Source organism: Oryctolagus cuniculus, chromosome 21 (assembly GCF_051225735.1).
Source record: "Oryctolagus cuniculus isolate XC-2025 breed Fujian yellow rabbit chromosome 21, ASM5122573v1, whole genome shotgun sequence".
Classification (NCBI taxonomy): Eukaryota; Metazoa; Chordata; class Mammalia; order Lagomorpha; family Leporidae; genus Oryctolagus; species Oryctolagus cuniculus.
This window is the reverse complement of record NC_142887.1, coordinates 3894758-3965617: the sequence shown is the minus strand read 5'-3', so window position 1 is coordinate 3965617 and position 70860 is coordinate 3894758. Positions and strand designations below refer to the sequence as shown.

The 70860-nt window shown below is 50.4% G+C and overlaps 1 protein-coding gene, 1 long non-coding RNA gene and 2 pseudogenes across 5 annotated transcripts in view; 2 read left to right on the top strand and 2 right to left on the bottom strand.

The window, feature by feature from the left end:
- LOC149119797 (uncharacterized) overlaps positions 1-11494 on the top strand; it is a 16059-nt gene extending 4565 nt beyond the window's left edge. Inside the window, exon 3 of one of the 4 annotated variants that reach the window (XR_016227428.1) lies at positions 6651-11494. This is a non-coding gene — a long non-coding RNA (uncharacterized LOC149119797). Of the gene's footprint in view, positions 1-269; positions 1033-3430; positions 3992-6650 lie in introns of those variants that run through there. The other 3 variants (XR_016227431.1, XR_016227429.1, XR_016227430.1) reach the window with 3 other exon arrangements.
- A 1843-nt stretch (positions 11495-13337) lies between these two features.
- LOC149119796 (telomerase reverse transcriptase-like) lies at positions 13338-23964 on the top strand (annotated as a pseudogene).
- Positions 23965-27672: 3708 nt separating this feature from the next.
- LOC127485216 (sodium-dependent neutral amino acid transporter B(0)AT3-like) lies at positions 27673-35447 on the bottom strand (annotated as a pseudogene).
- Positions 35448-44533: 9086 nt separating this feature from the next.
- On the bottom strand, positions 44534-48154 carry LOC138848407 (sodium-dependent neutral amino acid transporter B(0)AT1-like). The gene is made up of 6 exons (XM_070067882.2): positions 48124-48154; positions 45821-45961; positions 45284-45421; positions 45155-45201; positions 44919-45044; positions 44534-44818 (listed from the first exon to the last, which is right to left on the bottom strand). The coding sequence occupies exons 1-6, from the start codon at positions 48152-48154 to the stop codon at positions 44534-44536; spliced, it is 768 nt and encodes a 255-aa protein (XP_069923983.2).
- Positions 48155-70860: the final 22706 nt, after the last annotated feature.

The window sequence follows — 70860 nt, the reverse complement described above, 5'->3', positions numbered from 1 at the left end:
ATTAAAATTTTGATTGGGATTGCATTAAATATCTACATTGTTTTGTGTGGGTAGGAAGGACATTTTAACAATATTATTTTTCTGATCTATGAACATGGACTAGCTTTCCATTGTTTCTGCTGTCTTCAATTTCCTTTATTGATATGTCACACTTTTGAGTATACAGATCGTTCTCCTTATTGGTTAATTCAATCATAAGTAGTTTTATTTTATGATGTTAAAATGAGGGCTTTACTTTAACTTTATTTATTTATTTATTTATTTGAAAGGCAGAGTTACAGAGAGGCAGAGGCAGAGAGAGAGAAGTCTTCCATCCACTGGTTCACTCCCAAAGTGGCTGTGGTGGCCAGAGCTGGGCTGATCTGAAGCCAGGAGCCAGGAGCTCCTTCCAGGTATCTCAAGTGGGTGCAGGGACCCAGGGTCCTGTGCCATCTTCTACTGCTTTCCCAGTCCATAGCAGAGAGCTGGATTGGAAGTTGAGCATCCGGGACTGGAACTATTGCCCATGTGGGATGCTGGCACTGCAGTCAGCAGCTTTCCCCCTATACCACAGTGTGGCCCCCCACAATGTATTTTTAATTACTGCTTTAATCTCTGTCATTTCCTTTTCTTGCTGATTTTCTTATTTAGTGTTTTTCCTAATTTGTTGAGCTATAACATTAGATAATTAAATTGTTTATTTGATATCTTCTTTTTTGTTGTGGTGGTATTGTACTACATTTTGCTACATCCTATTAGCTTTGTATGCTGTTTCCTTATTTTCCTCAAGGTATTTTTAGCTTCCCTCTTTAGTTTTTCTTTGATCCTGTAGTTATTTAGGGTTGTCTATGGCTTAGTTCCTACATATTTGTATATTTTCTAATTCACCTATTATTAATTTCTATTTTCAGACCACTAGGGTGTGAAATTATACTTGATATGATTTTAATCTTAAATTTGTTGACATTATTTTTGTGGCTTAATGTATGACCACATATATTCTATGTGTACTTTGGATGACTTTTGATTTTATTATATTGTTCTTGGACAAAATATGTTTTTTTTGTTTGTTCTTTTTCTAGATTTTATTTATCCCAAAAGTTACCTTTAGCAAGGTCAGAAGTACTTGTCCTTGGGAGCTTCCAGTTTTATCATGAGGTCTTTGACTCTAATAAATCTTGCTTTTAAATCTCAAAAAATTATTTTTTATTTATTTATTTGGGAGGCAGAGCTACAGAAAGGGAGAGACAGAGAGAAAAGTCTTCCATCTGCTGGTCCACTCCCCAAATGACTGCAATGACTGGAGCTGAGACAATCTGCAGCCCAGAACCAGGAGCTTCTACCAGGTCACCCTCACGGATTCAGGGGCCCAAGCAGTTGGGCCATCCTCCACTGCTTTCCCAGGCCATAGCAGAGAGTTGAATCAGAAGAGGAGCAGCCAGGACTAGAGCTGGCACCCACATGGGATGCCTGCACCGTAGGTGGAGTCTCAGCTCACACCATAGCACCAGCCCCCAGAATGTTTTGTATATGTCTGGTAGGACCATTTGTTCCTAATGCATAATTCAGTCCCAATGTTTTCTTGTTGATTTTCAATCCAGATGATCTATTGTTGAAAATGGGGATTTGAAATCCCTGCCTTTATTGTGTAATAGTCTGTTTTCCTTTAAATTTCTTATATGTATTCCTGTGTTTTAGAGACAGAGAGATAGTCTGAGTTTAGGTGTGTGTATAATTTTATATCCACTTGAACTGATACTTTTATCACTATACAGTGACCTTTGTCTCTTTGTTACAGCTTTGGCCTAAAGTCTGATTTAGTTGATCTGACTTATAGTTACCTCTGATTATTGTTGCTTTTCATTTACATTGATTATCTCTTTCCATCCCTTCACTTCCAATCTATAAATGCCCTTTAAAGTAAATGAGCCTCTTGTAGCCTCTATATAGTCATATCTTTATCTTTTTTATGTTTTCCATCCATTGTTTGCCTTTTATTTAGATAATTCATTTACATTCAAAATAATTATTAAGAGGTGAGGATTTATTACTATTTTATTAGTACTATTGTTTTATAAATTCATCTTTTTTTATCTCTAACCAATATCCTTTGTGACTTGATGATTTTCTATAGTGACATACTTTTAATCTTTTAAAAAATCTTTTTTTTTATCTTTATTTCAAAAAGTTAATGAAATTAGAATTAAAATATAAGTTTATTTTGGTGAAAAATATTTTGAAATTACACATTTTCCTGAACTTTTAAGAGATCCCTCATGATATAGTTGTTTGCCTAGTGGTTTTCCTAATTCTATTAAAAAAAAATAAAAAACTCTAGGTTGAGAGCCTTAATCTGATATCATTCACAGACTATCCTTTTACTCCCCCTCCTCCTACATTTTATGTTGGAATGTCACATTTTCACCTTATACTTTGTATCATTTAGGAAATGTTGCAGCTATAGTTATTTTTCATTTATTTATTTATTTTATTTAAGAAGTAGAGATACAGATGGAGAGAGGTAGAGAAAGAAAGAAAGGTCTTCTGTGCACTGGTTCTCTCCCCAAATAGCCACAACAGCTGGAGCTGGGGTGATCTGAAGCCAGGAGCCAGGAGCCAGGAGCTTCGTCCAGGTATCTCATGCAGGTGCAGGGGCCCAAGCACCTCAGCCATTTTCTACTGCCTTCCCAGGCCATAGCAGAGAGCTGAATCAGAAGCAGATTAGCCAAGACATGATCCTGAGACAAGAACTGATGCTGACCTGGGATGCCAGCACCACAAGTAGAGGCTTAGCCCAGTATGCCATAGCTTCAGCCCCTATAGAGTGTCTTTTAACCTTTTACTAGTGATATAATTTATCAGTCCTCCATAATTAGAATATTAGTGGTTTGAATCTGATACTGTATGCACACTGGCTGATGAGCTTTGTATTTTCACATGATTTCTATTTATTTTTATTTTGACAAGTAGAGTTATAGACAGTGAGAGAGAGAGACAAAGGTCTTCCTTCTGTTGTTCACTTTCCAAATGGCCACTATGGCTGGCACTGCGCTGGCCTGAAGCCAGGAGCCAGGTGCCTCCTCCTGGTCTCATGTGGATGCAGGGCCCAAGCACTTGGGCCATCCTCCACTGCCTTCCCGGGCCACAGCAGAGAGCTGGACTGGAAGAGGAGCAACCAAGACTAGAACCCAGCACCCATATGAGATGCCGGCACTGCAGGCAGAGGATTAACTAAGTGAGCCACAATGCCGGCCCCTCACATGATTTCTTTATACTAGTTAGTATCCTCTTCCTTCCCCTTGAAGAATTTCCTTTAGCAGTTTTTCCAGTGAATGGTGATAAACACCTTTACCTTTTTTTTTTTAATAAAGTTTCTTTATGTTCCATTTTTGAAATACAGGATCACTGAAAATAATACATTGATTCACATTTTCTTGTTTACTTCTTTCAGGACTTTGAATAAACCATACCACTCCCTCTGGACTGCAAAATTTCTGCTGAAAAATATATTGACAGTCTTATTACAGTTCCATTGTACATAGTGAGTTGTCTTTCCAACACTACTTTCCAAAGTCTGTTTATGTCTTTAAGTGAAGAGCCAATTTTTCAAGCCATTTTTCAAATGTAAAAATGTGCATTTCCTTCCCTGACCCTCTGTCCTCCACCCTTCTTTCTTTACTCTTAACCCAAAATGAACCCATTTCCTTTCTTCAAAAGTTTTAGAGTAGGAATCTTGCATCTCCTGTGCTCCTGCCCCAGGCCCTGACTTGCTCTGACACACACAGCAGCAGGCAGGGATGGTGCTGTGCCTCTTGTCCACTGCATATGCTGAAAGTTACTCCCTGTCTGAAATTCTCCTAGGTAAGGTACTCTGCACTGGTTTCTTCATGCTGGATTCATCCCAAGGGTTAGGGAGGTGGGGGTGATATTGAGGCCTGAATTTCTGAGGGATCCCTCCTTCGGGGCAGTCTCTTCCTAAGGAGACATGTCTGGGGCAGGGTGGGGAGGCAGGAAGCACAATAGGAAAGGGGTAGATGGAATGTTTGAGAAAGGTGTTGAAAGTACACCTGCAGTTTGGGGAAGTTCCATAGGGATATACTTGCTGGCCAAGGATGGTAACTGCCCTTTGGAGAGCTCAGATACAGTGCATGGGACAGAGCTAGGATAGCCTTGGTGACCCTGGTATTCTAGCATTCATGCCATCCAGTCACTCCCTGGCATTGAATATGGGGATTGGCATACCAGTGCCATGCCCCTAGAGGGCAGAATCTCATTATTTAGCAGCCTTCTCTCCAAAATCTACACATTTCTCTGCAGGGTGAGTCTTTGTCACAGTCTTCCTTGTGTCAAGGTCCCCCTCTTCTCCTGGCATTCCCCTTTCATTCTCCCCCCTCTTGGTGAAAAGTGACTTTCACTTGTGTCCTTCCCATGACTATAATTAAGATGGTTATTGTGCAAGGCTAAGTCAGTTGTGTAGACATGTGGATGGCACCTGCCCCTTTCTTAATGAATAGAGCTCCCCTCCACATGCCAAGGCTGCTGTGACAGTGTTGGTATGTGTTAAACAGAACCCTCCAGCTTGCATCCCCTGTTCCCAGCCCTTACACCATTGTCACCATTTTGTGTTTTTACATTTCCATCAGAACCTAGAACTTTTGTTTTCATTTTGAAAGGGAAATGAGTTTGTTGAGAAGGCTGAGAACACAAGTATCACATAACAATTTAGCTCAGTTTCTCCTATACTTTCAGGTGCAATGGAGAAGTCATTTGGGACATAGACTCCTAGGAGTACTTTCTCATCTGGCCTTGTACTAGGCATGCACTTTGTCATCTCTTTCCCTTACATGTCTGTTCCTCCTTAATCTGTCCTCAAAACCTATGGCAACTTCATTATGGTGCATGATGTGTTAGAGTAAATGTCCCCTTGTCTATAGCACAGTCTGTAGCACAGGAATGCCCCTGGCCAGAATGTCCTCACTGTAGGCATATTACAGTCTTATTGGTGAGAATGCACATGTTCTTGTTAGAATGTGACAAAGAGTAGACATCCTCAGACATCAAGTAACAGCACTGGAAACAGCAATCTAAAGTCACTTGAAGTCATACTTAGTGGTCCATCCTGCTTTACCTGCCCTTATGTGGGTCTTTTTGAGGTGACGTCACTTATCTCTTACCACTTATCTCCAGATACTTTTGAGGTCTCAGAATCAAGAGATGTATTCTTCAGGTTTTCTGTTGTTGCTAGGGCTTGAGACACAGCACCCCTAAAGTGACAGTAGGAAACCAGAATACACTGCCCCAACATTCACTGCTCTTCGCTATTATGTTCTGGTTATTCTGGGAAACTGCAAGCACCAAGGAACTGTGAAGTGTGCTTTGTTAATAAAAGTTTCCATCTATAAAAATACTAGAATTATTATCCTGTTATTCTAATAGTAGACTAGTATTAGTAGTATTCTAACAAACATTTCAGGAAGAAGGGGGCTCTGGACAAGCATTACTACCAAAGAGGGTTTTTATCCATTTTGAGCCTTTAGCTGCTGACACATTAGATTGTGAGTCAGTTCTGTGTCCTTTCCAATTAGATTTCATTAGAATTACATACTTTAGTGCAGTAAGAGATTCCTTTTATATATTGCTCACAGATGCTACATTCTTTTTTATAATATGTGTTATAAAAACAAAGGCAGGCTATACTTGTATATGTGGACTAAACATATGGAAATGTTACCCACAAAATGTGGCTCTTATAGTCTGCAGCTTTGTAATGTAGAATTCTCAGGGGCTCCTGTATGGCAAAGACTTTAGCTTGGGAGGTTTAGTATAAGACTCAAATTCTAGGCTGGCACTGTGGCTCACTAGGCCAGTCCTCCGCCTGAGGTGCCGGCACTCTGGGTTCTAGTCCCAGTTGGTGTGCGGTTTTGTCCCAGTTGCTCCTCTTCCAGTCCAGCTCTCTGCTCTGGCCCGGGAAGGCAGTGAAGGATGGCCCAAGTGCTTGGGCCCTGCACCCGCATGGGAGACCAGGAGGAAGCACCTGGCTCCTGGCTTTGTATCAGCACAGTGCGCCAGCCATAGCGGCCATTTGGGGGGTGAACCAACGGAAGGAAGACCTTTCTCTCTCTCTCTCTCTTTCACTGTCTAACTCTGCCTGTCCCCCCCCCCCAAAAAAAAAAAGAAAAGAAAAAGAAAAAAAAGATTTTGTGCTTAACTTCTTGGAGGAGGTCTACTATGGGCCTGAGTTTCAAAAGTCAAAGTATATCATGCAGAATTCAATGGACATGCTTTGAATTAGCCTCCAGCACTTCACTTTAGCCATGGACACACTCATTGTGTTTCCTTTAGAAGGAAGGTAAATATCAAGACTTTACTGCTTGCAAAGTTTTGTCTTACCCTATTAATGTTCATGGTGATTTATGGAGTGATTCTGCAGAAAGTTCTATGAGTGTTGATAGGGAATGAGTTGTGTAGTTTTATATGTACACATACACACACTCAGAACATTCCTTTAGCTCTTTTTCTCACGACTCAAGACTACTACAGTTAAATGATCTGATTATGGACTCAGTCAATAAATGTAACTCATTTTTACTGGATGCTGTTTTGATGTCATAGCCATGATTTTCTATTAATTTTAATTTTCCCATTCTACTGTACTTTTCTGTTTGATCAAGAATAAGCCTAATGACTGAAAGGATATACTGGATTTGGAGACTCGACCAAGACAGCACTGTGATCGTCTCGGAGTGTGAGGCAGCTACATGTAGCCTGTGAGCAGTGCATGATGAGAAAGATGTGGAGGCACCCTGTGGTGAGCTCCTTGTATGCATGTCAGTGTCTGCTACTTTAGATCCACTCATGTGTGAGCTCTGCTGAGGGGGAAATACTCTGTAGTCAACTGGAACTCATTCAGCCAAAACCTTGATTTTGCATCCCTACTACCTATTGACTGGACTTCCATGTGCATATTTTGAGCTTAATTATACCTCTATTATCTCATTTCAGATAGTGAAAACTAGATAAAGAGAGTATAGATTATTATCAATGATCATTGTTACTAAGCAGCCAAAATATGATTTAAACTAAGATCTGGGGCAGGCGTTTGGCCTGGTGGTTAAGATGGTACCTGGGACACCTAAATCCCATGCTAGAGTGTCTAAGTTTGCATCTTACTTCACTCCAAATTCCAGCTTTCTGCTGATGCATAGCTGTCATTGATTTCTCACTGCCCCATTTGGAGACTTGAATTGAGTTCATGGCTCTGAGATACAGCCTGGTCCATCCCTGGCCATTATAGTCATTTGAAAAGTGAACCACCCAATGGGACTCCCTCCCTCTCTCTATCTGAAGCTCTCTGTCCCTCAAGTAGATTAATATAATTTTAAAAATACAAAAATTAAGGTCTGTTTAGCTTTCTAAAAATATGTATTTATTTATTTTTAAGTCAGTTACACAGAGAGAGCGAGACACAGAGATCTTCTATCCACTGGTTCATTCACCACATAGTCACAATGGCTAGAGCTGGGCCAGTCCAAAGCATGGAGCCAGGAGCTTCTTTCAAGTTTCCCATGTGGGTGCTTGGGCTGCCCTCTACTGCACTCTGAGGTACGTTAGCAGGGAGCTGGATCAGAAGTGGGGCAGGTGGCAGCTTAACCTGCTATGCCACAATGCCATCTGTTTAATTTTTAAACTTGAGTTGTTTGGGGACCACAGGTAAGTCTTAAAAGCACCCAAAGTGTTAATTTTAAAAAGCTGTGGATGTAGTTGAAAAGCTGGAAATCAGAAGACTAAGCACATTGATCTATATAAGATCTGCAGCTGCAAAGGATGATAGGCTGAATGAACCATCAATTTCTCTTGACTCTTGTTAAAATTTTTGGCTGGAGGGGTCTGTGCTGTGGCACAGTGGGTTAATGCCCTGGCCTGAAGTGCCAGCATCCCATATGGGTGCTGGTTCGAGACCCGGCTGTTCCACCTCCAATCCAGCTCTCTGCTATGGCCTGGGAAAGCAGTAGAAGATGGCCCAAGTCTTTGGGCCCCTGCACCTGTGTAGGAGACCTGGAAGAAGCTCCTATCTCCTGGCTTGGGATTGGCTCAGCTCTGGCCATTGTGGCCAACTGGGGGAATGAACCATCAGATGGAAGACCTCTCTCTCTCTCTCTCTCTGCCTTTCTCTCTGCCTCTTCTCTCTCTGTGTAACTCTGACTTGCAAATAAATAAATCTTTAAAAAAAATTTAGCTGGAAGGAGAATTGACACCTTTTTTAAAATTTGAGACAGGGAGATAAGAGAAACAGAAACAGAGAAGTCTCCCACCTTCCCACCCAACTTACATATAAATTTCTGCAGTGCACAGGCCAAGGACAGGAAACACAGTTCTTCTCTTCCATGTAAGTGGCAGAGACAGAATTAAATGAGTCCTAACTTGGTGTCTCCTGGGATGCACAGTAGCAGGAAGCTGGAGGTCGGAGCCAAGCCAGGATTTGAACCTAGGTAGCCTAATATGGGACAAGGGCATCTTAAACCTATATCTTAATCACTAGAGCAATCACTAGATCAAATGCTCAAAATAGATCCACAATCTCAGGAGGCCAGAAGTATCATTTATGGTTTATATTCTTATGACAGTGAAGAGAATCAGGATGCAGGGAACTGTAAAATCCAAAAATAACAAGGATGATCTCTGTAGAGAGATGTCAGAGTCATATTGTAAATCCTGTGCCAGAGAGAACCAAATCACTCCTCCCTCTGTAACTCTGGAGGCCTCTTAGTCAAAGTCAGTTTCTCCCAATGGGAGCTTCTAGTCAGGTTTGCTCTTGCCCATATTATCCAACAGCTCAGTGATCCTGCTAAAGTGCTTTGTTGTGGGACATTCTCTTTGATACTTCCCTCTCTGAATTAAAAAACGACAAGGCAATGGACGCCTTATGTATTACTCCTTTACAAAGAGACCTGAGGTGTATAAGGCAGGGGACCTTGATATCAGGCAGTCAGAAAGGCTCATTTACAAATTAGGGATCGATGTAAATATTGAGGTCTACTGGATTTTTTTTTAAAAAAAGAAAATTTATTTGAATGTCAGTTACAGAGAGAGGGAGAGACAGAGAGATCTTCTATACGCTGGTTGACTCCCCAGATGGGTGCAATGGCCAGTGGTGAGTCAGGCTGAAGTCAGGAGCAAGGAGCTTCTATTGGGTCTTCCACATGGGTGGCAGGGGCTCAAGCACCTGGGCATCTTCTGCTGCTTTTCCTAGGCCATTAGTAGAGAGCTGGATCAGAAGTGGAGCAGCTGGGACACAAAATGGCACCTGTAAGTGATGTCAGCATAGCAGGCAGCAGTGCTATCTGCTACCCCACAACACCAGACCCAAAGATACTGCTTTTGGATAGAGATTCTTCTGGGCATTTTATTCCCTGTCTGCCCCACCCTTTATTCTCTTACACATATGTTCCAGGTAGATTATGTTTAGAAGATAATCCTACTATAATTTATTTCTAGTAAGGATTGTTTATCAAGATTAATAAATTGTAATGGTTTTAAGAACTTTGAATTACATGCAACTGAAAGACCATGTTATAAAGAATTGGGTAGTATTTTAAACACTTGGCATGTGCTAAGAATTAATAAAGTAACCTAACATGCAATGATGAAATTAAGAATCCAGCAAAGATAAAAGTCTGGGTAAACCTAAAAATGCATGTAGAGGACGGCATTTGGAATAGCAGTTAAGATGCCAGTTACGATATCTGCTTTCCACATTGGAGGGTCTGAGTTCAGATTCAGACTCTGATTCCTGATTCCAGTTTACAGCCAGTATGGGCCTTGAAAGGCAGCTCAAGAATTTGGGTCCTTGCTGTCCATGTGCGAGATCTGCATTGAGTTCCCAGCACAGAGCTCTGGCCAAATACAGCCCTGACTGTTTCAGCATTTAGTAAATGAATCAAGAGATGCAAGCTCTTTCTTTTTCTTTCATTCTTCCCACCCCCATCCCTTTGCCTATCAAACATGCCTGTAGAAATTCATGGTGTAATCAGTCCTTGGATTGATAGAAATTCTCCTGAAGAGATGCTTACATATTGATTTAAAAATGTACAACTGTATTTATATAAATGATCATATTTAAAATTTCCCCTGTATTATCACTGTAGTTTTACATCATTCAAAATCTTTTTAGCATAGTGATTTTTTTTTCAGCGTGAAGCAAAAGTATTCCCAAACTATTCCTTAGGTTTCCATTCACCTCTTTTCAAATGAATCCCAGTCTTCACCTCATTTCTCTTAAAAGTAGCATTTCCAACTAAGGTACAGAAAAGGGAAATTTTTCTTAGAATTGCTTATTTTATTTGAGAGGCAGAGGGACAGAAACAGAGCGATCTTTCATCAATTGTTCACTCCTCAAATGACCGCAATACCCAGAACTGGACAAAGTAGAAGTTCATCTGGGTCCCCCATGTGGGTAGCAGGTCCCAAACACCTGGGGCATCAACTGATGCTCACTCAAGTGAGTGAGCAGAAAGCTGGATCAGAAGAAAAGCAGGGAATAGTGCTGTGGCATAGTGGATGAAGCTGCTGATTGCGGTGCCACCATCCTGTATGGGAACTGGTTCAAATCCTAGCTGCTCCTTCCAATCCAGCTTTCTGCTATGGCCTAAGAAGGCAATAGAGGATGGCCCAAGTCCTTGGGCCCCTGTGCCTGTGTGGGAGACCTGGAGGAGGCTCCTGGCTCCTGGCTTCAGATCAGCACAGCTCCAGCCGTTGTGGCTATTTGGGGAGTGAACCAGTGGATGGAAGACCTCTCTCTCTCTGCCTCTACCTGTGTCTCCACCTCTCAAGTAAATAAATAAATATTAAAAAAACTAATCAGGACTTAAACTGGCAGCCAGATATGTAACTGAAGGGTTAAAAAGTTAAAAGCCGCTCCCGCTCCCCCTGCCCTCCTCTGGTGAACTTTCCCGACCTCGTTAGACTTGCTCTGTATAGCCATTCTCTTTAAAGTTAGTTAGTCAGTGAATTACCCCAATGTAGATGTAACCTTAGTTTCACCTAAGTAAGATAGAAGGAGTCACTGTTTAGAAATTAACAAACCTTCACTAAGAAATCTATTTGCTCCTGGAACTCTGACCCCACCATATGTCCCTTATCGTCATTCGGCTGCATTCCTAGGTACCATCGAGGCAGTTCCCGTAACCTTGTTGTGTGGCCCTCCCTTTTGGTAATAGGAGGCTTTTTGATCCTCCCTGTATAGGCCATATGGTTCTCTGATGTCTAATCAAGCCCTTACTCAATATCCTGTACTCCCTGTATTCATAAATCAACTGATTGTAAAATCACTTAACTTGTATCAATTGTTTACTCTGCACCGACTGTTTGATCTATGCAATGATTGATTTTCTTTGTTTAAACGTGTATAAAAACCCCGACTCTCTACTTCTTGGGGCCGCCTGTTCTCTTACGCTCAGGGGCCCCAACATGTTGGATCATCAATAAACTTTACCCTTTGCTAATTGCATGAGAGAAAGCCTCTTGGAGTCATTCTTGGGGTGGTGGACACTTTTTCAACTCTAACATAACCTGCTGTACCACAGTGCCAGCCCAAAAATAAAGTCTTGAAATGAGTCACTCATAGTTGTTCTACATTAGTATAGGCACTGTGGCCTAACAGGTGGGGCCACCGCCTGCGGTGCCGGCATCTCATATGGGCACTGGTTCAAGACCTGGCTACTCCACTTCTGATCCAGCTATGGCCTGAGAAAGTGGTAGAAGGTGGCCCAAATTCTTGGGCCCCTGCACCCACATGGGAGACCCAGAGGAAACTCCTGGCTCCTGGCTTTGGATCGGCTCAGCTCCAGCTGTTGTGGCCAATTGGGGAGTAAACCAGTGGGTGGAGGACCTCTCTCTCTCTCTCTCTGCCTCTCCTTCTCTTTGTGTAACTCTGACTTTCAAGTAAAATAAATCTTTAAAAAAAAGTTCTGTTCACAGGCATTTGTGTGTGTATATGTATATATACATATATATTTTATATATACATTTATATATTTATATATACATATAAATGTATACCAAAATGGATTATATATTAAAAATAAAACATTTGGAAAGGGACTATTTTAAATCAAAGTCGTAGGATAATAAATTTGTGTCCTTATTACATAAATATTTGTATGTGGTTTATAATTCTTGATATGTTAAAAAGGCTTCAAGGATTTAGAAAGAATAATGTTTAATAATGTGTGATTGATATAATTACTGAACATTGGTGGTAGTAAAGTTAGATATAAATTTCAGATTTTTTTCCAGTGTCATTATTCTGTCTTATTACATTTTATTCGTATTTCCAGATGCAAAAGCAACATTTTTGGTATAATCTTTTTACAGCCTTAGTTCTCTCTTTTATAAAACTTTTTGGTTAAGTTGATCAGATTTAGGCATTTTGAGAAAAAAGAATCTTAGAAGGCCTAGGATCTGAAAAGTGAAAATCAGCAATTCAGATCAATAGAGGTTACCTGTAAATATCCTCACATAATATCTCAATAAGTTAGAAATTAGCATCAGGAAAACTCTTCTAAAGATGTTCCTTGGCTAGGTGTTCTAAAAGTCTAAAACTCTTAAACTGAATCATAACTTACATTATTTAGGAGAAAATGATTTTTAAAGGTCACTGGTCTTGGCTGGTGCCGTGGCTCAATAGGCTAATCCTCCGCCTTGTGGCGCCGGCACACTGGGTTCTAGTCCCAGTCAGGGTGCCGGATTCTGTCCCGGTTGTCCCTCTTCCAGGCCAGCTCTCTGCTGTGGCCCGGGAGTGCAGTGGAGGATGACCCAAGTCCTTGGGCCCTGCACCCCATGAGAGACCAGGATAAGCACCTGGCTCCTGCCTTTGGATCAGCGCGGTGCGCGGGCCGCAGCACGCTGGCCGCAGTGGCCATTAAAGGGTGAACCAATGGCAAAGGAAGACCTTTCTCTCTGTCTCTCTCTCTCACTGTCCACTCTGCCTGTCAAAAAAAAAAAAAAAGTCACTGGTCTTAAAGCTGTCAATGTCAGAGTCCATGTTGGACTGAATGAAGGGCATCTCTCACTGGTGCTCTTTATAAGGCATAGTTGGCGACACCAAAACCAATTTGTTTTTAGCTTCCATCATGGCAGTTTGTTAACAGAAAGCCATCTGGTGAGTCAGCAACCACAACTGTCACCTTTCCTGTGGGTGCTGTGTGAGCGTCTGGGTGACATCCTCAATCGTACCCAAGTGGGCTGACTGGGCCCTAGGTCCAGGGGTCTTGGTTCTGTTCCTCTGTAGCCCAGAGTTTGATGTGTAGGGCAGTGATGCCTGGCTGGTTGCACCTCTGGGCCACGTCTGGCCAGCCAACATGGCAGTATATGGTGAGGATTTGTCTAGGTCAGCCTTCACCTTTGTCCCACCTGTCACTGGGCAGATGGTTTCTTTGACAAACAGTGACATGGACAAAGGTGTCACTGAAGGAGGTGAAGAAGTGACAGATACCAAAGATACTCTCTCTTTCAGAAACCTGGTATCCAGGCTAATGACCTGTTCTTTTCCTTCTCTTTGTGAGGTGTTACTTCTGTGTGTCTTCTTCAGACTCTACCACTGAAATGAGAGGGCAACGCCAAGACACCAGTTTTTACAAAGAGGAGTTCACCTGGGTGGCCAGCATAGGAGGTAAGGGCTCTTGCTCCAAACCACCTGTTTCCTTGTTGCTCAGGGAGGGCTTTGCCATAGGCACAGAACAGCAGCTGGGGGAAATTCAGGAGGAGTCTTGGGCTTTCAGGAATGGCCTTGTATGTTTCTTCTGTGCACTGGAAGATTCTCAGGTGATCTGGTCTTGTGATCAGTGATAGTGTATCTTTGCATTGTTACACTTGGACACATCTGTCCTAGGAGATATTTTTGAAAGAAGCAGCAATTGTCCTCTCAAAAAACAATTTTCATGTGGTTGGTGATATATAACAAAGTTGAAGAAATTGGTTTCTTTATGAGGAAACCTTTTTTTTTTTCCTTTTAAAGATTTTATTTGAAAGGTGAAGTTATGGGGTATAGTTGGTGGGGTGGGAGACAGATATTTCTTTGGCTGGCTCACTTCCCAAATGGCCACAGTGGTTGGGCTGGGTCAGTCCAAAGCCAGGAGCCAGGAGCTTCTTCCACATCTCCCATGTGGGTGCAGGGGCCCAGGTATTTGGGGCATTATGCAGGGAGCTTGATCAGATGTAGAGCAGCCAGGATTTGAACCGGCACCCATATGGGATGCCAGTGCTGCAGTTGGCAGCTTTACCCACTATGCCACAATGCTGCCCTCACCTTTCGTATTTTGGATGAGCCTCTTACAATATTACTTTATTAATTATTTTTTAATTTATTGCTTTTTATGAATCTTTTTAGTGTTTTCCTTGTGCCAGAATCTTTTGAGGCTTGTCCAACTGAACCAGAGAGAGACATTCTCTCTCCAACCTGTGAGAGGCCTTTATATAAACAGGTAAATAAAGAGGAAAATGTTCCTGGCAATAAGCACTGCGGGTTCTTGAATAAGGGTAAAGGGACAAGTAGCACTGGCTAAAGACATGCCACTTCCGCAAATTTAACTGATATGTTGCCATTTATGTAGATTGGGAGAAGAGTAAGCCAGGAAGAACTTTTTTTTTTTTTTTTTAGATTTATTTTGAAAGAATTTAAGGATCCTTGAAGGTGGGCTGATGCTGTCATGGAGCTGATTTCTCTTTTCTAGAAGTTCTCATGGAAGATTGTGGCCATAGCTTTTTCTCTTTACAGTACCAAGGTGGATCTCAGTCATCTATTTTTGTTTGTTTCAGTTGATGGGCTTTTCTGTTTTGATCTTTGTAATACATATGGATCTTTTTTTTTTTTTTTTTTTTTTGGACAGGCAGAGTGGACAGTGAGAGAGAGAGAGACAGAGAGAAAGGTCTTCCTTTGCCATTGGTTCACCCTCCAATGGCCACTGCGGCTGGCGTGTTGCAGCCGGCGCACCACACTGATCTGAAGCCAAGAGCCAGGTGCTTCTCCTGGTCTCCCATGGGGTGCAGGGCCCAAGGACTTGGGCCATCCTCCACTGCACTCCCGGGCCACAGCAGAGAGCTGGCCTGGAAGAGGAGCAACCGGGACTAGAACCCTGTGTGCCAGTGCCGCAGGCGGAGGATTAGCCTATTGAGCCACAGCGCCAGCCTCTTTCTTTTTTTTTTTTACATATGGGTCTTTGTATAACCTTTTTTGTCTGAAGAGATGTTCCTCAGGATTTAACTTAATTAGCAGTTTTGTGACATCTGTTGATCCTTGGGAAATGTCACTGTACAGGTGTTTCCCAAAATTAACCCTACGTAGGTAACTTTGAGTAACTTATCCTATGTGAAGCAAGTAGAAAAACAAGTTGTTTTTACCTTTTGAAGCTCTCAGAATTTTCCTCTCTCTCTTTGCTTCCCTAATTAAGCTGCAGCTGTCTCCTGCCTCAACCTGATGCCCTGATCCTGTCTCATGCAGTTTCGTTCCTGTACTTTCATTGGTATAGTATTAGAGTCACAAATGCAAATAATGAAATAAAGCCTTCAGATAACCAGAATGACCAAGCAAAAGTGACAACCAAGCCCCAAATTATTGTTTGTTCATGGAATCCTTCTTTGGCAGAGTTTTGAAGTGCTGATACTAACTCTCCTTTTCCCTCTAAGCTCTTTAAAGTTCCCTAAAGTCTCTTTATTTGCAAGACCATAAAAATAGGATGATACAAATACATTAATAGAAGTTAAATTTCCATCAATAAATTTGTGGAAAATATGCATTTTTTAAAAAAAATTTATTTAAGTTATACAAATTTCATATATTTCATATATACAGATTTAAGGACATAGTGACAATTTCCTCCTCTACCCTCCCTTTCAATTTGCATTTTTGAAGAAATTTTTGAAGCCCTCACATATATTATGTCACTTATTATTTAAAAAATTATTCATCTTTGAAATATCAAAGTATTATTCCTTCTTAACTCCTTAGGTGAGTACAACAAAATCTATTTTTTAAAAGATTTATTTATTTTATTTGAAAGGCAGAATTACAGAAGGAGAAGGAGAGAGAGAGATCTTCCATCAACTGGTTCACTCCCCAAATGGCCGCAATAGCAGGAGTTGGGCCAGACCAAATTAATCTTCCTCATCCTTTCCAGGTGGATTAGCAGGAAGCTGGATCAGAAGCAGAGCAGCCTGGAATTGAACTGGTGCCCATATAGGATGCTGGTTTCTCAGGTGGCAGTTTAACCCACCACACTACAGTGCTAGCCCCTACAGTAAAATCTTCCAGTTTGTATTTCATATATGAAATTATAATTTAGCACAATACCAAAATCATACTGTTGAGAGTGAAGTTCATCATACTGAATTTATTTTTAAATGGTTTTAAATGAGTGTGTTTCTTTTAAAAAAAAATGTTTATTTTAATATAATTGAAAGGCAGAATGACAGATTTTCCAACTTCTTCTTCAGTCCATGAATGACTGTAACTGCTTCTGCTGGGCCAGGCCAGAGATAGAAGCCTGGAATTCCATCTGGGTTTTGGCAGTGGGTGTCAGGGTCAGGTCACAGACACTTGAGGCAACATCTGCTGCCTCTAAAGGTGCATCAGCACAAACCTATATCAGAAGCAGAGCAGCTAGAACTTTGAGCCAGCATTCCAAAATGGCCCAGTTTTGCTCGGACCTCTGCACTGACCTGGGAGACCTGGATGAAACTCCTGGCTCCTGGCTTTAGCCTGGCCTAGCGCCAGGTGTTGCAGCCATTTGGGGAGTGAACCAGCAGATGGAGGACCCCCCTCTGTCTCTCTCTGTCTCTCCCTCTCTCTCTCTAACTCTGAATTTCAAATAAATAAAAAATAAACCTTAAAAATTTTAAAACCTCTTAATTATAAAAACCCTCCCCACATTAGGTATAGAAGGAATATATATGACAGACCAGGTGTCCCAAATGGTAGCTTTATCTGCGGTGCCACATTTCCCACCATATATTCTTTTAGAGTCAAAAAATATATCTCCCTTTGGCTTCCATTAGATTCCATTCTAATTGCTTCTCAGACTTTTGGCTAAGATAAGTGTAGATTCCATTCTAGTGATGGGTTATGAATGGCTGACCTGGTAAGGAAATTGATCAGAAAGTTAGGAATAAAATTGCCTGCCACATGTATTTCATTGAAGTACATAAATAATATGATGTGTGTTAATTTTGAATATTTTATTTATAATAGAAAATAAGGCCTATGAGTACATTAAAAGTAATTATTAACATCAATCAGAATATTTGAATTTCAGTCTTAGAATCTGATTATTCATTCTCAATGTTTCTGACAAGTCGCTCTTCATGAATGCAGTGATTCTCAGCTAGGACGGGGTTGCACTACCTCAGGGACATTGAAAGTCTGGGAGGGCCTTTTCAGTTATGGTAGTGTCTGGGGAGCACTCCTGGCACCAAATGCTCATTATTAGTGCTCAAGGCAGTCCTCGCTGCCTGAGTTTCCTTTTGCTGGCCACAGTTCTTCACAGATTCCATGGGAGAATCTGCTTGCTTTTGGGAGTTGCTGGAAGATGCCTGCATTCCTTGACTGGAGGCTTTTTCCACCATCTCATTGTCCTTCTGCAGTCCACTGTTCCTCTGACCACAGCTAGCAAAGCTTCTTCACTTGTAAAGACTTTGTGTACTGAGAATGGTCTCACCTACTTTATCTGGGTTAATTTTCTTACCCTAAGAACTTAGACACATTCGCACTTGCAGTCTGTTTTGCCACGTAAGCTAACACATTCACATGTTCAGGAGATACGGACATCTTTGGGAGGAGGGCTGTTACAGGATGGCCTAGATATACGAACAGAAAGGTGAGGGGGCAAAATCTGAGGCAACTGTTCTTCATTACTTCCAGGCTGATAAATTTGTGTTAAGTCCAGGGTAGTTATTTTGTACAAGAATTGTCTAAATTTCAACTAGATCTGTATGATGTTGTACATTTGACTTCAAATGGAATTGTTTTGGGGCTGGCTTTGAGGCACAGTGGTTAAGCTACTACTTGCAGTGCAGACATCCCATATTGGAGTGCTGATTTATGTCCCCTATATAATTCTGGTCCTAGTTTGGAAAATGGCCAAAGTATTGGACCTATGCCACACATGTGGGAGACCTGGATGGAGTGCCTGGCTTTGGCCTAGCCTAGAACATTCTGTTGTGGCCATCTCTGTTCCGTTTTTAATTTTTTTTATGATTTACTTATTTATTTGAGAGGTAGAATTATTGAGACTAGGTCTTCCATTTGCTGGCTCACTCTCCAGTTGGCCACAATGGCCAGAACTGGGCCAATCCAAAACCAGGAGTCAGGAACTTTTTCCAGACCTCCCACGCAGGTGCAGGGGCCCAAGTATTTGGCCATCCTCCACTGTATTCCCAGGCCATTAACCGGGGGCTGGATCTGAAGTGGAGCAGCTGGTACATGAACTAATGCCCATATGGGATACTGGTGCTGCAGGCCGAGACTTAGCCTTCAGCTTCGTGCTGCTGGACGGCGCCCGCGGAGGCCTGCCCTGGGCCTTCACCACCTGCGTGAGCAGCTACCTGCCCAACACGGTGACTGAGACGCTGCGCGACAGCGGCGCGTGGGGGCTGCTGCTGCGCCGCGTGGGCAACATGCTCATGCACCTGCTGGCATGCTGCGCACTCTACCTGCTGCTGGCCCCGAGCTGCGCCTACCAGGTGTGTGGACCGCCTCTGTAGGAGCTCTGCGCCCGTCGCCCAGGCCTGGCCCTCCTGCACCATGCGCTTGTGGGACCCAGGCGGGCCCCGCGGCCACGCGATGGGTTCGGAACAGCAGCGGTGGCGAGGCCTGGGCGCCCCTCGGCTCGCCAGCCTGCAGTTCGGGGCGTGGGCATGTCCCGGGCCTGTGCGGTGACGCCTGCGGAGTGTTCCGAGACCACGCGCTCCAGGGCTTCCACGGGAGTGGACTAAGCGGGAGCCCAGCCACTCCGCCACCCGGCGGTCACCACCTCCGAAGGCTCAAGTGTACGCGGAGACCAAGCGCTTCCTCTACTTACCTGGGCGACGGCGAGCGGCTGCGCGCATCTTTCCCACTGAACTCCCTGCGGCCCAGCCTGGCGGGTGCCCGGAGGCTGCTGGAGGCCATCTTCCTGGGCTGGACGCCGAGGCCCAGGGGTAGCCGCAGGCCGCGGCCGCTGTTCCAGAAGCTGCTTGCGAACCACACGGGGTGCCCCTACGGCTCGCTCCTCCGGACACACTGCCCGCTGCGGGGGCCGGCCACGCAGGTGCGGTCCCCAAGGCCGGCCGCTGACCCCCAGGAGGACACGGGCTCCCGGTGCCTGGCGCCTGGTGCGGCTCCTGCAGCAGCACAGTGGCCCGTGGCAGGTGCACGAGTTCCTGCGGGCCTGTCTCCAGGCACAAGCTTCCCTCCCGAGGAATACAAAGAAGTTCATCTCGCTGGGGAAGCACTCCAAACTCTCCCTGCGGGAGCTGACCTGGTAGGTGAGGGTGCAGGACTGCACCTGGCTGTGCGAGAGCCCAGGTGAGCGGGCGTCGGCCAGCGCCAAGCTGGGAGCTGAGGGGGTGGTGGGTAAGGCTGCCCCGTGCCCCCTGGACTGGAAGGTCCCCTGCTGATGGGGTGGGGTGGGGGATGTCGGGTCATGTGCTGGGCAGGGGAGAGGAGCAAGGTTAGACTTCCTGTGAGTGCTGCCCAGGAGGAGGGAATGGGGCTCCTGCCCTGGCTCCTGGGTGGCTGAGCCAGTGCCCCCATGATGTTTCCCATTTGAGCTCCAGGGGACTGTGGCAGTGTCTCTGCCAGCTCAGGCCCCCCACCTCCCCGGCTGCTCCTGGATAGGTGGGGCTTGAGTCAGATGGCCGCCTCCCTAGGGCCCGATGGGGAGGGCTTGTGGGGGTGGATGCCCTGCCAGGCTCCCCAAGAAACCGGGCCAGTGATGGAGATATGCAGTGACTGCTCTGTCCTTGTGTCGTGGAAATGCCCCCACAGCGGGAGGTGTGACATCGGCCCCGGGCACCCCCAGCACTGCTCTGTGCACCCACCCAGACATTGTGTGCTCAGGCAGTGGCCACTCTACTGCCTTCGCGGAGGGAGCAGAGATGCTGGAGTTGGGGATCTGCCTCCTGCCAGGCCAGCTGGCCGCCTGCTGCACGGGGCAGGATGAGCCGGCTTTCCCAGTGTGGGCTGTGCGTGGGAGAGGTGGTGCTGCTGGTGCTGGGCTGTTTCTGGTCCCTCTTGCTGCAGCTGCGAGGACCCTGTCTCCCTCGCTCTGCCCGCGGCGTCGGCCCAATGGCCTCACCCAGGCCGCTGTGTGCTGCCTGCCAATTCCTCCCCTCCCTGAGGGCTGGCCCTGTGTTCTTGTGTGTGGCTCTGTGTCTGGCTCAGCCTCCTGTCACCCCTCCCCCATTGCCCTTTGACCTTCAGAGTGACTGAGTTCTGTTGTCCCCATGGGGTCCTCTCTCAAGCCTTTGTTTTGAATTTCAGTGATTTCTGTTTATCTTCTTCCTAATGCCTTTTTCAGGCTTTCCTGTCATTCTATAAACTTCTGATGGTGGATGTGTGGCTATGCATTAGCCTCTAAGTACTGCTTTGGCTGCACCTTATGTAGTAATATGCAGTTATTTTGATATCAGTTACTTTTTAAAAGATTTGATTTATTTTGAAAGAGAGGAAAAGAGAGAGAGCTTTCATTTGCTGGTTCACTCCCCAGATGGCTACAACTGCCCGGGCTGAGCCAGGCTGAAGCCAGGAGCTTCCTCCAGGCCTCCCACCTGGGTGCAGGGACCCAAGCACTGGAGCCATCTTCCACTGCTTTCCTAGGAACATTAGCAGGGAGGTGGAGCAGCCAGGACTTGCGCTCGGCTCTCCCATGAATGCCGGCGTTGCACGCGGTCCTTAACCTGCAACTCCACAGCACCGGTCCCTCTGTGGTGACTTCTGAGGTGGCGGAGCCTGCACAGGGGGACAGTTGAACCATGAGGCCTGGGTGGTATCCTACGGCTCCTGCGCCGGGCTCCCGAGGGTCAGCTCTGCCCGCTCAGCATGGTCGACTGCAGGGGTGACGTGGGGTGGTGAGTTCTCAGTCTCCGCGCAGGCACATGGTGGGACCCTTGGCTGCTACACGAGCCTCGGCCCCAGGGGCCATCTCCTGCATGCTGCCACCTCCCGGCTCAGCTGACCGCTCCACAGCACCATCCTCGGCTGGGTGTGAAACCATGGTGCCATTTGCTCCTGGGTTTTTACTCTGCCGGGTTCCTTGGCTTAGCTGCAGCTCAGCCACACACACCGGTGAGGTTTCCATTACTTCCAGCCCGCTGGACGGCATTTAGGGAGAGGCTGGCCAGAGTGTGCTGCTCATCATTTCTTTGAGAGGCAGAGAGAGACGGTGAGACAGCGTCTATCCTCTGGCTCACCACTGAAACGCCTGCAGCGGTCCCCAAAGCCAGGAGCCAGGAGTAGCCTCCAGGTCCCCGGCGCCATTGCCGCTGCCTCCCTGGCGTCCCCGTTCCTCGGGCTTTGCCATCTTCTGCCTTTGGGTCCTTGTAAGCCACCTGTGGGTGGCTGAGGGCATTAAACCCGGCCCAGTGCCGTTGGCTCTCCTGAGCAGGGACCTGGACTCTGGCCACTGTCCCTGCTCGCCTAGCGGCCGTCCCTATGGTCAGGGTCTGCCCTGCCCCAGCCCCTCCCCAGTTTCTCTTGAACCGGTTATTGGTGGGTCCTGAGTTGCCTGCGAGGTCTGATGCCAGGGCCCCCAGGGGTCCAGCTGTGTAACCATGCTGTGTGTCCCGCCAGCCCCTGGTCTTCCACCTGGAGGCTGTGAGTTTGACGTCGCAGCTGGGAGCCCTTTCCATATTGTCTGCTCTGTGTGCCAACCCGAGCGTTGCCTGTGAGCCGCGTGTGCGATGGGATGCCAGGGGCCAGTACACGTGCAGTGACGTGTTCACCAAAGCCAGGGCAGCCAGCTCAGGACCGCAGGGCCCCTCATGCCCTGCACTCCCACCGTGGCTGCCTCGTGAGGGTGCACATTCGGGGTCTGCCTCATTCCAGGGCATGGCCACGTCCCGGCCACGGAGCACAGACTGAGGGAGGGGATCCTGGCTAGGTTCCTGTTCTGGCTGCTGGACATCTATGTGGTGGGGCTGCTCAGGTCCTTCTTCTACGTCATGGAGACCACGTTCCAGAAGAACCAGCTCCTCTTCTACCACAGGAGCGTCTGGAGCAGGCTGCAAAGCGTGGGCATCAGGTACCGCGTGTGGTATCCATGTCCCGGCTCCCCACAGGCTGCGAGGCCCTGTGCTGGCCCACGGAGGGGAGGCCTCATACTGGCCTGTGGAGGGGAGGCCCTGTGCTGGCCCATGGTAGCCCTGTGCTGGCCTGCAGAGACCCTGTGCTGGCCCATACCCTATATGCTCATGCTTGGGCTCAGTCCCCTCAGGGCGCTTCTGAGGGACTTGGGTCGTGAGTCGCAGAGACCCCTCCTGCAGGGACACCTGGGGGTACAGGCATCCCCTCTGGATGACCTTGGTGGGGGTGGCATCAGGGGATGGGGCCTGAGTGGTGGAGATGCTGGCTCCTGGTTCTGCTGAGTCAGACTGAGGGATCAGGACTGATTACGCCGAGTCATGCCAGGTGTGGGATGGGAGCCTCAGGCCCCCATGTGGGGGTTCCTGGGAGGTGTCTGTCCCACAGAGTGTGCTGTGTCCACGGGGACCAAGGTTCCCTGACCCCAGCCCCAGGGCGTGTTGCAGGCAGCACCTGGAGTGGGTGCAGCTGTGGGAGCTGTCAGACGCGGAGGTCCAGCAGCAGGCCAGGCCAGCCCTGACCCTGTCCCTGACCCCAGCCCTGACCCCAGCCCCGGGCATGTTGCAGGCAGCACCTGGAGCGGGTGCAGCTGCAGGAGCTGTCAGATGCAGAGGTCCAGCAGCAGCCAGGTCGGCCCTGCCCACGGCCCTGACCCCCTCTGACCCCGGTCCTGACCCCAGCCCCAGGTGTGTTGCAGGCAGCACCTGGAGCAGGTACAGCTGCGGGAGCTGTCGGATGCAGAGGTCTAGCAGCAGGCCAGGTTGGCCCTGCCCATGGCCAGACTGTGCTTCATCCCCAAGCCCAGTGGGCTGCGGCCCATTGTGAACCCGGACTCTGTGGTGGGAGCCAGAACGTTCCGCAGGGAGAAGGTGACCTGGCCTCCATCTTGCCCCACACAAAAGCTCACAGGCTTGTGCCTGTGTGCTCAAAGACGGGTCCTGCTGTGAGTGGACGAGGAGCTGGGGGAGGTGCCCAGCTGGGCCTGGGAGCCCACAGGGGGCACTGGCCAGGGCCCTCAGAATCCTGCCATGGCGCCGCATGGAGGGGAGGGAAGAACAGCTGTCGCTGCCCCCTGAGGACCACAGGACTCGTCCCATGGCTCCCCCGCCCCCTGTGGCTCTTTCTGTGGCTTTGCCCCCATGGCTGCTGGTGCCTCTGCCACGGTGGGGTGATTTTGTCATCAGTTAACGTTGCTGCAGTCACTCCAAGGACCTGGCCTCTGTGGGGGGGGGGGTGCTGCGGACCCCAGCCCCAGGCAGCTGCTCAGCTGGAGCTGGATGGATGGCTAGCATCCCTGAGGGTCACATGTGTTGCTGGGTGAGGGTTCCTGAGGTGCAGTGACAGGAACCCTGAGGAGCCCGGCCAGTGGGCTGAAGGCCGGCTCTGCAGTGGGCTCTCCCAGGACCCTGGGAAGCTGGGTGGGCTTGTGGCTGCCCACCCTTTACAGCCCCCCTGAAGCTGCATCCTGTGTGCTCCAGGCCCGGTCCTGGACCTCGCACATCAGGACTCTGTTCAGCATGCTCAATTACGAGCAGGCGCAGCGGCCCAGCCTGCTGGGTGCCTCTGTGCTGGGCCTGGGCGACGTCCACTGGGAGGCCCTGGAGGCTGCAGCTGACCCGGCCCTGACCGCAGTCTTCAAGACCATCCTGGACTGAGGCTAGAGGAGCCGGGCACATCGCTGTTGGGGGAGGGGTCATCTGTGACACAGGGCAGGGCCTGTCCTTGGGGCCTTCTTCCTTCAGGTCAGTCCCCTCCCTACTGTCAGGGGAGCAGAGCCCACCACTGAGTCCTCTCAAGACCCCATCATGAACAGCCAGGAGGAAGCTCATGGAAGACCTGGCCATGGGCCGTGGGCCTGTGAGCATGTGCCCTGCCCCGGGCCTGCTCATCACCCCCGAGTGATCCAGGGCTGCCAAGGGAAGCCCTGTGCTGTGTGCTTGGTTAAGCTGCCCAGCTTGAGTGAGGGGAGGCCCCAGGGCGCTGACCCACATGTACCTGGGAGCAGCAAGCTACCCACCCCCTCATCCAAAGTCCAGGCTGAGCATCCCTGACCCAAGGTGTCCACTGTGCAGCCCCCCCAGGCCTCCCCTTGCCCCGTCCCTGCCTCCGTCCCTGCAGTGGTCCTCTGGAGCCAGTGTCTGGTGCAGTGTGTGTGGACTCCCCTCCTGTCCTCAGATGCCAGGGCAGGAGGACACGTGGCCGCTGTGGAGGAGTGTTGTTCATGTGCTAGAGCCACGTATCTGTCAGGCAGCGTGGCGCTGCCTAGTGCCTGATGAGGATGAGTAGGGAGCCCCCTTCCCCCGGCAGGCCCCAGCGTACAGGGGGCCTAATGTGACCTGAGGACCCTACTGAGAGCAGGAAGGGCAGTGCTGGGGGGGATTTGGTGAAGGAGTGGCCTCAGCCACAGGGGTGGCTTGGGCAGCCTGAAGCCTGGCAGAGCAGGCACCTGTGTGACATTTCAGCTGCTGTGAGCAATTCCAGAACCTAACGGGATGTCACAGATGGGGTCATGGACATGGACCTTGGACAGGGCTCCTGGCACCTCGTGCTGGGTTTTATGGCACGGGATGTGCCCCTTTGCTGCTGCATTCAAAAGATGTCCTGGTGACTAAGCCGACAAGCCCAGGGGACCCCAGACCATCCTGGTGACTAAACCGATGTGCCCACAGGGACCCCAGACCTTCCTGGTGACTAAGCCAATGTGCCCAGGGGACCCCAGACTGTCCTGGTGACTAAGCCAACATGCCCACGGCGACCCCAGACCATCCTGGTGACTAAGCCAACATGCCCAGGGGAACCCAGGCCATCCTGTGACTGAGCCAATGTGCCCAGGGGACCCCAGACCTTCCTGGTGACTAAGCCGATGTGCCCACAGGGACCCCAGACCTTCCTGGTGACTAAGCCGACATGCCCAGGGCACCCCAGACCATACAGGTGACTAAGCTGATGTGCCCAGGAAGACTCCAGACCATCCTGGTGACTAAGCTGATGTGCCCACGGGAACCCCAGACCTTCCTGGTGACTAAGCCAACATGCCCAGGGGAACCCAGGCCATCCTGTGACTGAGCCAATGTGCCCATGGGACCCCAGACCATCCTGGTGACTAAGCCGCTGTGCCCATGGGGAACCCCAGGCCCTGCTGTACTGTCACTCAGGTTCTCAGGCTTCACTGAGTTTGCCAAACCTTGGAAAAGCTGAGCTTTCATAATTCACAGATTTATTGGTTCATTTGAGAGTGACAGGGAGGGGGAGAGAGCTTCCATCCACCTGCTCCCCTGGTGGCTGCCATGGCCAACACTGAGCCAGGAGCTCCATCGGGGTCTCCCACATGGGTAGCAGGGGCCCAGGTGCTTGGGCATCCTCTGCTGCCTTCCAAGGCCATTAGGGAGCTGGGTGGGAGCAGGGCAGCCAGGACTCCAGCCAGTACCTACAGGGGATACAGTGTTGAGTGGCCACTTTGTGGGCACATGATCCCCACAGGTGAAACGGCATCAGCCTCTTTGCTGCCCAAGCTCTGGCCTTCCCAGTGAGCAGCTCCTGACAGGGGCGGGGCAGGGAGAGGGAGACGGGGCGGAACCCCCAGGGGGCAGGCTTACAGTCACCTGTGGGGGCTGCTGTGACTGTGAGGGATAGCGCCCCCCAAAAAACAAGATGGCTGTGCCCTGCTCCCCAGCGCCCCCTCCTGGTCGTGCTAACTGTAGTCCCCCATTGGGTGACCTTGTGGTGGTGGTGGCCCTGTCTGCCCTGGGGGCTGTTGCCCATGAACACGTTGTCCAGGAGGGAGGGGCCCTCTGTGGACTCCTCTGTTTTGGCCACATGAGGGCAGCATCTGCTCCTGTGCCAGCCCCTGCCAGTCAGGGACATCACATGGAGGGCTCATGCCCATGGGGGTGTCACGCTGGTCGACCATTGCCCTCTGCAGCCCCTGGGCCATGTCCACATTCACATGAGTGTCCATCTGTCCACACATCCATGGCTGAGTTTTCTGGAGGCTGGGTGTCCACTGGGTCTCTGTCCCCATGCCCCACCCCTTCCCTCTTGGCCACTGAACCAGGGCTCTGACACCACCACCGCCAGCCCCTGAGGGCCCCTCCAGGCCAAGCTCCTGGGCACGAGGTGGCCAGGTGAGGTGTGGTCAGGAAGGGCAGCCCCGGAGCCATTCAGGGCAGTGGTAGGGTTTGCAGGCCACAACGGCAGTGTCGGGACAGCGTTGCCCTCACTTCCCAGCCCTGTGGGGGCCCTGCCAGCACTGTCTACTGTGCAGAGGGCAGGTCATGAACCGTGAGGTCTCTACAGCATACGGAAGGGGGGGCTGGCCAAAGGGACACCGCAGGGCAGAGCTGAGAGTGGGCAGATGCCTGTGGGTCCCGCGAGCTCCCGTCCTCTCGGCTGTCTGCTCAGAGCTGCTGTCAGCAGTGATGTCCAAGCTAGCAAGACGGGGCTGAGCCCTGGGATGCCCCCTGTGGTATGGGCTCCCCTGTGTGACACCCCATGCTCACTGCCACCTGTCAGCATGGCGTGGGGAGGGGGTGTCATGATGGAGGGCTAAGTGCCAGCCTCCCCCACTGTGGGCTCAGACGTGCATGGAGCGCTGGGGCTGAGTGGGTGTTTAGCTCTCAGCTCCTCTGCTGCTGGGCCTTGGTCACACCCATGGTGGCGAGAGCTGCTCCCAGCACAGATGCTCCTTGAGTGATAACACACACATGCCTTGCCAGGTGCCATAGGGGGTGTGGCCAGCTGTGTGTTTCTGCAGGGCACTGGGAAAAGGCTAGGGGCTCTGTGGGTACTGGTCTGGCAGTGTGAGGCCGAGGTCAGTGGTCAGAAGGAAGTGGGGGTGGGGTGGGCAGGTGGGGGCTGACTGCCTGGGTGCTTGGTGGGTGGAGGGCGGCTGGGGACCTGGAGGGAGTGGCCAAGAGGCCCCACGGTAGGAAATCTGACTTCAGCAGCCTCTGCCCTTGAGCATGGGTGCTGACACTGGCGGTGTCTCTGAGTCCTCCCTGGCTGGGCTCCCAGCACTCGTGTGTCCCCCTCACATGTGTGCAGATGACTCCTGCCCCCTATCCTGGGCTGGACTTGGGGGTCAGCCTGGGGCTGGATTCCTGGCAGGGAAGCTGTGCAGGGCCTGGCCTGCCGTCAGCATGCCTGCCCTTTGTCCATCATCACAGCTTGAGGCTGTGTGGGCAGCACTGTCACAGAGGGACTCCTATGGCAGCCAGGAACTGGGTGTGCCCCTGGGTGGACTCTGCCTCCCATTTGAGGGCAGAGTGGACCCTGGATAGAGCAGGCCCAAGACATGGGGAGCCAAGGGTCCTGCAGAGTTGGTGGCAGGGTGTGATGAGGTCACCCACGGCCATCCCTGCCCCTCAGTGGGCCCTGCTGTCTTACAGCCTCAGGCTGCTGTCCAGCCACTCATCCTGCTGCTGCCTCCTACACTTGGCCACCAGCCGGGCCAGTGCAATGCCCGGGACCCACAGAGCAGGCAGTAGGGACAGGAGCATGCAGATGGCTTGCACCCAGCCAGGGTAGAGTTTCTCCTGCCTGGAGGGGAACTGCTCCTGCAGGGGGCACAAGAGAGAGAGAGAGCTCAGCCTGGAGTGGTCAGACCTCTGGCTCCAGACCCCAGGCCTTGAGCAGAGCGAGGCTGACCCGACCACCTGTGCACGGAGGCAGCCCCAGTCCTCCCTGGGACTACAGGAGGGCAGCATCCTGGGTGGGTGCTCAGGGATGAGGGAACTGGGGCTTGAGGCTCCCTCTGGGTGGAAGCCCTCAGGGAAGGCAGGGGCATGTGGTCCCCACCCACTGGCCTCCAACACTTGTGGACAGGTGAGGTGTGGTCTGAGACCCCAGGATAAAGCAGAAAATTCTCACTTCCCCCAGGCGGACCCTGAGGGGTTCTGGTGCTCACTTGGAGGGGCGGCCCAGGCCAGGTGTTACATAGTCCCCTGTGTGGACCAGGCAGGGAGTGACCCTTCGCCAGTCTGCCTCCTGACCTCTCCCAGACACTAGAATTGTCGCTTCCTTAGCTGGCTGTCCACGTGGAAAGTGCGGGCTGGAAGGACTGATGTCTCCAGGGTCTGGACACTGCTCTGAGGCCCTCGAGAGGCTCCGGTCCTACCAGGGTCACCCTGCAGGTCACTGCGGCCCCTTGATCCCCGTGGGAGGACCTACGTGCTGAGGGTTCCAGGCCTAGTAGCTCAGTGTCCTCTGGGCCAGCAGGACGAGGTAGGCCAGGAAGACACTCAGGAGGAGCAGGGGGCTGGCCACGAGCCACACCGCCCGCCAGTAGAGGCCTGGCTGCTGCCCCATCATCCACACAATGTCATCACAGAACCTGCACAGACATTGGGCACAGTGGCGCTGTGGGGCCCTCCCCACCCCCCCGGGTTTCCCGTGGACCTCAGCTCACTGCTGCAGGCTGTAGATGTAGATGACCCCCACCACCTTGAAGAAGGTGAAGACTATGAGGTTGAAGGAGGCCACGTAGCTGTCGAAGATCTCCAGCCAGTAACTTCTGGACTGCAGCATGAAGCAGGTGGCTGAGAGCAGGCAGACCAGGCAGGCCAGCCCTGAGGTGCAGGGTCTGGGTGGGAGGCCTGCACCTGCCCCTTTCCCCCACCCCACCCACCTGCCAGAGGTGGGTCAGAGATTGGCCTCAGTGGGCCACGGTCAGGGCAGGTCCACCCATGTCCTGCCCGGAGCCGTTGGGCTGTCCTCGGGGAGTGGGCTAGCCCAGGGCCCCTGAGCTCTGTATAGGAGGCAGCAGGCATCCCTGTGGCTGAGCTGTGCACTCACCTGTGAGGGCCTCCTTGGGGATCCCCATGGGGATGACCCCCATGTCCAGGAGCAGCGTGATGATCCCCTCCATGTTGGTGCCTTGTATGATGCAGGGTCTCACGCAGCCATGCAGAGAAGGGCCAAGTGCAGCCAGGGCAGGAAGTGCGAGCCTCATCCTGATGCCCCAGGTACCCAGCCCAGCCCAGCACCCCCAGTGTGGGCACAGACACCAGAGTGGGAGCCCCAGCCCAGCACTCCCTCACCAGTGTCGGCAGAGACCCTGGGAGTGGGAACCCCAGCCCAGCACCCTCTAACCCAGAGTCGGCAGAGACCCTGGGAGTGGGAGCCCTGGAACAGAGAGAGGCAGCTTTGCACGGTGCAGCATGGCCACCACTTGCTATGCTCTATGGAACTCTGGGAATCCAGCTAGGATGTGACAGGACCCTGTCCTTGGGGTCCAGGTGAAGGATCTGGAGAAGCCCCTCTTGCACTGGTGAGGGTGGTGCTGAGGTGAGGCTCACACAGTGAAGCACAAATGAGGTGCACACACATGTGAGGCACACAGGTGCACATGAGGCACACACACACACGTGTGAAGCACACACACGCTCACACAGTGTTCCTGGGGCACTGGCTCCTACCGCACTGGCCATGGCTGGCCTGTCCTCTGCCTCCTCCCTCTGAACGGTGTGGGATTGGCATAGGCACCACCCATTGGCTCTGCATGTGGGGGCCGTCCTGGGTGCCGACGGGTTCAGCAGGACCCCTGCCCCACCCATGGTGCCTGAAGCCCCCTCCAGGGATGTGTACTCTGCAGGGGCAGAGCTCCCTGTGCCAGAGGCTGCAGCCCACCCAACTCCCTGAATGAGACGTGTCTGGATGGTCGGGTGGAGGGCCTCAGGGTTGCTTAGGCAGCGTCGGCTTCCTGGGGCTGCCTTAGGGCTGTGCACCGTGCATATCTCAGAGTGGAGACATGCATAGTGCGTGTGATCCTAGAGGCCCCGGGCACACGGGGTCAGGTGGCAGCCCCCTAGAGGCTCCAGAGGGCACCCCTCCTGCCCCCTGTGGCTGTCCCCTACTCGGGGCCCACATTCCCCAGGGCAACCTCAGCTCCATCCACACCCGAGTTTCGTCTGCTGAGACCCTTTTTCCAGTGAGAGTCCTCAGAACACTGGCGTGCCTGCCCCGCCCCTGCCCATGGCGTGGCCCAGCCTCACCTGCCCAGGCACTGTCCATGGTCTGTGGTGGCCTGGAAGCCCATGATGGAGAAGATGACAACAGAGGCATACAGGGAGGTCATGCTATTCATCAGAGAGATGACCATGGTGTCCTTCTCACAGTTGTTCCTGCACACGGGAGCACTCAGGGCCTCGGGAGGGCCCCCACCCACTGAGCCTGGGCCCCTCCCCACTGCCTCAGCCTCACTCTACTCCTTGACCATTTGTGGAAAGGCTCAGATCTGTGCTGAGTGCCCTGTGGGCCCCAGACCTGCCCCAGGCCAGTCAGGCTGGGCACACACAGCAGTTCCTGGAACGGACAAGCCAGGTGGAGCCCACCCCAGGCCAGCAGGTCCCACAGCACCATCCCCAGCTCAGCCCTGGCTGGCTGGCACCGCATCACCAGGGTGCCAAGCAAGCTGGGGCAGCTGCCCACCTGGATGGATTGTAGCTGGAAAAGGCGATGTGTCCACTGAAGGCCAGGGACCGGGAGAAGATCTGGGTGGCTTGCATCCATCCACACCCACATGTTCTGGAGAATCTGCCTCTGAAACATGAACACAGCAGATGCTGTTCTAGAACATTCCCTGGTCCTTTTGGGTCACACCATAACCAGGTGTGACCTGTACAGATTCCAAGAACCGTTCAGGACTTTGTGCCAGGAGGGAGCTTGCTTGGCGTGGTAGCTTACACGGCTCCCCTGTTCTGCGATGCAGCCAGCAAGCTGTGGCTTCATCAGGCCCACGGCAGAGTGTGGCTGGCACTCGGTGGTGGGGCTTAGAACTAGATCTGAGCTGACTCCGACCCGGGCATGCTCCCTATCCTCTCCCACGCATGGCTTTAACCGTGTGAGGCCCCTGGGCAGGGGTGTTTGCACCCATTGCCCCATTTGCCTACTGCTGGGTGTCTGGGGAGACAGCCTCATGCCCAGGTGTGCAGCTGACTCCTGGTGGTGGTCAGCAGCCCTGGAAACCCCCTTGGGATCCTGGACCAATGGAATGGTCTAGAAGTGCTGCAGGCTCTGAGTAGAAGCCCCTTGGTCCTGTGTGCCACACCTGCTGGACGTTTCTGCCCCAGGTGACAGCTGATTCCTGCCAGCCCCTCCCCCACACTCCTACCTTGTCAGCACCTGGACTTCCTGCAGGTGCACCAGTCCACACACCCCAGACCAAAGTCCTTGTCCCAACCCTGCTGAGACCCCGAGGCCCGCCTCCCTTGCCCACTGTGCCCCCTGCCCCCCTCCACTTATGTTGTGGGTGAAAAGGTAGCGGAGCCTGTGTGTGACACCAGACAGCATCAGGCCTCTGATGAGGAAGATGGTCAGCACCAAGTAAGGGAATAGGGCCGTGAAGTAGATGGCCTGGAGGAGATGCCAGGTCAGATGCACAATGGCCCTGCAGGAGTGGGGGAGGGGCCTTGCCCCATTGTGACCACTCATGTGGCCCAAGGTGACCACACAGGCATGGCGCTTTGGGTCAAGCTCTGAAGGTGTATGGTCACACAGGACCCGTGGGTCTGCTAAGGTGGGCACCAGCACTCAGGACAGGCAGGCCCCCTCCCCCACCCCAGGCTGCCCCTCGTCCTGCCTTGGGTCCTCCTGTGCACACCTCAGGCTCTCAGCCCATCCCCCTCTTTCCCCTGTCCTGGTGGCTCCCAGTCAGCGGTGGGCCAGGGCTGGCCCCACATCCCCACACAGACCAAAGCCACAGGGCCTCCCCAGCGCATTCCTAACAGGATGGTCTGTGAGAGCCACAGGGTCTGGTCACTGGCTCTGTCTTCAGAGCCTCGTGGGAAAAGGCTCAGGCTGGTGGCTGCTGGATTGTGTGGGCTGCCCTGGGGCAGGGGGTGTGAGGAGCCCTGACCATGCAATGAGTGTTCAACACCCCCGACCCGTGTGCCCCAGCGGCCCTAAGGGAAGGCCCTGAGAAGCCAGTCGCCTGTGAGAGAAACCAGTGTCTGCTCTCTATCACATGTTTTAAGTAAGTGTAAGAACATGGCCAAGGCTTGGAGAGGAGTGGAAGGGAAAAGGGGGTTGTTCCTGGAGGACAGTGCATGCAGACAACTGCACGTGGGGCACACGTGTCACCTGAAGACGGCCCGTGACAGGCCCTGAGATCCGGTACCAGCCAGTGGGCGCATGGCCTTGGCAGGGGGATTTGGGTGCAGACCCCACCCATTGGTGGCTTGGCAGGGTCCGGGGAGGTCATGGCAGGGCCTCGAGGGGTGGTTCCAGTGGGAGCACGGGTTCTGAGAGCTGTGAGTCCCCTGTGTCTCTTCTCCCAGGGTGGTCCCTCACCACCCTGCAGCCGCCCGGCTGCCTGAACCGAAGGCGCTGCCCATCTCGGAGCCCGAACCTCCAGACCGTGAGCTACATGTGCCCTCCTCCCTGGTGCTGCTCTGGGATCCAGCGAGAGTCAGAAGCCTGACAGCGCCTCCGCCACACAGGAGGCGGAGTGGAGGCATAAAGAGCAGAGGAGGAGGACCAGACAGGGAACGGTCAGGAGGCAGAGGCAAACCTGAGCCGCCAGGGAGGTGCTGGCTCTGAGTGGGGGCTCCTCAGGCCAGACCCAGTGGAGCAGTGGCTATGAGAGGCACTGTCCACCGAGATGGAGGGGCAGGGAGAAGTCACAGTGGCCGCCAGAAGAGAGCCGGCATGGCTGCCTTGGCACAGAGTGCGGTTCAGGGCAGAGACTGTCACCAGGATGAGAAGCTGCCCATGGGGCCCCGAGTGTGCCTGCTCCCCCATGCCGAGCCAACACTGGCAGCATGGGGAGGGGGCCTCGGAGCTGGAGGAAGCTGCTCTCACCTTCCCAGTGGTCTCAATGCCTCTGATGATGCACAGATACACCACAGCCCAGCAGATGACCAAGCAGATGAGCAGCCGCTACTGGACAGTGCCACTGTCGCTGATGTCAGCAGTGATGTCCAGCATCTGCCGGTACCAGAAGTAGCTCATGGTGCTGCTGCCCTGGCACTCCGCCACGAACCCTGCAGCCAGCGGTCCCATCACGGGCCGGCCACAGGGCCTGGGCCCAGTGCACGCTCTGCCTCGAAAGCCAGCAGGGCCACGGGCACCAGCATGGCTGACCCTGCACTGAAGCGGCCCCCACCCTCCAGCCCAGCTGTGCTCTCTCACCTCGCTCTGAGGCTGAGATGGGGAAGGGAGGCCCAGGGCTTGGTGTGTGAGCGGATGGGGATCTGGGTGGTCCCTGGGTCCAGCGGGGACCAGTGAACAGGAGAGGTCACCTGTCCACACTGGCCACACCCTCACCCATCCTGTTGCCTTCCAGCAGGCAGTGGCTCCAGGGCAATGGGTGCTGGAAGGAGTTGAGGAAGTACTACAGCACCCAGGTGAGGATGGTGTTGTAGTACAGGCTGACCAGGAAGGACATCGTGAGGCAGCCCAGCCCTGCAGACAGCGAGGACAAAGTGTCACACAGCAGGGGAGGAGCAGTGCCACCCATGCGCAGAGCGGGTCCTCCTGGGGAGCCGAGAAGGGGGTGGCCTGCCTACGCTGCCCAGGTAGGGGGAGATGGCTGTCCACACTCCAATGCTGCCCCTGTGCAGGTGCTGGCCAATGGCGAGCTTGATGTGGAAGAGTGGGATCCCCTCAAATACCAGGGCGATGAAGTAAGGGATGAAAAAGGCCCCTGTCAGGACACAGGGGTCAGGGGTGGCCACCCTCTGCTCCCCATTGGGGCACCTGGCATGCTGCCAGTGGCCAGCCCGGGTTCTGGCTGGGTGTGGTTGGTGTAGCTGCTGGCTGCATGCTCAGCCTCATGGGAGAATAAACCAGCCGGGCAGCACTGTGGGGCAGATTCAGAGGCTGTCTGAGTGGCCAGTGTGGATAGGCGGAGTGTGTGTGGCCAGTGTAGACAGGAGTGTGCCCAGCTAGTGTGGAAGATGTGTAAGTGGCCAGTGTGTACAGGTGGAGTATGTGCAGCCAGTGTGGACAGGCAGAGTGTGTGCAACCAGTGTTGACAGTGTGGACAGTGTGGACAGGCAGTGTGGGCATGGCCAGTGTGGACAGGCAGAGTGGGCGCAGCCAATGTGGACAGGTGGAGTGTGCACAGCCAGTGTGGACAGTGTGTATGTGGCCAGTGTGGACAGGAGTGTGTGTAGCCAGTGTGGACAGGTAGAGTGGGCACAGCCAGTGTAGACAGGTGGAGCCAGCAAGCAGACACCTGGAACAGGAGCTGGCATGAGCATGAGGAAGGGCCACAAGCTCAGAAGACCCTGGAACTGCCCAGGAGCGAGGAGGGTGAGTGTGGCTGTGCAAGATGTGGGGGCACTCTTTACAAAATTCTGAGTGATGGGCGATGGGCACTGAGTGGCTGGGGTGAGACCACCCGTCAGCGCAGCCCGGGGAGGAACGGGGAGTAAGAAGACAGAATGTTATGGCATGATTGGCCATGCTTGCCGCATCTGGAAACAAGTGCCATAGCAGCATGTTGGGGCGGCCACTCCTCCCTCGCCTGCATCCCTGATGAGAAGCCCCGTCCCCCGACCTCTGCATCCCCGAGGCCCTGGCCCCTGGGGGAGTCTCCCCAGGTTCCTCACTGGAGAGGGTTGTGTGTCCCAGGCCTGCCCGTCACATGGGGGCACTTGGGCAATGACAGCCCTGAGGGCAGCAGCCCCTGGCTGGTGCACATGTGTGGGCCACACAGGTGCATCCGTGTGCTGTGACTGCTGGTGAGCCCAGGGCTCCTGTCATCCTGCAAGGAGCCTTGGGAGACACCAGCCCCCACGAACATGGACACCAGGGTGATCGCCCCCTGGAGACTGGCTCCACACTGAGGGGCAGCGCCGCTGGGAATGGAGCTGCATGCTGGCCTGGGACCCCATGTGCAGGCCCCTGAAGTCCCCAGGGCTCAGATGCCAAGGCTGGGCTCTTCCTGGGGCCCCACATGTCTGGCTTTTTGGGACAGTGGTGCTGCCCAGAGGTCAGGGGTGGGGAAGGCCAGTCCCTTGGGTATCCAGATGTGGCTGGCAGGCTCACCTCCACTGTGGGTCTGGCACCTCCAGATGTTCCCCAGCCCCACAGCAAACCCCACGCAGCTGAGCATGTACTGGAGCTTGTTGTCCCACTGGGGCCTCTCATCCTCCCATGCGTCCAAGGCTGGATCTGGGCCAAGGTCCTGGGCCATAGTGGTCCAGTGTCTCTGGGAGCATCCAGACCACACCGCACCTGCACCCTCTGCTGGCCTAGAGCCTGAGTGTCCCCTCCGTCACATCCTCTGGTTTATTTAAAGGAAAGCCGGTGGAGCTCTGTTAATTGGTAACCTGGGGCCTGGCCATGCCCGCATCCCTGGCCCCTTTCCCATGAGTGTGTCCGATGTCAGCTGCAGGCTGGTACCACCACAGAGAGAGCTGTCCCCACGACAGCTGTGTGCTCCTGTTGGGGATGCTCAGGGGCACGGTGAGTTGGCTTTTAGTTATTTATCTGTAACAAGTGTTTTGATGTTGAGGTAATGCAGACTCATGCTCATTGGTGACAGGGTCAGAGGTCCCTGCTCCCCTCCCCCACCCTCAGTTTGCCAAGGTGGCCACATCCTGTGAAGCTGAGTCGAGGGTGTGGACACCTCAAGACCCAGAACATCCATCACCAGGGACCCCCACCCTCCATCCAGGACCCTGGCAGCCCCTGACCTCCCCATGCCATGCAGTTCCCAATGGGGTTAGCAGATAAAGGCTGTTGCCTGGCCACGTGTGGTGTGGTGGCTGTGGCTTCCCTGCTTCTGGGGCAGCATAGGAGGGGGCTTAGTCCTCAGACCACACCTGTCTCCTGACACCTCGGGAGTCTGACCATGGCTTCCTGGCTAGTCCTATGTGGCCTGCACCAGGGGCTGCACCTGCTCCCAGCCTGGGGGCCTCAGAATGGAGCCCACACCCTCCCTAGAGCTACAGGAGTCCCTGGGGTGACCCCCACTGAGCACAGCAGGGACAGGGCCTTTGGAAGGCAGACAGTCCTGCCCAATGCCCAGCCTGTCCTGGCCACAGCATGTGGCTTTGTGGGCAGCATCCTGATTGCAGCCCACGGGGGAGTGGAGCTGACCACCAGCCACACTGTCCCTGGGGACACACTCGCCCATCTGGATGCACACTCGAGAACAGTGGATGCAGTGGTTTATTTAGATGGGGACACTTGATGTCCATGAACCTGCCTGTCTGTCATGTTGACAAGGATGTCAAGCAGCAGCACTGTGTTCTGGAGGTGTCACACAACCACCAGCCTCCTGGATGACACAACTGGCCGTGCCGTGCCAGGGGCACTGCAGGGCAGTGGAGGGATGAGTGCTGAGTGGTCAGAACATGTCCAAGCTCCACCCTGCTCCGTGTTTGCAGTGTGCTGGGTAGCTGGAACTGCAGGATTGGAGTTTGTGGCCGGGGTCTCTGGGAGGAAGGGGACCCCCCAGCATCCCAGCCCAACTTGTGAGAATTCTAGAAAGTCCACTTGAAGGGAAGCACTCAGGCTTTTCTGCAGAACGTGGAGGTGGCCGTTTGTGGAAGCAGACGCCACAGGCACAGCTTGCATGGGCTGAGGTTGGTGCCAAGTTCCAGGGCCATCCACCCTGACACAGCCCTGGGCTCCAGGGGGTCCAGGAGGCATACAGAGTCCTTGCTGGCAGGGGCCAGGGCCAAGTTACCCTGTAACCCTCTCTCCCAACATCTGGCTAACAATTCAGTTAATGTCCCTGTAAGAAAACAGCTGATGTCTTCCTCTGGCTGGGCTGCAGTGAGCTGCACTCAGAGCGTCTGTCCATGGCAGGCAGAAGCAATGATTAAATGGTGAGTATTCATTAAGCCAGGGGTGGTGGGGCCAGGGCATGGAGGGGGTGTGTGGCCATGTCACCACAGGCTCAATGGGCTTCTGGTAAAAGGGCCCAAACCCTGACCTCGGGGGTCTCTAGGTCAAGCGTCTGTAGCTAGGGGGAGGACACAGGGTGAGGGCTGGGAAATGAGAATGGCTGCAGGGGCTGAGTCAGCAGCCCACACTCCAGGCTCCACGGCCATCCATGGCAACCTGGGGTGCAGCAGGTGCAGCCTCCCCACCCCTCAGCTCTTGACTTTGGAGGACATACTCAGGGCTGTGTGGCATGCTGTACTGTGTTCATGACAAGGAGACTGGGCCCACATGGTACACGTGTGTGCCATGAACATGTAAACAGCAGTGTGCATATATGTCTAAGCACAATGCACATGTCCACATGTGCACAAAATATATAGCTACATATGTACAGATGCACGTACACACATACACATGCATATGCACACACCCATAAAACATGCACATGTATGCACACAGGCATACGTGCACACAATACATACATATCCAGGCATGCACACAATGCTGACATAACTCACATGTACACACACGTGTGCATAGACATGCATGCATATGGAGAAACATCACATACACATGAATGAATATACACATGTACAACATACGTGTCTACATATTCAAGCTAGTGCACACACATATGAAATGCTCACACACACACATAAATGTGTGCATGCGTGCACTCACACACACACGCAGCCTGGAGCTTGGCCCCTCAGTACTTGAGGTCCCCGTTCATGGAAGCCGTGGACTGTGTGCTGACCAGGCCCTGCTGGTCCCCTGGCTGCCGGCAGTGGCCCCTGATGAGCTTGCAGATGGCGAAGCAGGGGATGATGAGGCTGGGCATGCCAGCCACGACCACCACCTGAGTGTACATACACCCAGGGCAGGTACCTGACCTGCCAGGATTTGAGGAACTCCTCCTGGGGAAGCACCAGGCCAGAGGTGAGCACATGCAGGGCCTCTGCCCTGACCTGTGACCCTCCCCTGAGCACACACAGGGCCTCCACCCTGACCTGTGACCCTCCCCTGAGCACACACAGGGCCTCCACCCCGACCTGAGACCCTCCCGGCATGGGTGGCCCCAGGCACTCACATAGCTGGGGTCCCAGACACTGTAGGTCAGCTCCTTGCTGACTTCAACTATGAAGTAGAAGAGGAAGATGACCAGCATGATCTGGGGGCTGACAACCCACCACATGAGCTGCCAGAAGATGTTGGGTTTGTGCCCAATCATGAACTCAATGTCCTTGTTGAACTTGGAGACAGAGGCTGGGATGGTGTCAACTGACCTGGGTGAGATGCTGCCTCACCCTGTACTCCAAGCCTTTCACAGTTGGACGTGTAGACATGTACAGTGCCAAGCACAGCTGCACAGCTGTGGGGCCAGGCGCATGGCCAAACCCACACTGCATGATGTTACCAGAGCATGGCCAACCCTGTGTACCTTGGCCTGCCCCTCAGCTGCACACCTGTACCTGCACACACGGCCTCTGCACACTTGGCCTGCACACACCTGTGCATACCTATATCTGCACACAACTGGCCTATGCACATCTGTGCCTCCACACCTGTAACTGCACATCTGTACCTGTACACCAGGCCTCTGTGCCTGTGCACACCTGTGCCTGTGCACACCTGTGCCTGCACACCTGTACCTCTGCACACCTGGCCTCCACACACCTGTGCCTGCACACCTGTACCTCCGCATGCCTGTGACTTCACACCTGTACCTCTGCATGCCTGTGCCTGTACACCTGGCCTCTGCACTCCTGGCCTCCACACACCTGTGCCTGCACACCTGTACCTGTGCACCTGGCCTACACACACCTGGCCTGCACACACCTGTGCTTGCACACCTGTGCCTCTGCATGCCTGTACCTGTACACCTGGCCTACACACACCTGGCCTGCACACACCTGTGCCTGTACACCTGTACCTCTGCACGCCTGTACCTCTGCACACCTGGCCTCCACACACCTGTGCCTGTACAACTGGCCTCTACACTTCTGGCCTGCACACACCTGTTCCTGCACACCTGTACCTGTACACCTGGCCTACACACACCTGGCCTGCACACACCTGTGCCTCCACATACCTGTGCCTGCACACCTGTACCTGTATACCAGGCCTCTGCACACTTGGCTTGTGCACACCTGTGCCTGCACACCTATACCTGTGCAACTGGCCTCTTCACACCTGGCCTGCACACACCTGTGCCTGTACACATCTGTGCCTACACACCTGGCCTCTGCACACTTGGCATCCACACACCTGTGCCTGCACACCTGTACCTCTGCATGCCTGTACCTGTACACCTGGCCTCTGCACACCTATGCCTGCACACACTTGTGCCTCTGCACACCTGTACCTGTATACCTGGCCTCTGCATGCCTGGCCTACACACACCTGGCCTGCACACACCTGTGCCTGCACGCCTATACCTCTGCATGCCTGTACCTGCACACCTGGCCTGCACATGCCTGGCCTTCACACATCTGGCCTGCACACCTGTACCTGTACACCTGTGCCTGCACACCTGGTCTCAGCAGCTCGCCTTGATAGCTTCTCAGGCTGCTCTCTGGTGGCCACCCCACCCAGCAAGGTTAGTGCCCAGATGTCTGGCCAAGTGGGGGCTGAAAGCCCCCGCTCTGGAAAGACCTGGACTCCAGGGAGGAACAGTCCCCCCACTGCAACATAGGTACCCCGGGCTGAGAACCCCAGCCCCACTGCCCACCCACCCATAGTTCCTCTGCTGCACCTGCACCCAGGCTGCTGTGGGGGACCCAGACCAAGGCTCTTGCCCAGCCATGTGGCAGAGGGCCTGCTCTTGCTGTGGCCTTCATGCTCATACACCCCAAGTTCTGGGCGGTCTCCCAATGCTGCTGTCGGTGCTCGCTCTGCACAGCTAGGTGTAGGAGAATCTGGAAGCCAGAGGGGCATGGACTGCCCCTGGTGGGCCCTGCAGAGCCCCCTCCCGGGACTCAAGGCTGCTGCACTGCTGTCTGCTCTGTGCCCCCTGAGGCTGGCCCTGGCCCAGCTCCCTGCTGCCTCCTCCCTCGTACCTGTCAATGCCATACATGTAGAGGATCACGAACATCTAGCAGAATGCAATGATGAGCAGGGGGATGGAGCCCGCATATCTGTCCAGGAGGGAGAGCCAGTACTGGCCAGAGTCCAGTGTGAAGATGAGGGCCAGGAGGTAGGTCACCAGGCAGGTGAGGCCTGCAGAGAAACAGAGCCGAGCGGGTCCCAACCTGTGGCCTGGCGGGAAGGGGACACAGCCGGGCCCCCCGTGGCACACGCACCTGGGAGCAGCTCCTTAGGGCACTTGGCGGGGATGAGCTTGAGGTCCTGCAGTGGCACAGCCATGCCCTCCATGTTCCCGAACATGGACGACAGGCTCAGGCAGAAGAGCATGAGGAAGAACAGCACGGACCACAGCAGCAACACTGGCATCTTGGTGATGGCCTCTTGTGGGGAGCAACTCGGACTAGACTGTTACTGGAATTAAGACTTATTCTATACATCTGCTCTCCCACAATATGGTGCTGAGAAGGCAGTAACAACTTCTACGCAGCTGCCTCTCGCCAACTTGAGTGATGACCTGCAGGAGCTGATCCTGCTCCTGATTGGAGGAGAGCAGCGTACTCGGCGTGTGGGTAGCAGAGTTGGGATTGGTGGAAGAGGACTATAAAGGAGGAGAAAGACAACATGCACGGGGAACATCTATGAGGAACATCTGAGCAGCCCCCGAGAGAGCCAGCCGGCGGTGTGCCGCTCCCCCGCGGAAGTGGGGAAAGTGGCAGGGGGAACCGCCCTTCCACGGAGGTGGAAGGGTTGGTAGCCAACCCGGGAAGAACCAGCAGCAAACCCGGGAAGGGCCGAGCAGACAAAAGAACAGCGCAGGGTCCTGTGTCGTTCCTCCGCGAAGAGGTGGAGCGACATAATGGTGCCGTGACTCGGATAGGAAACCTAGGAGGGAAGAAGCGGGAAAATACTGGAGAGAGAGACTAGCAAAGAGCCTAGGGAAAAGCCTGATGGAAAAGGTGCCGGAAGAAGCTATCGAAAGCCTAGGCATAGACTCGGATACGGACTACGGGGGGAAGCTGGGAGAAATCTCTAAGGTTGAAAGAGAAAGTGAAACCTAGAAGAAACTTAGACTCGGACACGGACTGTAGGGAGAAGCCAGGAGAAATGAGGGAGGAATATTGTTGGAAGAAAAGTTAGGAAACATACCGGGTAGAGAAAAATATGTTAGGGAGGATGAAGCCGCGGGGGCAGGCTGAGGCGGAGACGTAAGCTATGTGGGGATTTGTTAAGTCAGCCTGGGGAACAAGGGGCGAAAATCTGGAACCAGAGGCGGAGATGTGGGCCAGGTTGGATTTCGCCAGGTTAGCCTGGGGAAATTAGATTGAATACCGGTGGCGGAAACGTAAGCTAGACTGTGTGATTCGCGGAAGCTGCCGCACGCAGAGAGAGCGCGCGGGGCACAAATGGGGAGAGCGCACGGGGCACGAGTAGGAAACGTGGGCTAGCGCAAAGGCCGTGGTGCGTGCGTGAAGGGGCGTGGAGACCGCGGAGTGCGCGTGAAGCTGGGAAGCGGCACAGAGCCAGGAAGCCGCCCCGGGGCGAGGCGCCGAGAAGCAGCCTCGGGGCGGGTGCCGGGAAGCCGCAGGGATAAGAGAAACAGAAGTTTAGAAGTAAAATGAGAGAAATAGGAATGCTGGCAGATAGAAGTAAAATAGGAGAGATAGGAATGCCCGGAGGTAGAGAAATAGAGAAAAATAAGGCCTCTCCACAACATGGCAATGAGAGAGCTTGGATTCGGTCTGCCTGATTAGTAAGACGATAAGCACCTGTGGGTGGCTGCAGGTCACCGAAGACAGGCATGAATCAACATCAATAAGTCTCCCCACAATACGGCAATGAGAAGGCTTGGATTCCGTTTGCCTGATTGGTAGGGCTTGTAAGCACCTGCAGGCAGTTCTAGCAGAGCAGAGCATGCGCTGCAGGGCACTGAACACAGGCACGCATCAGCGCCTAAAAACCTCCTCACAACATGGTGAAGAGAGGACCCGGATTCAGTTTGCCTGATTGGTAGGGCTTGTAAGCACCTGTGGGCAACTCCAGCAAGCAGAGCAGAGTGTGCGCCGCGGGGCACCGAAGACAGGCACGTATCAATGCCGAAAAATAAAAAGAAAGGGGGAATTGTGGGGAGCAACTTGGACTAGACTGTTACTGGAATTAAGACTTATTCTATACATCTGCTCTCCCACAATATGGCGCTGAGAAGGCAGTAACAACTTCTACGCAGCTGCCTCTCACCAACTTGAGTGATGACCTGCAGGAGCTGATCCTGCTCCTGATTGGAGGAGAGCAGCGTACTCGGCGTGTGGGTAGCAGAGTTGGGATTGGTGGAAGAGGACTATAAAGGAGGAGAAAGACAACATGCACGGGGAACATCTATGAGGAACATCTGAGCAGCCCCCGAGAGAGCTGGCCGGTGGTGTGCTGCTCCCCCGTGGAAGTGGGGAAAGTGGCAGGGGGACCCGCCCTTCCACGGAGGTGGAAGGGTTGGTAGCCAACCCGGGAAGAACCAGCAGCAAACCCGGGAAGGGCCGAGCAGACAAAAGAACAGCGCAGGGTCCTGTGTCGTTCCTCCGTGAAGAGGGGGAGCGACAGCCTCTGTGAAGACAATGAAGGCCAGGCCTGTGCCCTCGATGCCCCGCATGATGGCACCCAGTCACCCAGGGCCTGTTGGTCCCTGACAGCCACACTGGTCACCCTGTCAGTGCACGGCCCACTGACCGAACCACACCAAGTGAGAATGAGGCTAATCCTAGGCCTCCTGTTGGCTCCAGATACACGGGTAAAGCGGAGCTGCGGGCCGGGAGGTGAGGGTGCACGGGGCCCAGGCCCCTTCACCAGGTGCACCCAGCCCTGGCAGAGCCAGGAGCAGCCGAGGGCACCTGGGCTGGGATGGGGAATGCCAGCAGCCACCTGGGGCCCAGGAGGTGACACACAGCTGACAACAGGTGACGCCACGTCCCGTCACCAAGCTTGGCGCTGTGGGAGCCGGCCTGGAAGCAGTGACACCCCCACAACCTGGGGGCTCCCGAACAGAGAGGAGGCAGTGTGTGGGGAGCCGAGCGGCAGCAGGATGTGCCACGGCCAGCGTCGTGGCAACCAAGGGGAAGTGGATGGCAGCCCCAGGGAGCAACCTGAGGGGCTGGCAGGGGCGCTTCTGCCTCCCGCTTGCCGGGGTGCCGGGACCTGCCTCCGAGAGGAAGGAGTTCATGTCGCAGCTCTGGAACATGAGCTGGGCGTAGGCCACGGGGTCTGTGGCATTCCACCAGCGCTGCATCTCCGCGAAGTTCTCCTGGGTCACATTGCCCTCCGGCAGGTCGAAGGTGTTGATGAGGGTCAGGAGGTTCCCTGGAGCAGAGCCAGGATGACACTGGGCACAGGGTGTGGCGGGGGCGGGACCACTCACGTGCTGAAGCAGTCGTCATAGTGCTCGGTGGCGCAGAAGCCAATGATGGAGTAGATCACTGTGGCCACTTACACGGATGTGAAGCCATTGATGGAGATGACCACCATCTCGCACCCCACAGGCAGAGGTCGGCAAAGGCACCACTGCCAGGCCCAGGACTGAGGGCCCAAAGCCTGCTGGGAAATGGGCTGGGTGGAAGTCCACCTGTGCCCCTCCAAGCAGGTGCAGGCGCTGAGGACTCAGAGGGCCAGAGGGCTGTGCCCAGCATGGGAGCCCAGAGCAGGGACCCTTGGCCCTTGCCTTTCATGCCTCCCCCACCACAGCCTACTGGCTCTGGGGCCCCCGGAGCAGCTGTCCCCTTGATTCTGGAGCAGGAGAGCCCTGGGTTCAAGTCCCAGCTGGGCCTCAGGTGCCCCTGGACCTGCCAGGCATCGGTGCAGCTGACACACATGATGCCGTTGGCCATGGAGGCCCGGCGGGACCCACAGCTCCACTCCCAGGCACGCGCCTGGAGGTGGGGTCGTTCCCAAGAGCCACGGAGCCGCACGCACCTGCGGAGCAGCAGCAAGGCCCTGTAGAGCTGGCAGGACAGGGAGAGTGGGTCACGGGGTGGGACTTGGGCTGGTAGGGTAGGGAGAATGTTCTGGAACTGGATAGAGGTGGTGGAGACGTGGGAGCCACCTGTCCTGCCAGCCAGATGGAGCCTCTGTAAGGGTCAGCACCCGGGAAGCCAGGTGCCACAGGGTCAGCAGGGTCGCCCTCCTCATACCTCCCCCAGCACGCCCCCACCAAGGGCTGCCATGCACGCTCTCGCGAGGGCGGCCGGGTTTCCAGGTCTGATGGAGAAACCGAGGCATGGCCTGCTCCCGGCGCCCCAGGACCCCTGCACCCCCTACTCACTGCATCGAGTTGTAGCTGGAAAAGGAGACGAGGCCGCCGAGGGCCAGCGAGAAGGAGTAGAACACCTGCCCGCCCGCGTCCAGCCAAGTGACCGGTTGGCCAGCTCGGTGACCTGGGCAGAGCGAGAGCGCGGCGTCAGCGGGCAGTGGGCAGCGGCGGGCGGCACTCACGTTGGGCGTGAAGAGGAAGGCGATGCTGGCGCCCGCGCCTTTCAGCCTCAGGCTGCGGATCAGGAAGATGGTGAGCACGAGGTAGGGCAGCGTAGAAGTCATGTACATGGCCTGCAGCGGGGCAGGGAGGCGGGCTCAGGGCGGCCGGCGAGGGCGCGCTCTGCACCGCAGCACCACAGCACCGCAGCCGCGCGCGGCGCCCGCCCCGCACCTTGCCCGTTGTCTCGATTCCGCGGATGGTGCACACGTAGAGCACGCTCCAGGCACACGTGAGGCACAGCAGGATCCACCGCTGCACCGAGCCCGTGTCGTTGATGGACGTGGATATGTTGAGCGTCTCGCGGTACCAGAATTAGTCCACGGAGGAGCTGCGCGCGCACTCATCCGTGTAGCCTGCCAGGGTGCGGCCGTGACGCGTGTCGGCGGGAGCAGCACACGTGCACGCACCCGGGGCTGCATGCTCCCTAGCTCCTGACGGCCTCCCTCTCCTTTGGCTGCCCTGGGGGGAGTGGAGTCCTGGGGCTCCCTGCCCCCAGCCCCTCCAGCACCCTGGCTTCGGCCCCAGGCGCAGCTCACCAGTGAGGTTCTGGTCCAGCGGGCACTGGCTCCAGGGCAGCCGGTCCTGGAAGGAGTTGAAGAAGTACCAGAAGATCCAGGCGGTGATGGTGTTGTTGTGCAGCCCGACCGTGAAGGACGCTAGCATGGCGGTGATGCCTGCGTGGGCGAGGGGGCTTCAGGGGAGATTCCGCACGTGGTGGGACCGGGGCTCCTATAGGTGCTTGCCTCTAACAGAACCAAGCATGAAGGGACCAGGAGAGGCAGCCAGGGGAGGCCTGGATCGTGGGCTTCAGGGCAGGGGCCTCCTGCCCCAGGAGCTCTCATCAGTGGACCCTGCCCCCTGCCCTGGCCGGAGGTCTGAGGGAGCCAGTGCCCCGGTCACAGAGCTGGTCAATGAGTGACCCCCGGGGCTGGCAGGGTGTGGGAGTAGATGGAGGCCGCCTGAGCAGGTGGCCAGCGCCCCCTGCTGGGCTCTTACTCTGGGCAGGCAGGCTGTGCCCCTCCACTCTATGCCGATACTGCCCACACTTCCCAGGTGCCCAGGGAGGGGCCTACCTACACCCTTGAGGGCTGGGTGCATAGCGCTCCACACGCCCACAGGCCCCTTGTGCAGCCTCTGTCCGATGGCAAACTCCAGGTACAGCAGGGGGATGCCCTTGAGGACCAGCAGGATGAGGAATGGGATCATGAAGGCCCCTGGGGAGGCAGCACCAATCAGGGCAGGTCCCCTTCTGGAGGGGCCACGTTGCGGCTGTGCAGTGCCAGCCTGGTGGCCCTCCCAGCCCGCGACTGCCCAGGAGCCCCAGCATGTGCGGGCAGCACCTGTGGAGGCAGGCAGGACCAGGCTGCCTTGCAGCTGAGTGACCGATCCATCACAGATTGGCTGCTGCCCCTGGAGCCGCCCCACTGGGGCTCCCAGTGAGCTTAGCCAAGATGCAGGAGCTCTGTCGTCCATGTATGTCCAGCCCCAGACCTGACATAACTGTGCACATGTGTGTGTGCATGCATGTATTTTGCATGTGCTGCGTGTACATGTATGTGTGTGCATGTCGATATACATGTGTGCATGTATGCACGTGTGTGTGCTTGTGTGTGGGCGTGTGTGTATTGTGTTTTGTGTGTATGTGTGCTTGCATGTGAGTGCATGTGTGTGCAGTGCGTGCATGTGTGCACACATGTACATGTGCTTGTGTGTGTGTGTATATTTGGCCCTCAGTTTCTGTCAGGTTCCCTGGTTGTGCCCTGTGTATGCTCCATGAGAATCACATTGATGGGAATTTTTCGCAGTCCAAAGACAACACCAAGGTGGTTGTTTGGCCTGGGGGTGCGGGGCCCACAGCCCACTCCAGAGGGCCTGGGTTCGAGTCCCAGCTCCACTCCCAGTTCCAGCCTCCTACTGACAGCCACCAAGGAGATGGCTCAAGGACCTGGCTCCCCGGCACCCACGTGGCTTGGCATTCAGGGAGTAAACCAGCAGGTAGAGCTGTCTTTCAAGTAAGTTAGTTAAGTAAAAAAACATGCAGCACCAGGGGACAGTGGCAACCTGTGGTCGGTGAGGAAATGCTGGTGCGTTCTGACCTCAGGGATTCTTGCCCAGGAACCCAGAGAGCAGCCGGACTCTGCTCAAGACATCACCATCACTCAGATCCGGACCAGTGAGGGCATCTCAGTAGATGAGGGCCGAGCAGAGTGCCCACCCCAGAGCTAAGCCCAGGTCTCCCCAAGACCCAGCCCCCACCCTGCAGAGCAAGGCAGCTGTCCCCCAATGGATGGACAGATGGACAGAGGAGCAGAGGAGTTCTGTGCTTGGGCCTGGGTGCTGTGTGACATTAGTGGATGCCAAAGGATGCCTGTAGCCCTCACTCACAGGAGGACCCCAGAGAGACAGGAAGCAGAGCAGGGCTGCCTGGGGTGGGGCCTGGGAGTCAGTGACAGGTGGGCACCCAGCTTTGGGCTGGGGAGATAGAGCTCTTGAGAAGGTGGCAGAGGCAGCTGCACATGGCCCCACCCACTGCCCCTGCTGCACACAGCACCATCAGCTGCACACGGCACTGCTGCCCCTACTGCACACAGCATGGTCTGCAGCCAGCTCTGCCTCCCCAAGGCCGAGGCCCCCCGTCTCAGGCTCCTCACTTCCCCCACCCTCCTCACCCTAAGGGGATGCTCCCGGCCGTCCCTGGGAGCTCTGGCCTGAGACTTCTGGGAAGTGACCTTTGAATGTGGATGACATTGACCTCATTCTGAAATTACAGGAATTCAGGGCTGGGCAGGAACAGGAGACTGACCAAAAAGTTCAGTTTGTCGGGTTGTATGTGAACTCGAAGGAGAAGTCCCCACTGGTGCGAGTCAGCCTGAGGCTGGGATGACCCTGAGTAGAGGCCTCAGGCCATCACGGCTCACACATGTCCAGTGGGCTGTGAGAATGGCCTGCACAGGTGAGCCCCCACCTGGAGTCCACAGGTGCATCCCAGGCCCCGGGCGGGCCAAGGTGGCCCCCTTCCAGCTGGGGGCTTCACCGGGAAGGAGGCACGCAGCAAACCACACAGCCAGAAGCCTGGATGCCAATGGTGGCCCCACACCTGACACCCGGTGGGCGATGTCTCATCCCTGGACGTGGCACAGGATCACCTCGGCCCGCGCTGAAGGCAGCGCCCAGGAGCAGGAAGCAGAGGCCTTCCCGACCCTGTGCCACATGGCAGCAGTGGAAATGAACTTCTGTGTCATCAACATTCTAGAACAGATCTCTCCCTGTGGCCGCTTAACCACTTGTCTGGGCTGCGCCGAGTCACACCGCCAGCATACTAGGTCGGCCAGGGTTCTCTGGAAGCATCCTGGTCTCCAGTGCTGGCCTCCCTGACCTGGCCCCAGCTCTGGTGCTCCCAACGCCATGGTCTGCATCTTACTGCAAGCCTGGGCAGAACCCGGGGGCGCCACCACAGAGCACCTGCTGGGCCTGTGCCCTCATCTGCCACCCAGTGCGCCCCGAGAACCGAGTGTGAGGAGCATGGGCACCCAGCACCCGCGTGTGGGGAGAGGCCTCTGCCTCCCAGCTGCTGCGGCCACAGACGTTCAGCTGCTCCCCTGGAGTTGTTTTCCACCTGTACCCGCAATGAACTCTCATTCCAGCATTTCTCCGCACATCTCATGAGGTGAGTGGGTGTCGGTCAAGTCTCCTGCCGCTCCCTCGGGAACTGCCTTGTGCCCCTCACTGGCTCCTCACGGAGTTAACACATTCGCTGGGCAGAGACGGCCTCCTTCGTGGCGTGCCACTGTGCCACCGGGGCTGCAGCAGGGGTGGCCTTAAATCTGGCCAGTTCTGCCTTGGCACCCCGCAGTTATCCCGTCTCCTTCCGGCCATGGCCTGAAGCCCTCAGCCACGTGCGCCAGACAGCCAGGAGCATCCTGAGCTCCAGGACACTGTGAGGTACTTCCCCAGGAAGTACCTCCTCTTACCCAGGAAATGGGGGTTGTACCATGTAACATTTCCATTTTGCTTTCTTTTTTAAAAGTTTCATTTATTTATTTGAAAGCCAAAGTTATACAGAGAGAGAAGGAGAGGCAGAGAGAGAAAGAGAGAGAGAGAGAGAGAGAGAGAGAGAGAGAGAGAGAGGTCTTCCATCTGATGGTTCATGCCCCAGTTGGCTGCAATGGCCAGAGCTGTGCCTATCTGAAGCCAGGAGCTGAGAGCTTCTTCCAGGTCTCCCATGCAGATGCAGGGACCCAAGGACTTGGCCATCTTCTACTGCTTTCCCAGGCCATAGCAGAGAGCTGGATCAGAAGTGGAGCAGCTAGGATATGAACTGGCACCCATATAGGATGCCGGCACTGTGAAGTAGGCAGACATACAGGCTAAAATTGATTAGATTTGTGAACTGGAAGACCACGCCTTCACCACACCCCTGTGTGACCTCATGCCCCTAACTGATGCCTTCACCATGGCCCTGTGTGGCCTCATTCCCCTACCTGGCCACACTTGGGTGCCCACCAGCCAATCAGGTTAATTAACCACTCGCCTTTGGAAGTGGGTTAAAAGATGGAACATGGTGTGGCCTGGCCCTCTCTTCTTCCCTGGACTCTTGCCAGGAGAGGGCTGGCTGTAGCCCTGCACCACCAGGGCACATGGCCTTCGGGCCATGTGCTCCAGGCTTCCTGGCCTGGATGCTCTTCCATGTGGCTGGTTCCTGGTGCTCGGTATGAACCCCTATTTACCTCTCTCTTAAATAAAGCTCTCAACTCTCCTATGCATTTTTCTCACTAAATAAAAACTTAAAATGTACCATGCTGCCTCATTTATCTGTGCCAATATTTAGAATTCTTCTTTAAATAATAGGCAAGAACCCTCTAGGGCTTATTAATATTGGGGATTTAGTAACAAGCCCATGGTGAAATCATATGGCACCCCAAATTCTGGTAGCACATGTGACACCCCAGAACTTTAAGGGCCACGTTTTTAGTGTAGATTTTAGGGGTCTTCTCCAATTTCAGCTGCAGGCAGCAGCTTTACCCACTACACCACAGCATGGGCCCCAACACTTCCATTTTTCTAAGAGTATAAAAAGCTAGGAAGAACAGAAGCTCTCTGTCATCCACCTAGACTCAGGAGGAGCAGAGCAGGCTATGATAATTCCCTTTCTTTGGCCCCATTCTTCCTAATTAAGCCCTTTTGGGTGTGTGTATGTTTCTCACTTTGTAAATAGTTTATCACATTGCATGCTGTATTTGGGCCTGTATTTAGTATTCTTCTCTAAGTAAAAGCAAGAACCTGGAAAGTTAATTTAGGCCCTACACCTAGTCCATAACATTATAAGATGTCATCTAGTTCTATTTCCTAATAACTCATTGTTGGGATTCGATCTCCCAATGACTGTCAGAGTGGACAAAACATGATGAATCCACAGCAATAAGTCTGGCAATAAATGCCTATATATCCAGATCTTTTTCCACATTACCAATTGACAACTTTCTCCTCTAATGCTTCCAAAACTATCAACTATTTTTCTCTATGACACACTTCATTCAGCTCCAATGTGTTAGGTAGGATTAAAAATTAGCCTATGCATGTAAGAGGGACCTAAGGAACACAAGGCACCACAGAAGGGAAAGCACTGCAGCAGCCCTTAGCAGCCTCAGAAGCACACATTCTGTCCTGCCTAGCATTTTCCACCATAGAATACTACTCCTACCCTGATAACATTACTGGTGGTCCTAGCCTTCTCCCAAGATAAGCTCCCCAGAGGAATCTCCTGGTACCATCTGGGCTACCAACCTAATAACATTCAGTAATAAAACCTTGGGAGCTAGTTTACCTATTTCATATCTGGCAAGTCCTTTGCCCAGAAGAGGGAAGGAGAAAGAAAAGTGGTGGGAAGAACTGGACCCCACGGACCAGTGTTGTGATGTAGCAAGTTAAGCTTCCTCCTGTAATGTCAGCATCCTATAGGAGCACCAGTTTGGGTCCTAGCTGTTCCACTCCCAATCCAGCTTCCTGATAATGCAACCTGGGAAAGCAGCAGAAGATGATCCAAGTCCTTGTGCCTCTGAACCTACATGAGAGACCCGCATGAAGCTCCTGGCTCCTGGCTCCTGGGTTTGACCTGGAGCAGACCCATCCTTGTGGCCATTTGGGAGTGAACCAGCAAACGGAAGATCTCTCTATCTTTCCTCTCTTTGTAATTCTGCCTTTCAAATAAATAAAATATTCTTTAAGAAAAGAAAAAAGGCTGGCGCTGTGGCTTAATAGGCTAATCCTCTGCCTTGCGGTGCCGGCACACTGGGTTCTAGTCCCGGTTGGGGTGCCGGATTCTGTCCTGGTTGCCCCTCTTCCAGGCCAGCTCTCTGCTGTGGCCCAGGAGTGCAGTGGAGGATGGCCCAAGTCCTTGGGCCCTATACCCCATGGGAGACCAGGATAAGCATCTGGCTCCTGCCATCGGATCAGCGTGGTGTGCCGGCCACAATGCGCTGGCCATGGTGGCCATTGGAGGGTGAACCAATGGCAAAAGGAAAACCTTTCTCTCTGTCTCTCTCTCTCTCTCGCTGTCCACTCTGCCTGTCAAAAAAATAAAAATAAAAGGAAAAAATAATGGGACCTCATTCCCTTATAAGCCCCCGTCTGAATACAGACTCGGTGCTCAATTCTTGGCTGAGCCACCTGTCTGGCCTGTAAGTTGTATTCTCCACACTAATCTATGCAACCTTGCTTTTCCAGTCTGAATAACTGGTCACCCTCTCAGATTCTTTCTGGAGAGCTGTCCATCCCCATTCTACCCCAACAAATATGCTACTTTGCTTACAACTCTTCTGTACCACATCTGAATTCTTTCTTTCATGAAAACAAGAACATTTCCCACTCATCTTTGCTAAAATATATCTTGTCATTTTTCCATAGGACAATCAGTAAGTCTTTAAAAGTTGTTTTTCTGTTTGTGAACATTTCACATTAGAGGAAAACAGACAATATCTATCTGACACACCAGTCTTAAAATGCTTTGTGCTGGAGTGCATGCTTGTAGAAGGGGTTAAGATGCCACTTGGATACCCACATCCCATATGAGTTCCTGAGTTTGATTTTTTTCTTTACTTCCAATCCAAATTGCTACTGTTGAATATCCAGAGATAAAGGAGGTAATGGTTCAAGCACTTCAAGTACTACCATCCATATGTTATACCCAGATTTAAGCTTGGCCCAGCCCTAGTTCTGTCACTGGAGGGAAGGCTGTGGAAGCTGTGGAGTTTTTGTCTTCATCCAAGAAAGAATTCAGGCATGAGACAGAAAGTGGAATGATAAGGCTTTACTGGGGATAGGGCATCCATCAAATGACAGAGAGAGAGCACCCAGTCACTCGGACTGGGGGAGAGAGGTTACATGGTTGAATGGAGAGAATACACCTGCACAGGCCAGGCTGGTGGCTCAGCAGAGAGGCAGAGAGCTGAGTGCACAGTCTATTTGGACTCCCTGGTTTTTATGGGAGTCTTTTTAACCACCTCCCCCATCCTGATAACAAAGTATGGAGAGTCCTGGAAGAAGAGTTTGTTGGATGAAAATTAGCAAATTCCTCCCCAGATTTGCTGGCACCTGGCCAGAGTAGGGGGGCTTCCTAGGTTTTATTGCCCCATGTTATCAGGGCAGGTAACCCCTTTGGTCCTGAGGAGAGGAAATTCTCCCAGAAGCTTTCCTTGGGGGAAGGGGTGGGACCACCTGGGAGGTTATCAGTGTCTGAGCAGGACTTTGAAGTGCAAAATGCTGGGCTTCTGGAGCTTCTGCAGTAGGTGCCTGTATTCAGGCCTTTCTCTTACACACATAGGCTAAATTTCTGACTTGCTACCTAACAGTTCTTGCAGGAATTTGAGGAATGAACCAATAAATGAATGCTCTCTCTCCCTCTCACTAGCTCTAGACATTTGAAATAAATAAAATAAATTACTTTTTCAAATCTTTGCACATCTCCTTTTACTTATTTTAATGGTAGACATTTTATCAGAATGTCTTTTGTTTTAGGTTCCCCTGGGAAATTTTACAGGATGCTGTCTTCTCAACACACCCTTCAATCTCCTCCTTGTCCTGGGCTTCAAAACTGCCTGTAGGTGATAACCCAAGATTCCCACAGTGGCCAGTCCTTTGTAGTGTGAAGTGAATGTCAGCCCCTGAGTTACTCTCTGGGGATCTTTCTTCATTGGAGACAGCAGGGTTAAGAAAGTCTTTTCAGGGGAGCACCTGATCCCCTAAGACTGAGGGGGGAGGGCATCTACTCTTTTTCTACATTTACATATAACAGCACTATATTTTCCTTTCTGACCTTAGGACAAGCCACACATTTACACATCTGTAATTAACAAAAACTAAGTTTCAGGGAACTGACCAAAAAAAAGAGCCCAGATAAGAAAGGAATTTGTGACAGGCCATTGGGTTTGCACTTGATCTCATATGAAAGAGATCTCAGACCACCCAGAAACCTGTTTAATTGTGTTCCCAAACTCTCCCTTTTCTTGTAAAGGCCCTGTAGTTAACATGCAAGCAGGAAGAGGTGTTTGGCACCACAGAGTATGTGGTCTCTGCTGGCCAGGCTAATAAACTTCCTGCCTCCTGCATCAACTCTCATTTCTGAAGTGTGCAGGCTGCTTGAGGTGAGCTGACTCTGAGGCAGCCAAAGAACTGCAAAGGAGTCTTTCTCTTGGGGATTCTCCATTCTCTCCCTGCCTTGGAATCTTGGAAAAGCTTCTTGGTACAGGGAAACTGTGTTAGGAAACTGGCGCAGTTTTAGCCAGGTGACCGCATGGCCCAGCTACCTGAGCCAGGCTCCACCCCCATCCTAATGGGGATCGATGCTCCTGCTTCCCTTCCCACCCTCAGGCAAAGTATTAAAAGGGCCTGTTCCTGAACATGTGTTCCCTTGGTTCTTCTCTCTTAGCTCACCTCTCCTGCTGTCTGCTCTCCTCTCTCCTCTTCTCTCTCCTCTCTCCTTGCTAGCTCCTCTCCTCTCTGTTTCTTTCTTATACTCTCTTTCTCTCTCTTTCCCTTCACCACCCCTTCATTCCGGTCTGTTGGGTGTTCCCCAATAAACCCTTTCCCTTACTCCGGCGTTCGGTGTGTTTTGCGATGGCTAACATTAAACAAACTGTGCTTGTGAGGGAGTCAACAGGATGTGAGACTGGGTCAGGTTCCTCTTTTTCTTTCATTTGGGCTTCACGTCATTTGTACCTAGCTTGTTTGTTCTGGTACCAGTCAGTGGGGATAGGATTCTAAGACCATTACCTCAGGCCCTCCACAAGGAAGATTTGGGTTTGAAGATTGCTATGTTTGTGTGAAAATTTCTTTGGTGAAATATGGGAGAATCAACTGTAATTGCATCCAAAATCCTAAATGATTAGGGTAGTCTATAGTTATGTCCCTACTGACTATGAGAAACTGATGATACTGCTCATGTTATATTCTAAAGAATGAGGTGGCCCAGGGGTTTCCTATGATCTCTTAAAAACAGTTATAACTTTCCACAAGAGCCCCTGAGGTAACTGACAGTGGGGAATAAGAATCAAAAATAATGCAACACAAAGCATTTCTGTAACTATTAGAGTGACAGCTGAATCTGAAATGAACACATAATTTTCTGTACAGGTGAAAATGTTCAACTCCTTTACTGAAACTAAAGTTATTTTCTAAACTAACTGCACAAGTGATTTTTTTCCTGCTGGTTGCAACTGAGAAAAATTTATGAATAATTAAGGGCAATAAATAATTCTAATCAATCAATAATTTTAAAAAGAGATAAAGATTTGAAAAAGCTATTACAGAAAATGCTTTGTTTATTTATTTTTTAAAGATTTATTTATTTGTTCAAGAGGTGGAGTTACAGACAGAGATGGAGAGACACAGAGTAAGATCTTCCATCCACTGGTTCACTCCCTCAAATGGCTACAAGGGCTGTAGCTAAGTCAATCCAAAGCCAGGAGCTTCCTTCCGATCTCCCATATAGGTGCCAGGGCCCAAGCACTTTGGGCCATCTTCTATGGCTGTCCCAGGAGGTAGCAGAGAGTTGGATCAGAAGTGGAACAGCTGGACTCAAACCTGATTCCCATATGAGATGTTGGTGCCACAGGCGGAGGCTTAGCCCACTATGCCACAGCACCAGCCCTGACAGAAACTGCTTTTTTAAAATTTTTGTTTTGACAGGCAGAGTTAGACAGTGAGAGAGAGACAGAGAGACAGAGAGAAAGGTCTTCCTTCCATTGGTTCACCCCCCAAATGGCCTCTATAGCTGGTGCACTGTGCAGATCTGAAGCCAGGTGCCAGGTGCTTCCTCCTGGTCTCCCATGCAGGTGGAGGGCCCAAGCACTTGGGCCATCCTCCACTGCCTTCCTGGGCCACAGCAGAGAGCTGGACTGGAAGAGGAGCAACCAGGACAGAATCTTGCACCCCGACCAGGACTAGAACCCAGGGTGCTGGCACCACAGGCAGAGGATTAGCCTAGTGAGCCATGGCGCCGAACAGAAACTGCTTTATTATTCTGTCTTATGATATATATGTTTCATATGTGTGTGTGCATATGTTCTATGTTGCACCTACATGGTAAAAATTCCTTAAGAGCTCTATTTTATGTGACATACATCAGTGATGACTCACATAAATTAAAACTATTAAATTAATCCAAATATATTTTGGCTCATGTGACACCTTATATTGTTTCAAATTTGTTGGTAAAAACAAACTAAAGATGTTTTCAGAGTCATTAGTTTTTTTTTTTTTTGCTTGCAAAAGGTATACTTGTTTTTCTTAGATACTTTAAAATAATGTATAATTTTGACCTAAGAACAATAGTGCATAAAAGGTGTGATGCAAGGTTCCTTATTTCATTTGTAAGAAGTATAATTTAATTTAGTTTCTTTTAGTTTTTAAAGATTTACTTATTTACTTGAAAGGTAGAGTTACAGAGAGTAAGAGGCAGAGAGAGAGAGGATCTTCCATCCACTGGTTCACTCCCCAAATGGCTGCAATGGCAAGAGCTGGTCCTCTCCGAAGCCAGGAGCCAGGATCTTCTTCTGGTTCTTCCACATGGTCACAGGGGCCAAAGCACTTGGATCATTCTTCACTGCTTTCCCAGGCACATTAGCAGGGAGATGGATCAGAAGTGGAGCAGCTAGGATTCAAACCAACACCCATATGGGGGGGTGCTGGCACTGCAGGAGGTAGCTTTACCCTCTATGCCACAGCGCCAGCTCTTAGTTTCTAGAATTGTTCTTTGGCAAGACATGACTTCAAATTATAACCATGCCCTTTTTTTTTTTTTTAATATCTTAGTTTCTTAAAAAAATCTACAATTGTTAAAATAAGTTAGTAAACACAAAAGATAAATATTTTCAAATTCACATACTGTTGGTTTGTTAAAATATGCAAAATTCATTGGGCCTTTTAGTAAATATTTTCATAAACTGTTGATATATGACAAATCATTTTAATTACTTTTAAGTAACTATGTAAAAATACTACATTTTCTGTGGCCAATGCTGTGGCATAGTGGGTAATACTGCTGCCGGCCATGCCAGCATCCCATATGGGCACCAGTTCAAGACCCAGCTGCTCCACTTCCAATCCAGCTCTCTGTTACTGGTTGGGAAAGCAGTAGCAGATGGCTCAAGTGCTTGTGCCCCTGCACCCCCTGTGGGAGACCTAGAAGAAGCTCCTGGCTCCTGGCTTTGAATCTGCCCAGCTCCAGATGTTGTGGCCATATGGGGAGTGAACCAGCGGATGAAAAACCTTTCTCTCACTGCCTTTGCCTCTGACTCTCTGTAACTCTGCCTTTCTAATAAATAAATAAATAAATCTTTAAAAAATTATATGTTCTTTGAAATGTTTTACACTTACTTTAGAGGCTTCAAAAGATTATTGCAAAATATAAATTAAGGAACCAGTAAGCAGGAGGGAGAGAATTGTTTAGGAAGTTCCAGACACAAGGATGTGTCTTAGTAAATAAAGCTATTTTAATTAAGGAAAAAGCAAGCAATATTTGACTTAGAGTGAAACAGCTGATGTCCTGCAAGGAGACAGAGGAACAATATATAACAAATAACTGAAAGGAATGTTATAGGATATTATAGGTTTGTGGCAAATCTTGCATGAAATTAGAAGAAAATTATATACATGGATTTCCAAAACTTGGGCATTGTTATGTACAATGATATAGGGATAGGATTTGTTCCTCTACATTAAAACAATAAAGTTTCTAAAAATATATAGATAGATAGATTAGTAAATGTCTGCAAAGTGTCTCAATCTTTAATTTTGAAATCTTTTTCTAAATACATTTTCTCCTCTTAATAGTTTCTGTTTAATTAGTTATTCCCTTTGTCAATTTTCTAGGTATCTTCTGTAAGCTACTTTATGCTCCTTGGTTTGACACTGTCATGGCCTGACATGACAAAATATTTATATAAAAAGCCCCTTGACTCTAATGATGGCTTTTTTTCGTGTATTTAATTGTTCAGTGTAATCAGACGATTTCCTCTGCTTTTGTTTGTAACAGATATTCTTCTTCTAAAGATATTTGAGTTCTTTTATAATATTTTTAGGTAGGAAGATAGAAATATAGAAGGGCCTAAGGAAAACAAGGCACCTGCATAAAGGAATGGAGAAGCCTGAGGGATAGCTTTGAAGCAGCCCACACGCCAGTAACTTATAGGTTGTCCCAGTCTTCACTCCCCCCCCACCAAGAAAAGCAGTGAGAATAATCGTCCTTGCCAGTGTGAAGAGGACTACCCAGTATCACACTGGGTAATAAAACCTTGGGAGGAGTTTTGCCAATTTTGTACTCAAGAAGCCCTTTGTTCAGAATAGACTGGGGGAATGGGAGGAGAAACTGGGGGAAAAGTAGATTCCACACCCTTATAAATCCAAGTCTCGATGTAGACCTGGCACTCTGGGATTCATGTGTTCTAGCAGATTCACTACCTCATTAAACCTTGCTACATTGTGTGCCACTACTCTGTCCCATGTCTGAAACTCTTTTCTTATAGGAAGACAAGAACCTCTTTTAAGCCATGTCTTCTAAAAATACTGAGTCCAAACCACTACAATGTAAAGGCAGAACACAGCCTTTCATCTGTCTCCTTTAGCCCAAGGTATCCTTGTCTATCCTTTATCAAAAGGAATTCACAGAATTGATGGAGTGCTACAGTTGACAAAACACGGTTCTAATCACTGGACTTTCTTCCAGGTCTCCTATGCAGGTGCAGGGGCACAAGCACTTGGGCCATCTTCTACTGCTTTACCAGGCCATAGCAGAGAGCTGGATCAGAAGTGGAGAAGCTTGGACTGGAACCAGTAACCATATGGGATTCCAGCTCTGCAGGTGGTAGTTTTACCTGCTACACCACAGTGCCAGCCTCACAGTTTTGTATTCTTTTCTGAAATCATTGTCAGTAAGATTTATGAAGACACTAAGGAATGTTCTTGAATACAGGTTTCCAACAGTTGGAATTGATCTTCCAGTGGGATGCTGGTGCTGCAATTGGAGGTTTAACCTATTATGACACAACGCCCGCTCCTAGTAATGGTCTTAAAGATATACAACAAATAAAGAGATATTTATTGAAGAAAATCCAAGATTTGAAGAGCATAGAGAGTTAGTAGTATTCGAATCCACCTACTTACCCCCTCCCAGTTATCATTTAGTGGAAGTGTGAACTCAGGGCTCCCTCTCCTACCAGCTTCTAGGCAAAGGGAAGACATCCTTCTTACTCCTGTGCCTAGTTCCCCATTGCCAAGATCATGTTTTGGGTGAGTGCAGCTAGAGGTGAAGCACAGACCATATTTGACTGATGGAGGCTATATATTAAGCAAAAGAACACTTTGATCTCAGCTTCCATCACATGTAACATCCCCAATCGGGAAATCTGTATAATCAGAGCACATTTGTTGTTGCTTTGGATTGGAGGAATGAGGATAGACACTAGGTAGCAAAAGGGTGCTCAATTATTTTTCAATTTCATTTATTTGAGTGCAGAGATGGAGAATATTCCCATCTGCTGGTTCAGTAATCAACTGTTCACCATAGGTAAGGCTGAGATAAGTCAAAACTGGGAGCTTGTGTGCAGGACATTGAAGCACAGCAGGCTAACCCACAGATGGGGATGCCCACATGTCATGTTAGAGTGCTGTATCATATGGGAAGTGTGGGTGGAATTCCTGACTCTTAGTTGTAATATAGCCCACCATGGGAAGTGAACCAGAAGAGGGAAGATCTCTCTCTGTTTTTACTGTTTTCTAATTAATTCCTTAAAGACTTCAAGGGAGGTGCTGGTACTGTTGCATAGCGAGCAAAGCCACTGCCTGCAGTGCTGGTGTCTCATATGGCTAATGGTTTGAGTCCCAGCTGTTCCACTTCCAATCCAGCTCCCTGCTAATGTACCTGGGAAAGCAGCAGCAGATGGCCTAAGTCTTTGGGTCCCTGCATCCATGTGGGAGACCTGGAAGAAGCTCCTGGCTCCTGGCTTTGGATCGGCCCAGCTCCAGCTATTGCCGCCACTTGGGAAGTGAACCAGTGGATGGAAGACTTCTCTCTGCTCTGCCTCTGCCTTTCTGTAATTCTGCCTTTCAAATAAATAAATAAATATTTATAAAAACACACAACGTATCAGGAGTAGGGAGCTTAGAACTCAATCCAGGTCTCCAACATGGCTCAAAGGGTCAAAACTACTTAAGTTATTGCTTATTGGGCAATGTACTCACAGGGCGCACATTAGTAGGAAGCTGGAATTAAATCAGGTGTGGAACTGGTACTCAAACCCAGTCACTCTGGAATGTGGATGTAACCAGGTAGATCTTAACCACTTGGTCAAATGCCTATCCCTATGTATTTTGGGGGTGATAAAATATTCTAAAAGTAATGGTGGTGATTGCTACACATAACTGAAAGCTGGTGGCTTGTATGTACACCCTTAATGGATGAATTTCATTGTAAGTGAAATATATTCATACCTGAGTTCTGCTGCTTAAGAATATGATATTGGTCAATGCCATGGCTCACTAGGCTAATCCTTCACCTGCTGCACTGGCACTCTGTGTTCTAGTACCTGTTGGGGTGCTAGTTCTGTCCCAGTTGCTCCACTTCCAGTCTAGCTCTCTGCTGTGGCCTGGGAAGGCAGTGAAGGATGGCCCAAGTGTGGGCCCTGCACCCACATGGGAGACCAGGAGGAAGCACCTGGCTCCTGTCTTCGGATCAGCACAGCTCCAGCCATAGTGGCCATTTGGGGGGTGAACCAACAGAAGGAAGACCTTTCTCTCTGTATCTCTCTCTCACTGTCTGTCTGTCAAAAAAAAAAAAAAAAAAAAAAGAATGTGATATGATATTGACAAAGTTTTAGCCAGGTGTATTGAATTATCAAAATTTTATGTAACATTTTTAATGCATTTCAAATTCAAATTCATGTAAAATGTGACTTCCCCTATGTAAGCTGTACTGCACATTTATGTGTAGATATAGATATAAATGCATGAGAAAGTGATGGCAGCATAGAACTGGATGAAATACAATGATTGATTTGGGGCAGGGGATGGTGGAGAAAGGTGATATTAGTCTTATCTCATATTTCTTTCTTTGAAAATATATTCATGAATTAAATTAATGGATAACCAAGCATGGTCAGACACCACAGGTATATGCCTACATATTTTTATTAGTGATGTATCAGAAAGGACTTATTTCAGCTTTTATTCCTTACGGCATTCTCAATTAGTCAATCCTTCTGTTGGGTCATCATTTCCCTTATCATCACATGAGGGACTGTTAATTCTTCTGCATTTGGTACAAATCAGAGAACTCCTGTCACTTAGTTAATGCTCAAAATCATGAGCTCTACTCATTACATAGAGAGTACAGGTGGCCGGCGCCGCGGCTCACTAGGCTAATCCTCTGCCTTGCGGCGCTGGCACACCGGGTTCTAGTCCCGGTCGGGGCGCCAGATTTTGTCCTGGTTGTCCCTCTTCCAGGCCAGCTCTCTGCTGTGGCCCAGGAGTGCAGTGGAGGATGGCCCAAGTGCTTGGGCCCTGCACCCCATGGGAGACCAGGAGAAGCACCTGGCTCCTGCCATTGGATCAGCGCGGTGCACCGGCCGCAGCGCGCAGGCCACGGCGGCCATTGGAGGGTGAACCAATGGCAAAAGGAAGACCTTTCTCTCTGTCTCTCTCACTGTCCATTCTGCCTGTCAAAATAAATAAATAAATAAATAAATAAGAGTACAGGTAAGACAAAGAGGAAGTGAGTGCCTGAGGTCAACTACCTATAAATGGATATGATCTTTCCAGTTTTTCTCTTATTAGAACTCCTCATGGAATCCACATCTCCAATCCTAGTATGAACAACTCCTGCTGACAGAGGTGTGTGACTACCACCATTCTGGAGCAGTAATTACTAGAAAAGGACTAATCAACTAGCTACTTCATGGAACAAACTAATTCATTTTAAAAATTTTTAAAAGATTTATTTGTTAATTTGAAATGCAGAGTTACAGAGAAAGAGTGGGGGAAAGAGAGATCTTCCATCTGTTGAGAAAGGCCAAAGCTAGGAGTCTGGAACTCCATTCAGGTCTCCCATGTGAATGGCAGAGGCCCAAGAACTTGGGCTATCTTTCACTGCTTTCTCAGGTGCATTAGCAGGGTGTTGGAGTGGAGGTGGAGCATTTGGGACTCAGACTTGTGACCATATGTTATGACATTGTTGCAGAGTGGCTTAACCTGCTGCACCAAAATGCTGGCCCTCAAGCTAATTCTTTGATTCCTGCAAATCATTTTCTATTTCAAGGAATACAACTTTGAGAACTACATATTCAGGTGCAATTGCCACTCTGATCTGAAATGGAGAGATCTAGGCTTAACATTTTGAGGCAGGTTTCTTAATTTGCAAAAGACAACCACTGAAGGGCAAAGGCAGGATCAGAGAACAGGGAAAACCATATCTTATGGATAGAAACAACAAGGGGTAAATTGTTGGGTAAGAGTGAGTATGCCTTCACATCCCTGTTCAAACCCACACCAACTCTGACTATAGAATACAGGCTTATCTCAATTGGAAGGAGAGCAGCAATAGGGGTGGGGTGCCATGAAACCCTTGCACTGATCTCCTTGCCTAATTGGTGGCAGAAATCACAAATGGAGGGAAAAGTTCAGGTTCAGCTGTTAGACAATGAAAATTTATTAGGTAGTCAGATAGATGGTGTATGGGTTGGACAGAGAGGCCTTATGAGTTCCTTCGTTCCAGGCAATGGCAGATCTGTGGTTGTACAGTGATTTTGAGGTGTATCCACCTTAAGGCCCACTATTTTATTCCAGTATATGCACTAGGATAGTTTTCTTAACTAGGAAATATGACCCATTGATAGGTAATGAATTATTGTAGTACTTTAGAGAAAGCCTCTTTTTTCAAGGGTGAAATATGAGTTGCCACAGAATATTAGTTTGTTGTTTAAGTATCTTAATGTAGAGTTATTGTGACTTTCCTCATGCTTTAAGTATCTGTAATAAATAGATATTTATTCTTTTTTTAAAGACTTATTTATTTATTTGAAAGTCAAAGCTACACACAGAGAGAAAGAGAGGCAGAGAGAGAGAGGTCTTCCATCCATTGGTTCACTTCCCAATTGGCTGCAATGGCCAGAGCTGCGCTGATCTGGAAGGAGCCAGGAGCTTATTCTGGGTCTCCCACATGGGTGCAAGGGCCCAAGGACCTAGACCATCCTCCACTGCTTTCCCAGGCCACGGCAGAGAGCTGGATTGGAAGTGGAGCAGCTGGGATGTGAACTGGTGCCCAAATGGGATACCCACATTGTAGGCAGTGACTTTACCTGCTATGCCACAGTGCCAGCCCCTAGATGTGTGTTCTATACCTACAAAACAGTTAACAGAAAAATAGAAATAAAGTAGTGACAAATAGCATTAAACAGCAATGTTCAAATTTCTCCATTCCTAGCACATTTCTTTCAAATGTGAATTTGTCAGGCTAAGAATTGATCATGAGAATTCCACTTGGATAGAGACCAATCTCAATGCATTACATGTATTCACAGGCAGTAGGGCTGAATAGTGAGCAAATAGACATACCACTCTTCTTGTTTCTTAGTGGAGGGGTGCAGAGGCTTATGAGAAATGTAGTCTTATCATCTTGTGACACCATTAGTACAGAACCATCGGAAGGCCTTTCCATTTCCTTCTGAGCATGCGCCATCCTTCTCAGCCCTGTCCTGTTCTTCCAAGGTTTTCTAGGCCCTGTGTTTCTCCCAATGCTGCTCCACAAGCTGTGAATGAATTCTGCTTCCCTGAAGGTTGGGGATAAGGTAAATAGAGGCCTCACAGGCCCACAGGGAGCCCTAGAAAGTGAGACAGATGTTCCTCAGTTGTGGGTGCTGTTCCAGAAAGCCAGTGTGTTCTTTCACATGTGCAGATGTGGTTCCAGAATCTCCACAGATGGAATGGACAATCCAAGATGACAATGGAGAAAGGGGAGCCTACAGATTGTGTGAGCAGCAGGGAGGCCTGTGGTATAAGTCCACTTCCAGCTCAGCCACTGAGGAATCCTTTTAGTGGCCTGGATGACATTATTTTATCCATTGTAGCATTAAGATATTAACAATACCAGTGAAATATCCCCAAATTCACAGAGAACTCACTGTGAAGTGTGTGCAGGCTGCCCTACTATTAGACAGTAGTAGGTTTTGTGCTGCCTTCTCAGATAATGAAGTTTCTGGCCCATTCCTGCACTGTGTATCCTGCCCATGCTCTTGTTTACACAAAATCCACTTTCCAAGCACAGTGGATTCTGTGAGAACAATTAGGAAACTGAATGCCAATCCTGTTTAGTTTATTTTCTTAAAGATTTTTTAAAAGATTTATTTAATTTTATTTGAAAGTCAGAGTTACACAGAGAGAGGAGAGGCAGAAGTCTTCCATCTGATGGCTCACTCCCCAATTGGCTGCAACAGCTGGCACTGTGCCAATATGAAGCCAGGAGCCAGGAGCTTCCCCCGGGTATCCCATGCGGGTGCAGGGGCCCAAGGACTTGGACCATCTTCTACTGCTTTTCCAGGTCATAGCAGAGAACTGGATCAGAAGTGGAGCAGCCAGGATCAGGACCGGCATGCATATGGGATACCGGCACTTCAGGCCAGGGTGTTAACCCTCCGTGCCACAGTTCCGGCCCTGATCCTGTTTAGTTTAGAACAAAGTAGCTAATGGTGTGTGAAGCAGTGGGTTCCATGAATAGGGATTTCACCTGAAGGAACATCCCTCTGGCCCAAATGTTCTCAATAGTTCTTCGCAGCAGAAGCAAGGGAATCCTAGAAGGGTGAAGGCCATAGCTTTGCATGGCCCAAGCAATTAATTATTCACGCTAATGCCAAGAGTGATTTAAGATTTAAGTGATGATACCTCACCTAATCCATAAGTTATCAAAGATAGTGTGATGTTGGAAAGTTTGTATAAGCTTTTAGAAGAGATATGTGAGTGGGTTGAGGACAGGCAAGGATCTAGGAAGTAGTACTTAGAAAGTTATTGAAGGTATGGCCATCACTGGAGGGATAATCTGTCTTTTCTGAGAATCTATTTGTGTTGCTCTCTACCACTTCATTTTACCTCCATTATTTCCTGAATTGGAGCTCTCTGAAACCTAGTCTGTCAACACAATTGGTGACTGCAAATGTGCTGATGCCTCCTAAATCCTGATAGCTCTGGTATCACAGGAAGATTGCCACAATATTTTTACCTGACAAGGAAGATGGAATGGTCCAGAGCTGTGGTGTAGCAGGTAAAATGCTGGCATCCCATATGGGTGCTTTTTTGAGACCCAGCTGCTCCACTTTCAGTCTAGCTCCCTGCTAACAACTGCTTTAACTGCTAGGAAAAGCAGTAAAAGAGGGCCTAGTGCTTGGGGCCCTGCACCCACATAGAAGACTTGGAGGAAGCTGCTGGCTACTGGCTTCAGTCTAGCCCAGCCCCAGCCACTGTGACCATTTGGAAAGTGAACCAGCAGATGGAAGATTTCTCTGTCTCTCTCTTCCACTGCCTCTCTGTCTCTGTAATTCTTACTTTAAAATAAATAAATAAATAAATAAATAAATATTTAAAAACAGCAAGAACAAAAAAGAAAGATGGAACAAATTTTTAGGAGATAAGTGAGTTGATTACAGTCATATCATTGTAGATGTCAGCCACCTTTAATTTTGATAATTGTTCTGCATTTTGTCATAGTGAAAATTGTATTTAGTCAGCCCTGAAGGCATTTGGATTTGGCTAAAAAGCCCATGAGAGTATTTCAGGCATGGAAAGCCAAGAAACTCTGGCAAAAAAAAAAGACCTAAACGAAAGATCTCTGTGAATGAGATCCTAGTGGAAAGAACGGCCCATCAATAAAGGAGGTACCTTTCTCTGAAGGGAGGAGAAAACTTCCACTTTGACTATGACCTTGTCTAAATAAGATCAGAGTTGGTGAACTCAAAAGGCTTCCATAGCCTTGGCAACTCGTGACACACACCCAGGGTGATTACTGATGTCATAAACAAGAGTGTCAATTGTTAAATCAACAACAGGAGTCACTGTGCACTTACTTCCCATGCAGGATCTCTGTCCTTAATGTGTTGTACTATGTGAATTAATGGTATAACTAGTACTCAAACAGTATTTTACACTTTGTATTTCTGTGTGAGTGTAAACTGTTTAAATCTTTACTTAATATATGCTAAATTGATCTTCTGTATATAAAGATAATTGAAAATGAATCTTGATGTGAATGGGATAGGAGAGGGAGTGGGAGATGGGAGGGTTGTGGGTGGGAGGGAAGTTATGGGTGGGAAAAAGCCACTGTAATCCAAAAACTGTACTTTGGAAATTTATATTTATTAAATAAAAGTTAAAAAATTATATTTAGTTTTTGGATACTTTTTAGAAATGAATCAATTTGTAACACTGCACTTTTGAAGTTTGTGTTAAAATTACTATATTTTTCCCCCTTTAATGTCAGTTATCCATTCTAGGCAACATTAAATACAAAAGAATTTTAAAGTTAGTCTATTTTCATTTATTTAAAGTGGAAAAATCATATTTTGTTGCTAAGTAGTTTGCTAAATACAAATATAGCATAATGGAATGCCCACACATATGTAAAAAAAGTAAGCATAGTCTTATAGTCTCCAGACAATGGCTGTGTGATTGGCGTGTATCATGCTTGTGGTGACTTCTATGTGAGACTATAAAATGCTGGTGAATTTCAGTTCTTTCTTCTCTGTTCCCTGATATACATCAGCATTTGATGTGTAGAGAACCTACAAGAGATGTGCAGGTTGAAAATACAATCCTTTCATTTGTAATTTTGAATCAATCTTTTGGAGGTGAGCTACACTACATAGACATGTCTTTCCTTGGATCATAAAGTAGGGTTTAATCATCTGATATCTTGATTGAGATGGATGCTTTTATTTATTTAGTTGAAAAGCAGAGGTAGAGGGAGACAGAAACATTCATTTGGTTCACTCCCCAAATAGCCGCAATAGTTAGGGCTGGGTCTGACTGAAGCCAGAAGCCAAAAGCTGCTTCTGGGTCTTCCATGTAGTGCAGGGGCCCAAGCACTTGGGCCATCTTTCACTGTTTTTCCAGGCACATTAGCAGGGAGCTGGATCAGATGTAGAGCAGCCAATACTTGAACCAATACCCATGTGGAGTGCCGGCACTGCAGGCAGAGGCTTTACCCACTACACCACAGGGCTGGCCCTGGCAAAGCTCTTCAAACTTTGTTTGTCTGATATATATTGATGGTCCATGGGCTAATTCAAGTAAAATGGCACAGTCAAGGGTAACTGTGTTGAAGGACCATTTGAAGACTTGGATACAGGGAGGTGTGTCTTTTGGAACAATTACCAAAAAGGTTTACTACAAATTACTACAATTACCAAAAAGGTTTACTACAAAATATTTATTTTCCCTATGGAGTAGTGGGTAAAAAATTCAGGTTGCAATATATATACTTTTTAAAAAAGATTGTATTTATTTATTTATTTGAAAGGCAGATTTACAGAGAGAGAGAGAGAGAGCCAAATAGAGAAAAGAGAGAAGATCTTTTATCTGCTAGTTCACTCCCCAAATGGCTGCAATGGCCAGAGCCAGGCTGATCTGAAGCCAGGAGCCAGGAGTTTCTTCTAGGTCTCCCATGTGGGTGCAGGGGCCAAAGCACTTGGGCCATCTTCTACTGCTTTCCCAGGCCATAGCAGAGAGCTGGACCAGAAGTGGAGCAGTCGGGACTTGAACTGGGCCTATATGGGATGCTGGCTACACCACAGCACTGGCCCCAATATTATCTGCTATACCACAATGCCAGCCCCCATGATATGATTTTCAAGTTAGATGTTTTTGAGCTTGAGGTGTGATTTAGACAGCTATAAAGGAGGATTCAACCTGAAGTAGAAGCTTTGGTCTGAAGGCTGTGGGATAGACCCAAGGGAAACAAGAGTGTCAGACTACAGAGGGACAAATTTAACAAGGAGAACTGCAGAATAGAATGCACAGAAGACCAGAAGGAATACTTAGATGGGTCATGTTAAGTGGAAGAAACGAGAAAAGTTCAGGGAAAAAGATAAGATGCCATCAGTGTGGTCCTAGTAGAAACAGAATTTGCAGGACAGTATGCACAGTACATTCAAATAAAGCAGAGGAAAAAAAAATGTGTAAAGGGAGAGTTAGCATTTAGCCTAGTAGCTATGATACCAAAGAAAATGTTCAAGTCAGGGGTGGAGCCAAGATAGCGGAATAGTGAGGGCGCGCACTGATAGTCTGGGAAAATTTAGTTTAATAAAAGGGGAGTTACAGTAGCCTCAGAAAAAAGAACCAGGAAAATATTGCAGAGGAAACTCTTCTGGATCGAGTGGCTGTGAATCAGAGGACCTACTGGGAGAACAAGGTTGCCCACCACACGGAGGCCGAGAAGTGGGACCGAGCCACAGGAGCCGCACCGCGGAAGCCGCAGGGTCTGCACGCCAGTGCGGGAAGGAGAGTGCAAGTCACACAGACAACAGCGGGGAGAGTTGCGACGTCCAGGGCTCCGAGTCCACACATCGGCGCTGGAAGGGGAGGTGAGCTCAATAACCCGAGACATTGGCGGGGAAACGGGGGTCAGAATCTAGAGGGGGGCCGGAAAGTGCAGCAAACTCACTACCGGAAAGAAGGAAAAAAAAAATAAAAAGCTTGGGGGTTTCTCTTTCCCCCAACCTTGCAAAGGTTGCAAGGCTGAAAGGCTTGAAGAATTCGCAAGAGACAAAGAGCAGGCCCCCTCTCTGGATTTACATATCAACAGGGGAGAGCTAAGGAACTGAGTCACTATAATTCAGTAGCCTAGGCAACCCAGTAGGAGTCCAGAGGAGCCTAAACAGACTCTTTGGGTAGAAGCCAGAGACTGAAAGCTAAAAACCATCAATTCTGCACAGCCACGCCGTGCGGTGTTACTTACCAACTGAATAAATAAAATACATAAATAAATAAAAAGAGATTTACCACGCATAACCTGAGGGTGTCACCTTTGCACACCTGTAACCAGGAAGAACCAAGCAGAGCTCTCAGGCCGCACCATCTCAAGCCTCCAAGGCTCCTCCAACAGCAGGCAGTCCACTTAACATGGACATAGTATAAAATAAAAAAAAAAATTAAAAAAAAACGCACAGTGACGAAAGAAGAATTAACTATGCCAAATAACAAACACAGAAATCGAGGGAACAAGATCAATGATGACACTATGATGCATCCAAATAAACAAAACACCCCAAACCAAGATTATGAAGATGATGAGATAGAAGAAATGCAAGATACAGATTTCAAAACATTTATGATAACAACATTTAGAAGTTTTCAAAAGCAAATCCTTGAACTACAGAAATCCTTATTGGACAGGATTGAAAATCTCTCTCGTGAAAATGAAATTTTAAGGAAGAATCAAAATGAAACACAGAAACTAGTAGAACAGGAAAGTGTGATAGTGAAGAGAAATCAAAATGAAATGAAGAGCTCAATAGATCAAATGACAAACACATTAGAAAGCCTTAAAAACAGAATGGGTGAAGCAGAAGAGAGAATATCGGACTTAGAAGATAGAGCACAGGAAAACATACAGTCAAACCAAAGAAAAGAAGAGGAAATTAGAAATCTAAAAACTATTGTTGGGAATCTACAGGATACTATTAAAAAAATCAACATTTGGGTTCTAGGACTTCCTGAAGGCATGGAGAGAGAGAAAGGATTAGAAGGCCTTTTTAGTGAGATACTAGCAGAGAACTTTCCGGGTCTGGAGAAGGACAGAGACATCCTGGTACAGGAAGCTCATAGAACCCCCAATAAACATGACCAAAAGAGATCCTCACCACAACACGTGGTAATTAAACTTACCACAGTGAAACATAAAGAAAAGATCCTAAAATGTGCAAGAGAGAAACGTCAGATTACTCTCAGAGGATCTCCAATCAGACTCACAGCAGACTTCTCATCAGAAACACTACAGGCTAGGAGGGAATAGCGAGACATAGCACAGGTGCTAAGAGAGAAAAATTGCCAGCCCAGAATATTATATCCTGCCAAGCTCTCATTTGTGAATGAAGGTGAAATAAAGACTTTTCATAGCAAACGGAAATTGAAAGACTTTGTGGCCACTCGTCTGGCCCTGCAAAAGATACTTAAAGATGTGCTACACTCAGAAACACAGAAACACGGCCATCAATATGAAAGAAGGGAAAGGAAGAACACCTACCAGTAAAAGAGCATGGGAAGCTCAAAGCATATACTAGAAAATATTTCCGGGAAAATGGCAGGGCAAAGTCACTATGTATCAATAGTCACATTGAACATTAATGGTCTGAATTCTTCAGTTAAAAGACACCGTTTGGCTGACTGGCTCAAAGAACACAACCCAACTATTTGTTGCCTACAAGAAACACATCTCTCTAACAAAGAGGCATGCAGACTGAAAGTGAAAGGTTGGAAAAAGATATTCCATGCCAACAGAAACCAAAAAAAAAGCAGGTGTAGCCATATTAATATCAGACAAAATAAACTTCAATACAAAAACTGTTAAGAGAGACAAAGAGGGACACTATATAATGATTAAGGGTTCAATTCAACAGGAAGATGTAACTATTATAAATGTATATGCACCTAATTACAGGGCACCAGTCTAGTTAAAAGATATGTTAAGGGACTTAAAGGGAGATTTAGATTCAAATACAATAGTACTGGGGGACTTCAATACTCCACTCTCAGAAATAGACAGATCATCCGGACAGAAGATCAACAAGGAAACAGCAGATTTAATTGACACTATTGCCCAAATGGATCTAACAGATATCTACAGAACATTCAACCCTACATCTACAGACTTCACATTCTTCTCAGCAGTGCATGGAACCTTCTCTAGGATTGATCACATACTAGGCCATAAAGCAAGTCTCAGCAAATGTAAAAGAATTAGAATCATACCATGCAGCTTCTCAGACCACAGCAGAATGAGGCTGGAAATTAGCAACTCAGGAAACCCCAGAAAGTATGCAAACACATGGAGACTGAACAACATGCTCCTGAATGAACACTGGGTCATTCAAGAAATCAAAAGAGAAATCAAAAACTTTCTGGAAGTAAATGAAGACAACAACACAACATATCAAAACTTATGGGATACAGCAAAAGCAGTATTGAGAGGCAAATTTATAGCAATAGGTGCCTATATCAAGAAATTGGAAAGGTACCAAATAAATGAGCTCTCAGCGCATCTCAAGGACCTAGAAAAACTGCAACAAACCAAACCCAAATCTAGTAGGAGAAGAGAAATAATTAAAACCACAGAAGAAATTAACAGGATTGATTCCAAAAAGACACTACAAAAAATCAGCCAAGCGAGAAGCTGGTTTTTTGAAAAAATAAACAAAATTGACACCCCATTGGCCCAACTAACTAAAAAAAGAAGAGAAAAGACCCAAATCAATAAAATCAGAGATGAAAAAGGAAACGTAACAACAGACACCATAGAAATAAAAAGAATCATCAGAAATTACTACAAGGACCTGTATGACAGCAAACTGGAAAATCTATCAGAAAT

Bases quoted from the DNA above. Each gene is read 5' to 3' on its own strand.
- LOC138848407 (XM_070067882.2), bottom strand. From the start codon at position 48,154: ATGGCGTTGGGAGCACCAGAGCTGGGGCCAG. The intron at 45,422-45,820 runs GTAGGCCCCTCC...TCGCCCACGCAG, and splicing joins CCCAGCCCTCAAGGGTGTAG to GCATCACCGCCATGCTAGCG. The intron at 44,819-44,918 runs GTGCGGGGCGGG...GCCCCGCTGCAG, and splicing joins GAATCGAGACAACGGGCAAG to GCCATGTACATGACTTCTAC.